This window comes from Xenopus tropicalis, chromosome 1 (assembly GCF_000004195.4).
Source record: "Xenopus tropicalis strain Nigerian chromosome 1, UCB_Xtro_10.0, whole genome shotgun sequence".
Taxonomy (NCBI): Eukaryota; Metazoa; Chordata; class Amphibia; order Anura; family Pipidae; genus Xenopus; species Xenopus tropicalis.
The window spans coordinates 170728082-170800170 of NC_030677.2; the positions used below are offsets into that span (position 1 = coordinate 170728082).

The 72089-nt window shown below is 37.5% G+C and overlaps 1 protein-coding gene across 1 annotated transcript; it reads left to right on the forward strand.

The window, feature by feature from the left end:
• The first annotated feature begins 200 nt into the window (after positions 1 to 200).
• On the forward strand, positions 201 to 55838 carry dtwd2 (DTW domain containing 2). Its single transcript, NM_001016607.2, is given in 7 exon segments — positions 201 to 225; positions 3484 to 3685; positions 27641 to 27731; positions 31805 to 31899; positions 35713 to 35905; positions 53300 to 53428; positions 55093 to 55838. Coding segments are annotated over 6 exon segments (831 nt in total). The 5' UTR covers positions 201 to 225; positions 3484 to 3533; the 3' UTR covers positions 55264 to 55838.
• Positions 55839 to 72089: the final 16251 nt, after the last annotated feature.

Here is a 72089-nt window from a genome sequence, read left to right on the forward strand (position 1 = left end):
AATTAGCAAGACTATGTCATGTTTATTTTGACTGTACAAATATAATACTCCTTACACAGAGCCTGTTCCGAACCTTGTGCGTAATGTATAAGTTTGTCCCAAACAGCTTTCCTTAGCTCATGACGTCAGAGTCGGCAGCCTGAAGCCCATTGAAAGCTGTGACAGTGAGTAGGAAGGGAGAGAGTCAGTGCGCGGTGCTGCCATGCTGTGTACATCACAGCGAGTGTGAGTCTGTTTATTTTCCTTTATTAATGGCATGTGTTGCACACTAACCAGTGTTGTTGTAGTATTAGGGACAGCAAGTTAAAGGCACACCAGTGTTAGCAATTCTATCCTTTACATACGCACACGCAATAAAGCTTTCAATACAATCAGATGTTAAAACTATAAAAAAAGAATGTAATGGATTGGGATATGCCACACGTGTTTAAATAGATGAACATGTTGTTGTAGTTTGACACATCTCCCTGCAGAAACCTGCAACAGACAGAGAGGATGATTAATAAAGCTCTATTTTCACACCATTGCATTAAACCATAGAATTATTACCTTCTGATAGTCTAGTAGCAAACGTGTGCAACATTGCACCATATGTCTTACTGGCTACTTGCAGGAGGCTATAAATCAGATTAATTGTCAAGTATATTGTTATCCTGCTACAAGTATAGATGGGCATAATGGTAAGACCTTGCCAAACGAGCAGATCTTCTCTTGTTATGCCCAGGTGGGCGAAATTAGGCTAATTTGATCGTTTGGCCCTGGGACCAATTAAAATGGTGGGCATATGGGCCATCGGACAGGAAAATCAAACCTGCCCAATCGAGTAGGCCCTTCGGGGGATGCCAGTGCACTGGCAGATAAAGCTGGCCATACACGTTAAGATTTTTAAAAGATCTTTTCGTTATTGTAGGACCAAGTATGATTTGTCCATCAGCAAAAACAGCCATTTCAAGCGATACCGTTTAGCTGAAGCTAGGAAAACTACCTGCTTGGCCTTGCAAACAATTGGACAATTGGCAGATTTCATTGTAAACGATGAAAGTTTTCAAACCTGCACGATCAAAGATGTATGATTGTTCGGTGCATGCTGACCTTACAAAAATTTGACTGTTGAATCATACTGAATTGGGGTGTTTTGCCTGCCATATTTATTTTTTTTTTCATGATGAAACACCCTAATTATCTCTTATTGTCTCAACAGGAATTGCTTGAAAATGCAAACAGTTGTGTGTGTTCTGCCAATCATGTCATAATGCCCACATAGTAATTATCAGGTGATTTTCTTTGAGAGGAATGAGGGGTGACTTCAGTGTAGGTTTAAGGCTAATGCCACACGTTGCGTATGGCGTATATTTTCGGCAAGCCGAAAAACGTTTGCAGAGAATATGTGCCATATGCTCCTACCTGTGCCTGCACCCGAATGAATGGAATACGCTCGGGTGCAGACACATGTTGCCGAAATCCGCATAAAAATGCAACATTTTGCATTTTCTTGCGTCTTTATGCGGATATTGGCTACATGTGCCTGCGCCCAAGCGTTCATTCGGCTTGCCGAAAATATAAGCCATACGCAACGTGTGGCATTGGCCTAAAACCAAATAAAAACCCCACACAGTGCTGTGTGCGCCATAGGACTCTGCACTAAATTAGAATATATTTCACTGCAGCAGAACACGGGAATTAAGGCAGCCTGTGTTATTTGTACTATTTGTACTCACTGTGGGGCAGGCAAGTGCCGAACAGGTAGAAAGCAACTCGATGCAGTGAAGTGCATGAAGGATTAAGTACAGGGGAATGCACAAATTGACCCTACAAATTATTTGATGTGCATCAGTATTTAGTGCTGTCAAAACTGTAGCTGATAAGAAAAAAAAATAGAAAAAGAAATCCCTGTTGCTGATTATTTTAAAGGAGAACCAAAGGTATCATTTCTGAGTGGAGAAGTTGCCAAAATGTTAGGCAACTCCAAAGCTATTAAAATTGCTTACCTCAGACCAAGGCCAATGTTCCTGTTTAAAGAAAACTGCACCCGACCGGGGTTTTTCTCTAGAAGCTCATTTTGTGATAGTCCTCTTCTGTCTTTTTTTTTTTTTTCCAGGCCAGAGCAGGTGCATATGAAGTATAGTAAAAGACTAATTAGGCACACAAAATGGCTAATTTCACTCTAATTCACATGCGCCGGTGGGACCAGAAGGACGAGAAAAAGAAAATCTTGAAGTTAGGGACAATGAACTTCTACAGAAATACCCCCGGCTGTTGCAGTTTTTAGCAGAAAGTAGGACTGGCCTAGGGTGTCGGGTAAACTATTATAATTGCTGGATGGTACCTAACTTTTTGGCATCCCCAGTTTGTATACCTTTAGTTCTCCTTTCAAGACATTGTTTACTTTGAAATAAATTTAAACCTCATTCATTTGCAGTTAGTGCTCATTTTGTTTTTGTCCCTTTTGATTTTTGCCTTTTTTTTTTATTATTTACATTTTTCTGTTCTGCAGCTTTTAGGAATTTTAACTTCTGTCTAGTGGTTAGGGCATAATTACCCTAGTAACCAGGCAGCAATTTCAGAGTCAGAATGGAATATGATTAATACAATGACTAAAAAGAATAATGATGAAACTGAAACACAGTCGGTCTGTACTATTTCTGGTTTGCTGGGATTGGTGACTAAAATTACTTTAAAGGGGAAGTTTACCCCTTTAGGTAGAAGGTAACTATATGTTATAGAATGTCCTATTCTTAAAGGAGACATATTGGATAAATGAAAAAAAACTAATTTTGTAGGCAGTTATAAATAATATATGGGGCTGGTTTCACTTTGGGCTAAACATGAATCCTATCTGTAAAAATGGCCACTTTATTTGGCTCCCTTTGGATCCTATCAGTTCTCTGTCCCTGTTTCAAATGAAGGGTGGGTGTGTCCTAACAGAAGCACAGCAGGAGGGGAATAGCCGATCACAGCACTTGCACTCACTCAAGCAAAGACAGGCTTCAGTTCCCTATCAGGTCAGCATAGTTGCTGATTGGTTCCTATCCTACAGTGCAGTGTACTGAGAGCTCCCAGCCCCCCTGCACATCCAGAGAATTCAGCCAGCAGGAAGTGGAACGGATGGGCGGGACTAGTGGGGGTTTGGTGGAATTTCTCAATAAATCAGTCTGAAACACAACTTTTTTTAAGCACAGTCCTTCTATATTTAGCAGAGTATAATTCACTGGTACAGTCCTAATTTTTATATCTCCTTTTACAACTCTTAAATTGGATTATTTATTTAATTTCTTTCTCTTTCCAGCTTTCCAGTTGGGGTAAATTGGACCAGATAACTTTTTACAAGTCTTGTGTTTGTAAAGGCAGCCCTGTATTTGGTATTTTTCTTAGGTATCCCTGTTTTAAGTTGTCTTGGGTAGCCAATTGTAACTTATAAAAAAAAAAATATATGGATTTATTGCATGTGTTATACGTGACTTCTTTTGTTTTATCTGAATTCAGGACATCAAGTAAAAGAAACCTCCACAGGGTTAAGCCTAGTGCAAGTTGACATGGAAATAGACCTGGGCAGTGATTCAGACACAGAAGTGGAGGCTCAGGAAGTGGAATCTGTGCTGTCAGATGAGGAAGGAGCCATTCGTGGCTTATCTGCACTTCCAGTAGAGAACAGTACAGATCGGAGAGCCCTTTGTGCTCGGTGTAGGTGAGTTTGATAAATGAGTATACAAATGAATAATTCTGAGGGGTTGTTACATTTAGACTGTCATTACAAATTCCCTATTAAAGGGGAAGGAAAGGCTAAGTTACTTGGGGGTGCTAAAATGTTAAGCACCCCCAAGTGACTTGAATTGCTTACCTCGTACCCCGGGCTGGTGCCCCTATTAGGAGAAAACCGCACCAGCCCGGGGTACCTGAGGCGATGCGCTTCCTCCTTCCTGCTCCGTTCAGCCTTGACTGTGAGTCAGGCACATGCACAGTAGAGTGAAAAAGCCGACTTCTCTGTTAAAGTTCGCCTTTTCACTCTACTGCGCATGTGCGCGTGGCGAAGAAGGAAGCTCTACAGGTACCCCGGGCTGGTGCTGTTCTCTCCGTACAGGGGCACCAGCCCGGGGTACGGGGTAAGCAATTCAAGTCACTTGGGGGTGCCTAACATTTTGGCACCCCAAGCTTTTCCTTCTCCTTTAAAGGGGATGTTAACCTTCAGTCAAGTGACCAAATCGCATTCCAAATCAGTCGCCGACAGTGTACAGGAGACAAAAAGACAACAGCACGGGAAACTACTGAGCATGTCTCTTCCTCCCAACTTCATTTGCATATCTTTGATCCGGCTGAGCCATGACAGGCAATCATTTAAAAGATATGCAAATTAAGCTGAACGGAAGCTGCACGCACATTAGTTCTTCATGCCTGCATGATCACAAGCGGAGTTGCGGGTGAAACGTGCTCTTTACTAGTAATTATCTTGACAGCAGTTTATTTTACCAAATTAAAACTAACTGCTAAACTGTTTCTAGGGATAAGGTCTGTAAATATTCAGACACTTGCCTTTCCTTAAAACTGTTTTGGCAGTGCTTGCAAAAATCTTAAATGTACTCATTTTGTTATACCGTATGCGTACTTTGTGACAGATGCATTCTGCATGGCTCCACTGTAGCCAATAGGTTATTCTTGTAAAATAATATGTTTTTATGGGGTGAGGTTGCCACTGTTGGGGATGACCATCACTTTTTGGAAAAGTGCTACCAGCACTGACTCTGGGCTTTAAAGGAACAGTAACACCAAAAAATGAAAGTGTATAAAAGTAACTAAAATATAATGTGCTGCTGCCCTGCACTGGTAAAAGTTGTGTGTTTACTTCAGAAAGTCTACTATAATTCATATAAATAAGCTGCTATGTAGCCATGGAGGCAGCCATTCAAAGGAGAAAAGGCACAGGCACATAGCAGATAACAGATAAAACACTATTGTATTCTACAGAACTTATCTGTTATCTGCTATGTAACCTGTGCCTTTTCTCCTTTTTTCCAGCTTGAATGGCTGCCCCTGTGGCTACACAGCAGCTTTTTATATAAATTATAGTAGTGTTAGGGCTCTGGCACACGGGGAGATTAGTCGCCCGCGGCAAAACTCCCTGTTCGCGGGCGACTAATCTCCCCGAGTTGCCTTCCCCTGCCATCCCATCGGCGTCAATGTAAGTCGCCGGTGGGATGGCAGATGCGGCGGGGCGATTTCGCAAAATCGCGCCGCCGCGTCTGCCATCCTGCCGGCGACTTACATGTTCGCCGGTGGGATGGCAGGGGAAGGCAACTCGGGGAGATTAGTTGCCCACGAACAGGGAGTTTTGCCGCGGGCGACTAATCTCCCCTTGTGCCAGAGCCCTTACTGTAGCAAACACACCAGTTTTACCAGTGCAGGGCAACAGTGCATTATAATTTTATTACTTTAAAGCTCTTCCATTTTTTGGTGTTACTGTTCCTTTAAGCGCTGACCATTCATATTTTCTCATGCAAGTTGTAAACCACTTATTAATTAGATAGTGATGTATTGTTTATGCCAGCCATATGCAGTCTAATAATGAATTGTTGTTTCCATTTGTACCGTTCTGTAAATGTACTGATGGCTTATCATATAATTGCATTTGAACTTATTATTGACCTTTGTAAATGATACGGTACATGCTGCACTTTGCCCTATTGATGCTAGACAGAAGGCATGCTGAAGGAGATAAGCTTTAAAATTGAATATCATATAGAATCTAGCCAGCTCTCCCCCTTTCAGGGGCTTTTTATTGGTTCTAAGCATGTAAATTAAATTATTGTTGTCTATTTCTGCACATTAACCAACTGGAACGTTTGTCTAAACGGAATTGATAGCAATGTAAAGGCAATCAGAACTTTATGCAATCAACCAGTTTCTAATCATATGTTTGTCCTTCAGTTCTCAAATCCTTTTGTTAAACTTACGGTAATAATGCATGTCAATGTGGTTACTGAGACCATTCACTCAGTTGATATACATATATATATACCTCTAAAATAATTGCACTTAAAATTATCCATAGGTGGTGTCTGATTAAAGGAGAAGGAAAGGCTAATAAAGAGTTAATCTCAAGCTGCAGGCATACCTTCAGTTCTCTCAATAGTGCCCTTAAGTCTCCCCATGTTTCTGCTGTTCAGATGATCAGAAGCATCATAGGAAAAAAATAACGCTGAGCTCTGTAAAGAAAGTTCCCATAATGCCTTGCTCCTGCACCAAGACCGGTGTACATGCTCAGTTTGTAAGACTACGAGGAAGCTTCCTGCTGATCCACATTCCTGAAGGGGGGGGGGAGGGAGTTCTTAGCATCAGCGCAGGATTTGTACTCCGTGCGTCCCTAGGCCGCCCCTCCCCTCTTCCCCGAGCGCGCATGCGCGAACGCTCAACACCCCCTACCCCCCCCTCGGCGCGGCAGCGAGTGCACATGCGCAACCAGAACTAACATACAGAGCAGTGGGGAGAGGTCCCCGTTGCTCCGTATGGGGGCAAAATTTTAAAATTTAGTTGCGGCGGGGCGGCATGCCGCCCTTGGCCCGGGCCTTTGTGGCCTCTCCACAAATCCGGGCCTGCTTAGCATTTTTGAGGGGGGGGGGAGCAGGAGAGAGGAGAGAGCTGCGTGTCTCTGGCACAGGAAAACAAAGTCAAACAAATCTTTTGACAGAATGGCACCTATTTATAACACGCCAACATATTTTGCAGTGCTGTACAAGAAAACATTGAAAATACAGATTACATACAAACAATTATAATCAATAACCGTTACAAGAAGTAAAGAGGTCCCTCCCTGAAAGAGCTTACAGTCTTAACGTAGAAAAGGTTATTAGACTTAAGCTGGCCATACACGCACTGATGATATCGTACAAAACCTCGTTTCATACGATATTCGGTGCAAAACTGGCGATATCACAAAGGCTGCGGATATTGGTTGTCTCGTCGATCAGCCGGGTTAAAAGATTTTGATCAAATTCTGCATTCAGGGCTCAACCTGCAGGTGGAGGTAGAATTCCTATTGTTTCTACCTCCGTATCTTGACGATTTAGCCCTAGACGACAGTGGGGGAAAAGAATAATCCAAACAAAGTTTTGAGTAAGTTGTGAAGGAGTAGGTTAGTAAGGGGGTATGTATGTATGTATAACTTTATTTATAAAGCGCCACAAGGGTACGCAGCGCTGTACAGTCTTACAGAATACAAAATTACACACAGGGAGGACAAGTGATATAATAAATAAATACAATAAATACATATATGTATATATATATACGTGCCATGTGGTATGAGACACAGTAGGAAGGAAGTCCCTGCCCCGTAGAGCTTACAATCTGAGGGTGTACATAAAAATTAAAACTTAGCTTTTATTTACAGAACTTAAAAATAATAGGTGAACCAAAATGAAAAAAAATAAATAAATAAAACAGTGAAATAGTCTAGAATCCACTTATCATCTCCTGTTAACTGTAAACAGTTTATTTTTTGTATTTTTATTTCCATAGCTTTTTAACATGCAACCAGAGGTGTAGTGATATGGGTATGGCAGATAGCCATTTATCTAGTGTCTGCTGTTTGCACAGGCCATTAGCCTAAACGACTGGCACTCGGCAGTTTGGTGGATTGGCAGATAAATATGCATAATATAACAATATCAGTCCAGTTCTAAAATCTTTTATCAGTATGTGTACAGCCAGCTCTGCTCCTCTTTTCATATTGCCCTGCTATCTGGCAGTGAATTCAGCTCCAGCAGCTATCTTATTTAAATGGAAAAATGTTGGGTAAAAAGAGGCATGCCAATATTCTTGCAAAATTAAGTCTATTTGCCCTTAAAGGGCAAGTAAACTTCACTGGATGGTATCCACCATTGACTGTAATTTTTTATGCCCTGGCTTGTGGTACCTTCGTCCAGAGCAGGCTGCTGCCATCTTCTCCCATGTTTCCAGGCATCCTCTGCAGAAGTTCAGGCTTGGAACAGGTACATTACAGAAATCTTTGTAAAGCTTCTGTAGTACACAGAGTTAAAACTCGCACAAGGGTGTACTTCAGTGCCTGGGGCAAGATGGTGGTGGTCCACTCTGGATGAAAGAGGAATGCTGGCCCTGGAGTAGGGCATAATCAATGTTAAATGGCAACTTACAAGTAATTTTTAATTGTGCATGAATTTAAAGAAGTAGTTTCTGATGGCTGCATAGCTTCCTGTAAAAGGAGCTTTAACTGATTACCTAGCGTTACTGACTGGTACTTTGACTGTATTAATCACCTGGTGCTTTGTGTATCTCTCCAGCCTTCTGTCACAATTCACCTTATAAAAAGGTTTTCCAGACACTGATGGATCATTTCCAACATGGGAACATACTTAATGTGAATTTGATAATGGGCAGTGGTGGTCTGCGCAGTGAAAATAAGAAGGTTAATAATGTGTTTAACAAGACACACTAGTTGTGTACTAAAACAAATGGGGCAGGTGTTCTCCTGTCTGTCTAAAAGTTAAATTGGCCAGGGCCAATATAAAATAAAACAGCAAGAGTTGGCAGCCTTATAACAGTGCATCATTTTTATAGGGTGATCTGACCAAAATATACATTTTCACCTGATTTAGTAAGTTGAAACTTGGTCAACAAATCTGGAATACATACTCTTCTAGACACATCTAGTATAACAGGCACAGATTTCACAGATTGTCACTATAAACAACATGGCGAAATGTAGAAATCATTGTCAAGGGCTATAGTATATGAGCATTTTAATGTCCTGTTATTTTGTCTTTCATTAAAAACCCAGACCATTGCAGTTCCAGGTGCTAGTTTTTTTTGTCATGGGAAGGGGTGTGATGGGATTTTAAGATCCTTGCTGAGCTTGGATTTACAAAATAAAGTATTAACATTAAATACATATATGGTTGTCTTCATATTTAATTAAACAGATTGTTAAAATTTAGATTATCAAATACCAACTGCAGTTCATCTTTTATTGGTATGGTCACATGTTTCAGCAGCAACTTAAATACCCATGGGACCTCTAGAGGGTGCACTTGTTCAAGGATACATTTTTATTGCAAACGTGCAAAGTAATAGATATAAATATATATACATATAATGTTTATATATTTTGGAACTGATATATATATATATATATATATATATATATCAGATATAACTGATATATGTATGTATATAATTAATATATATATATATATATATATATATATATATATATATATATATATATATATATAATTAACTGAAATCTAGTTTTTGTAATCACTTGATAAAGGAATTTAGTCACAAAATGTGTCTATCAGTGATGGTAAATAACTTTTATTAACTTTGATGGCTAAAATCAGTTGTTTGTCTTTTTTTCGACTACTGTAGAGAAAGTATTTTTTTAATTTTAATCAAATAATTTAGATTTATAAAGCCTATGTACGATAACCTGTAATTTAAAACGTTTTGGGTAATGGGTCTCCGGATAATGGATCCCATACATGTCTAACCATCTGTGGTTTAGAACTGGTATATGGGGAGGGGGCAGAGAGCATAAAGAATAAGTAAACCTTTCTTTTCTGTCTTTAAAATAATTCTAAATAGTGCCCAGAATAACATTTCTTTCTCCCTCTATTAAGTCTCATGTAAATTTTGTATCACAAGAAGCTCAGCTACTTCCTTGTCTAGGGTGAAGCTCCTCCCCATTTCCATTTGCCGAGCTCTCCTTTCTCTGACTGTGCAGGCGGTTGTAGGGGTGCCTATTGCGCATGTTTGCTGCCTCTGCTCCAGTGGAAATTAAATAGGCGCAGTAGACACCTCTCTGACCATCTTCACAGACAGAGAGAAGGAGAGCTCTGCAATGGAAAAGGGGCGGAGCTTCACACTAGACTAGGAAGTAGCTGAGAGAGCTGAAGTTGAGCTGCTTGTGATTCAGAATCTGCATGAGAATCAGTGCTGGTGGAAAGATATGTTATGTTAGGGGCTTTTATGGTAGAAAGCTTACTTATCCTATAATGAGTTACAGGGAAAATATACCACCCTTTTATACAGGTGAGTTTATGTTAAAAAAGTGCATAGGCTTTGTCTAAACTGCCAGAAATTAATGCATATATGTTTTTTACACAAACTTACCGGATTCCATTGTTTGAAAGAAGAGAAAGGTGAGTGTGGGGAAAAAAAAGAAAACATGCATGTATTTCTGGCAGTTTAGACACTTTTATGCACCTTTTTTACATGAGCCCAGCTGTATGGGCTCAGGCCAGAAAGGAAGGGGGGCAGGGTATATCTTCCTCTTAAAGGAAAACATAATGAATCTTTAACCAGCAGATTGTTGGAGCAGGGAAAGTCCTAGAATGTGTACCACAGGGGTGAGGGTATCACATCAAACAAGGCATCAGAAAAAAAGTGGCAAGAAAACAATGCTCACCAGCGTAATTTAATAAAACATATTAGATCCCCTGATGATGGGTCACATGATCTGAAACATGATTTTTATTATGTATTTTTGCTTTGGATATTGTTTTTAGTTTTATTTGATATATGTATGCTGAAGGGGTTAACAAAATATGGGGATTTGGGTGTGTATAAAAGGCATCTTTTGGAAAGATATACCATGCAGCTTTTGAGAAAGTGGTGTGATACCGCGAAACGCGTCAAGCGTATGGTCTTTTTCTGTATAAGCACAACATGCTTTTAAAGGGATTGAATAAATAAATAATGATTTTTTAACAGCAGTGTTGGGTTGCTCTGTACAAATTCTCTTTATCTCAGTCCAACACTGTCTGGACGTGTGATATTAATTTGTATGAGGCACAGTTTGGGGGGTTTAGTACAGGTATGGGGCCTGTTATCCAGAATGCTTGGGACCTGGGGTTTTCCAGATAAGGGATCTTTCCGTAATTTATGCCTTACGTCTGCTAAAAATCATTTAAATATTAAATTAACCCAATAGACTTGTTTTGCCTCCATTAAGGATTAATTATATCTTAGTTGGGATCAAGTACAAGGTATTGTTTTATTATTACAGAGAAAAAGGAAATCATTTTTAAAAATTTGAATAATTTTTTTATAATGGAGTCTATGGCAGATGACCTTTTTGTAATTCGGAACTTTCTGGGTAAGGGATCCCATACCTTTAGTGCTATTTATCTTGTTTCTTAGCATCTCTATGATAATGGCCCACATCACTTGCTTTTTAGTGTTCTCTGTAGTAGCTATATTACTATTAGGTGTGCTTGCTGGACAGTTGTTCTCTGTAGTAGCTATATTACTATTAGGTGTGCTTGCTGGACAGTTGTTCTCTGTAGTAGCTATATTACTATTAGTTGTGCTTGCTGGACAGTGTTCACATAGAATTTCTGAAAGGTGATTTTGCATATTTTGTCTAAACCTAACTCAAAGTAATATGTATAGATGAACTAACTGAATTGTTGTAATAGAGGGTTAAATACACTGCGAAAATGTGTTGGTGCTATATATATATATAACAGGAAATAAATAAACCAGTCCTTTTACTTTAATCTCTGTATTCCAAGCTCTTCCACTGTCTGTTTCTATCGCCCATAGTAAGTTCAGTTCAGTGTAATTTGGCACCAGCTCACAAAATGTGATTATGCAGCATTTCCATTTTTATTTATGCTGTAAATTGAATACATAATGCTTTGTATGGTGTTCTTCTTACAGCATTTCTAAGTCATGGCTGTCGGTTAACAATGTTACAAATTTCTCCCTCAACTGTATTTTGGATGATAGCATATTATTATAATAAAATAGCTTAAAATTGTAAAAAAATGTACCAACTCCACTGAATAAATGCATACTAATCAAGGCTAAATAACTATTGAATTCAGTGACATGTATAAATATAGGTGCAGTTTCCAGAAATCACACTAGAGGGTAGTATTGTATTAACCAACAAATTAAACTTATCACCAATACACAGCCTTGGATTTGGTTTTCAAAAAAAATCATCTCTACATTTAACGTAACATTTTACTAATGGAGATTTCTGAAAGCTTACTTGTAAATTAAATTATATACAGATTATATATATTTAATTTTTTTATGTTTTTTGGATGTAAGCCCACTAAAAAATGATAGCAAGTAAAGGTGCTGAAAAAGTCATAAAGTGCATGTATTCTGACAAAATCTGTCTAAAGGGGGCAAAAAGGGACATCTTTCCAAAGCATGTGGTTAACATGCTTTATGTGAGAGGTACCTGTGTTTAGCTTTTCACGCCATGCTTTTTTCCCCCCATTATTTCTATATAGCCGGTGCAGTTTTCAGTTTTAGCCTTGTTTCAGTTGCCATTGTCTCAGACAGGCTACAGAGTTTCTCACTTTTTCTTCTAGGTCTCCTACTGTGTTACAGTTCCTTTACACAAAGCACACAGGTGGGGGAGGCCCACAGTCGCTGGGTGTGTGGCTGTCTGGAAACGCTACTGCAGTGCTGGCCAGACAATGCCCTACTTTCTTATATCCTGGAAAGAAATACTGTTTTAAACTCAATCAGAATAATCCTCATTTATTATTAAAGCATCAACACGTTACGCGGTGTGTAATAATATTATAGCAAACAGGGCTTACAATAAACTAATTAACACAAGTTACAGTCTAAAGGGATGTGGTACAACTAATGCATAAAATTGTGCTATTGTGTATGTCATGGTAACTTTTGACAGTCAGGGGGTGCATTATATTGATTTTAGCCAGGTGGATCCGCAGGGGTGCTCGAGGCAAAGGGGGAATAGAATGTGCCAGAGAATTTCAGAGGCATAAGCTTTCAAGAACAAAAAAAAGCATGAAAGAATGTATTTTTTAGTCCCCATGAACACGGGGTGTTTTGTCTGCAGAAAAGAGCAGTAAAATGGCCTCCTGCCTCTTACTGCTCGCTACAGCTTGTTATACTAGTGAATGGCTAGCTTTTCACCGGGCATGTTGGCGTGTGGGCCGGATTGCTGTTGACCAGTAATCAGTAGGGGCTAGAGAAGTAGTGCGGGGGGCAGAGTAGTGCAGGGGGTGGGCCCTTGATTCACTTTTCCCCATGAAGAAGGTATTTAGAACCTTACATCTCGTTACAGAAATTTAGAAAACATTAGAAAGCCCGGCTTGTCCTAAAAAAAGTGATGTATAGTTTCCATAGGCAAACTAAAATGACCCTTAAGGAAATGCCCCTAAAGTGAAATGACAAAATGAAATGCAAAATCCTGCTGGTAAAATCCTTATTCCAAGGCTATAGTAATTGCTATAGTAAGCAGCATTGGGAATCAGTGTAGTCTGCAAGCGTACCCCCTGCTGAACTATAAACTGGCTGAAGAGTTCCTTATAATGCATAGAAGTAGGGTGAATCTCCTGTACTGAATACCAGCAGGGGATAACAGATAGCGCTCACAGGCTATCGCCTGTATTACATACCAGCTGGGCACTATTATACGGCTCACTGGGATATTGGGGCAAGAGGTTGGACTGGTCCCCAACAGGGCATTGGATAAAAACCCGGTGGAACCTAGTCTTGTTGGGCCCCTTTTCACTGGGCATGTTGGCGTGTGGGCCGGATTGCTGTAGACCAGTAATCAGTAGGTGCTAGAGAAGTAGTGCAGGGGGTGGGCCTTTGATTCACATTTCCCCACGAAGAAGGTATTTACACCCTTACATCTTGTTACAAAAATTTAGAAAACATTAGAAAGCCTGGCTTGTCCTAAAAAAAGTGATGTATAGTTTCCATAGGCAAACTAAAATGACCCTTCAGGAAATGCCCCTAAAGTGAAATGACAAAATGAAATGCAAAATCCTGCTGGTAAAATCCTTATTCCGAGGCTCATGTAGATGTGGGGCCGGGTTTGATGGCGCACTGACAGATTTACTAAGAGCTAAAGACAAATTCATACAAAAAATTGTTGGTAAAATGACAAAATCTGAAAACTGTCTCTTTAAAAGACAAATTCACAAGTGGAGATAGGGGTTTGTGAATACGGTGGGAAAATTTGACAAATCTATCTCTATCACTTTTATTTTGTCTCAATATCACCACTTTTGTGAATGTATTTAATTTGCTCTCTGTTTAACTCTACAATGCCCAGGGCTGCCCTGCACTATTAGGAATGAATGGGAATAAATATATTTAACATTTGCCCAGTTTTATGGTGCGACCCCTTGCTGGACAGTGTTTTGGCAAATGGAACTTGACCACTTTATTATTCCTTTTGTATAAGACGCAAAGGCAATTCGCTGCTCAGAGTTCATTAGTAATCCGTTTAGATAAATGAGTCGTGGCTGCTAGTGATATTAAAGGAACAGTAACACCAAAAAATGAAAGTGTATAAAAGTAACTAAAATATAATGTGCTGCTGCCCTGCACTGGTAAAAGTTGTGTGTTTACTTCAGAAAGTCTACTATAGTTTATATAAATAAGCTGCTATGTAGCCATGGAGGCAGCCATTCAAAGGAGAAAAGGCACAGGCACATAGCAGATAACAGATAAAACACTATTGTATTCTACAGAACTTATCTGTTATCTGCTCTGTAAACTGTGCCTTTTCTCCTTTTTTCCAGCTTGAATGGCTGCCCCTGTGGTTACACAGCAGCTTATTATATAAATTATAGTAGTGTTACTGTAGCAAACACACCAGTTTTACCAGTGCAGGGCAACAGTGCATTATATATTTATTACTTTAAAGCTCTTTCATTTTGATGTAAAGATCTAAATACCTTCTTCGTGGGGAAAAGTGAATCAAGGGCCCACCCCCTGCACTACTCTGCCCCACGCACTATTTCTCTAGCCCCTAATAATTACTGGTCAACAGCAATCCGGCCCACACACCAGTGGCTAGTTGGTTGGGTAGACAACGGCCCCAGTATTGAGTATGTTGCAGACTACACTGATTCCAAAGCAGCCACAACTCATGTATCTAAACATGGCTTTAGTGGTAAAAAGCAATGACAGGCAGAGGTGGACGTATTATCCGCTGCACTTCACTACCTGAGGGCAGACTAAACACCCAAAGTGCCAAGGGACTTAGATGTGGGCTGAGGCCTGTTAAATGTCAGTCATAAGGGTTTAATCTGAAATTGGATACTGGAGAGAAGTATTATGCTTTGCAGGTATTTGGATGTGGGGAGCAAATGAGAGATGGCAAACTTGTGTGAGATATTATTAACTGTGATCAAGTTACTCATCTTTTTCTTTCTATCAGCAATCCGTCTCTCCTTACGCAGCTTTGTGTCGGAATCATTTTTTTCTGAAGGACAGCTAGGTCTAGCAAAGGGAGCAAACACCAATGTATCTGACCTGTCAATCTAAATCTGTCTCCTGCTGTGAATAACTTGATTATCTGGGAAAAGGAACAGAATTTGTAATTCATTATATTTGGAAGGTTTCTCATTTACATGAATTAAGCTTTTATTGAATTTTCACATTTGTAATAGTTCCCCTTTAAGAAAAATTGTGTTTTTTGAGTTAGGCAGAACTCCTGTCCAGCCCAAGCCCTGTCTTGTGGACAAAAGTTAAATTCAGGTATACACTGTCTTTGAGTAGGTTGGTGGTTCTTTAATGTGCAACTGAACTGTGTTTTTGATACTCTACTGTTAACTGCTGATGCAAAGCTTCCAATATCCTGCCTTGTCTTCATTCTGCATTGCTGGGATTTGTTAATTCCTTTGAAGTGACCTGTGTTTTCCTGAAATAAAAAAAATGTAATTATTTCTTTACAATATAGTGGGTAATATAGATAAAAGTTTATATGAGAGAGCTTTATTTCTTAATCTTCTTAATGCATAAATGAGATGTGTGCACACTAAGGGAGGGGAGTGAGAATATCTCGCTGTTTAGTTACCACTATATGAACATTCAGATTTATTATAGGAAAAAAAATACTCCAAATGAAAGAATACCAATGCATTGGTTTTGAGGAATTGTGGAAACACAGATGCCTGCTTATTAACGAAGGTTGACATTTTTCATAAATACAGACTTGGTTTAACTATTAGATGTACAGGTGTGAGATCTGTTATCCCGAAACCCGTTATCCAGAAAGCTATGAATTATGGAAAGCCCATCTACCATAGAATTCATGATAAGCAAATAAGTCTAATTTTTAAAAAAATGTTTTTCTTTTTCTCTCTAGTAATAAAACATTATCTTGTACTTGATCCAAACTAAGATATACTTAATCCTTATTAGAGGAAAAACAACCCTATTGAGTTTAATTAATGTTAAAATGATTTTTTTTAGTAGACTTAAGGCACAGAGATCCAAATTATGGAAAGATCCTTTATCCGGAAAGCCCCAGGTCCCAAGGATTCTGGATAATACTTGTATTATGATTTCATTCTTCTTATTAATAGAAGATTCAGAATCTGGCTGTATGAGGGCTGTCTCAATGAAGCCACAGTATAAAGGTTCCTGATGATACACAGCAGTGGTAACACAATTTAAACACATTCATTTGATGTTAAACTTTAAAGTACAACTGTACTCTCTCTCTCTCTCTCATGTACTTTGAAACATACTTTATACAGTTCTGTTTCAGAGACCACCTGGCAGCACTGCTTTACTCTGCTTTCTCTTTTGGCATTCCATGTCTAGTTCAACTGTATGTGACTAAGTGCAGACCTGCAGTTGTAAATTATATTGAAAGCCTGTTGTGGGATTTGGGATGATGCCAATAAGGCATACACTTTTGTTTTTCTAAAGAGAAATCTATTTCTAAAGCAGGCTGATGTTCTGGTTTTGTATGCACTGACGATGGAAAAAGGTCTATATAAACTGCATTGTTGCATTACGTCGGCAGCACTGAGCTGAAAAATTGCTTCTCCTATCTGCATCTTGGTGCCTACTTTTTGTTATAAAGAAAAACTTGTGCAATGTCCTAGTTTTGTAATGTTGGTACATATAAAATGTATCAGTTACCATAATTTCCAAAACTGTGGGGCCAAAATATGGTGAAATTTAGTGTGGATGCGTTCTTGCGTACAGAACACTCGGAAGGAAGCAAGCAGCTCCCTGACACCTCTATTGCTAAAAGCGGTAGATATCTGAATAGCACTCAGTAGTAAGAAATACAAGTCCGCCTTGGGACTCCTCCAGTTACATGGGAGTATGAAAAACAATAGGTTACCTGAAAGCAGTTCTAATGTGTAGCACTAGCTCTTTCCAAAATCTCAGACTCAGGCACAATGCTTGTTTGCCATTGTTTAGCTTGTTCAGAGGGCAAGAGGAATGTATCCCTGTAGCTGAGCATCCTTTAAAAAAATTGTGCCCATTAACAGTTAATAGGTACTTGCCTCTGACATACAACATCATTTCACAACCCAAAACACACCAGTTGGCTAAACTGTAATTTGCAAGAGGGTCTTTTCAAATACAATACAGAAGAGTCTCTTTAACACACCGTAAAGCAGACCGTAGTTGGTGGCTGAAAGTAAGTAGTATGGGCTTATACTTGGAACCTAGGGTTTTTCAGGTAAGGGATCTTTCCATAACGGCAAAGTCTGCTAGAAATTATTTAAACATGAAATAAACCCAAAAGTATTGTTTTAACACCGATTGGATTAATGCTAGTTTAGTTATGATCAAGTACACGGTATACTGTTTTATTTTACTGAGCTTTCTGGATAAAGGATCCCATATATGCTTTGCCATAGCTGTTTCTGATCTTAGCGGAAAAAAATGCAAATCCCCCATAAGATTAAAAAAAATATGTAGTCATGAATTCAACATCTTAAAGGAAAACTGGCTTTTTTTTAACACTGAGTGAAAAAGCTAAAAGTTAAATATACTGAATCACTGAACTGTTTCCGCACATTAGGTGGAGAAAAAGATAGAAATGTCAGCACACATTAAAACAAGTTCCACAGGATTGCACTTTCTCAAAAGGAACAGTAACACTTTCCAACACAAAATATAATGTACGGTTGCCCTGCACTGGTAAAAGTTGGGAGTTTGCTTCAGAAAGACTACTATAGTTAAAGGGATACTGTCATGATTTTTATGGTATACTTTTTATTTCTAAATCACTCTACCATTCACTCTACCATTTAAAATGTTATTCTTGAACCAACAAATGTATTTTTTTGCTGTAATATTTGTGTGTAGGCGCCATCTCAGTGCATTGTGCCTGAGTCTGAGCTTTCAGAAGGAGCCAGTGCTACACATTAGAACTGCTTTCAGGTAACTTATTGTTTCTCCTACTACCATGTAACTGGAGGAGTCCCAAGCTGTACTTGGATTTCTTACTATTGAGTGCTATTCTGATATCTACTGGGAGCTGCTATCTTGTTCCCTTCCCATTGTTCTGCTGATTGGCTGTTGGGGGGGGGTAATATCACTCCAACTTGCAGCTCAGCAATTAAGTGTGACTAAAGTTTATCAAAGCACAAGACACATTGCTATGGCACCCTGGGAAATGAAGGATATGGCTAGCCAAAAAATGCATTTCAATGCAGGATTCTTTGGAGAAGCTCTATTAACTGATGCATTTTGAAATGCATGTTTTCCCATGACAGTATTCCTTTAATATAAATAGCTGCTGTGTAGCCACAGGGGCAGCCATTCAAGCTGGAAAAAAGAAAAGGCACAGGTTACAAAAGCAGATAACAGATAAACTTTGTAGACTACAATGGGAATTTAGGCAACTAATGTGTTATCTGCTATGTAACCCGTGCTTTTTCTCCTTTTTCAGTTTGAATGGCTACTTCCATGTGCCTGTGACATAGTGATGCAAATCTAACATAACAGTATGTTAAGGTGGCCACACACGTAGCGATTTGCGATCTTTCGTGCGAACATCGGTCGCACGAAAGATCGTACAATCAGCCACAAACCATTCAGGGCTGAAACGGCAGATAAGGAGGTAGAAACAATAGGATTTCTACCTCCTTCTGCCGATTCAGCGCTGAAGGCAGATTTTGGTCAGGCGCCTTCTATGGCGCCCGATCAAAATCTTTTAACTGGCCCGATCGGCGAGTCGACCGATATCAGCAGGTTCCTGCGATATCGGTCGACTTGCCATACACGCACCGAATATCGTACGATATTCTCGGTGCGTGTATGTCCAGCTTTAGATATGTGATATGCTGAGTCTACTCCATTGCAAGGGATAAATTAGCCAATGACCTTTCAATTTAAGCAACTGGTTAGAGTGAACAAGCAACCAATGAATTGGTCTAATAGGAAAAAATTAAGGGCAAAGCCTGGACATGATGATGTAAGCTTATAGGAAGTTCTCAGTGTGCACGTGGTTATTGTGGCCCTCTGCCTGCATAGTATAAAAGTATAATGACACAATCTGTGACCACAGTGATTATATACTGAATAATTTACCCCCTATTGTAAAATATATAGGGAATAAAGTACCCCCTTTTGTAAAATATTTAACCATTGCCATATAAAAGCACAAGGCTGAAGGCCAAATGCTTTTATACAGGTCATGGAACTCTATGCTGACTTGTGATATCCTCATATTTTTCAGCAGGGGATACTTTTTTATATTTCAGTGAGTCATGTGACAAATTACATCACTAAGCACCAATTATAAATGGTGACATCACCAATCACCATTTATAAGGATGTAATTTACAGAATATTTGAGGATTTTTATAAGTCACCAAGGAGTTCAATGAACATATAAAACGTATCAACAGACAGTGGTTCTGCTTAAATAAAGCTAAAAGGCAAATTTCCCTTTTATAAGAAAATTCCCCAAAAGATACCAACAGAACCTGAAGAACCTACAGAACAAAAGATTTGCATAATATATAGTGATTATGTACCCTATTCTGTTGTAAAATATAACGATGTTATAAGTCACAGAGAAGTTCCATGACCATATAATGGAAGGCTGAGTGCTTTTATACAGGTCATTAAACTCCTCAGTGACTTTTATTATCATCATATTTTACAACAGGGAATGCATTATGAACTACATCTTGGCTATTTTAAACCAGATATGTGTTTTGGTAAATAAAAAAGAATAAAAGCATATTTAAATGTGTTGCAAGAAAAATTTTCAAGTTGGCACATTTCAGAGTTATGATTTGTTTGTAAATTGCATGTTGTGCCCTGTCAAACATTGTCAGAAATACTTTGGTACTTTGCAATTCATCAGAAAGCACAATTAATACAGAAGGGGGAAAAAGCAATGTACGTGACACAGCTGCGAGGAGAAAATAACAGAAAAACAAGCGCCTTCACTTTACAAATGTAAATAAGGTGTCTGCAGCGCACAGTGAAGAAGATGTGCACTGACAGGAGAGCATACATTAGTAGCAATACAGTAACTGCTCTGTGGGTATTCTCTGTGCTGTAAAGCTGAGATGAAAGCATTTGGGCTTTTTCTTGTGTTGCATAATTTATCACCATTGTGCTGTTCCAGTTCGCATCCTCTTAAAAGTCAGTTTGGGCTCTTCCTTGTCATTCTCATCATATCATCTTTATTCAAGAAGTTTCTTGTCTGATGAAAATGTAAGTCACAACTCGCAACTGAAAGGCACTCGCATAGCTGGGCGGAATCCTTTTCATTCAAATACGAGCACTTTCAGTGCTGCTTAGATCCTCGTTCAGGTAAAAGCTTCATTCTTCTGGAGTTCTAGAGTTGCCAGTGTTCTTACTGTTTAGGCATGCATGGGTTGCTATTTTGAGACAAGGTAAAAAGAAAAAAAAATATTTGCTATAAGAGATTTGTCACCACAAATTGTATTTTGCTTGAAAAAAATTTATGATGGTGAAAGGTTGTGAGTTTAATTTGTTTGCCTGGACACGGACACTTCCCAGAGTCATGTCAATTGGCTGTAGCTTCTTCTGGCTGAAAACTTTAAAATGTTGTGTATCTTATATCTTTATAACCGTACAATTGTGTAAGAACGATCCTCCATATATAAAAAGCATGCATGGTGTATTATATACATTTAGACAACCAAAGCATGGGGACTTGCTAGATATTACAGGTATGTGTAATAATAAAACAGTATCTTGTACTGTACTTGAGCCTAACTAAGATATAATTAATCCTTATTGGTGGCAAAACAATCCTATTGGGTTTATTCAATATTTAAATGTTTTTTAGCAGACTTAAGTTATGGAGGTCCAAATTACGGAAATATCCCTTATCCGGAAAACCCCAGGTCCCAAGCATTCTGGATAACAGGTCCCATACCTGTACCAGCATATAATAAAAATTTTCTTTAGCTTTAACTCTGATTACATGTGTATTTATGTGTACAGGTATTGAACACCTTATCAGGAAACCCGTTATCCAGAAATCTCCGAATTACGAAAAGCCCGTTTCCCATAGACTCCATTTTAATCACATAATTCAGAATTTTAAAACTGATTTCCTTTTTCTCTGTAGTAATAAAACAGTACCTTGTAATTGATCCCAACTAAGATATAAATAATCCTTATTGGGTGCAAAACAATCCTATTGGGGTTAATTAAGGTTTTATTGATTTTTTTAAGCAGACTTAAGGTATGGAGATCCAAATTACGGAAAGACCCCCATATATATATATATCGTATATACTCGAGTATAAGCCGATCCGAATATAAGCCGAGGTTCCTAATTTTACCTAAGAAAACTGGAAAAACTTACTCACACTAATTGTGTTGTTTACTTTACTGCAAAAATCAGGCAACATGTAACAAAATAATGAATATTTGCAAAGAGGACACTGAAAACAATGATGTACAGAATGTAATGTAATGATCTGAAGGCAGATGTGGCTCTACAGAATTCTTTGTAGGACTTGACTACATCTCCTGGTATTTATTGAATAATTAGCCCCAATATAAAGAAAACAAGAACAGCTCTGATGTACAAGCTTATAGAATTATTATACAGTATGCAAAAAAAATGTGAGGTTTTTAAGACCTAAAATGTCCACTGCTTGTAGGAGTTAATTTAGAACTTTTAGTAAATAATTTGTGCATTACTGTTTTTCAAAAACCATGTAAAATTCAGAAATGTTTGATGTTTCATTATGTTTTAGCCATAGGTTATAAAATGAAATACCCTACCTCCCTTGCTGGTATGTTTTTTTCAATAAATGGACAAATTAACCCCTTGGGGCACACACCAATGTTACTAGGCAATAGGGACTTGTTTTGTAGTTGCCCTCTTAGATGAGACTAAACTAGAGGTCCACACAATCCTACAGATAAACACAGTAACAGTTTTATTTACAGTCACAAGCATAGCTTTTCCAATGTCAGTTGTTATAACAGGACCTGTCTAGTCCTAGTTTCCCTATCCACTGGGTCCATGTCTGGCAAGGTACTGCCAGGGTGCTGGCTTTTTTAATCCCAGTTAGAGCCTCATCTGCTCCCTATCTCTCACCACCTACAGTGAGCTCAATAAGTCTGACCAATGACTAGCTAACCTAATTATTTGGTTCGATCTGGTACCTCATTGAGGTGGCTATCCTCAGGCTCCATAGCACATTCACTCTTGTCTTCTTACATTAGCCAAAGAGTAAGTGGGCCACTGCAATACTTTTTATATAGCCTCTCTAGGAATATCTCCTCAAAGTGCCACAGAGTAGAACCTGCTACAGAACCTTTTCAAAGTGGATCCCCTACCTAGCATCACCATCTAGCTACTGGAACAGAGATAACAACTATTTATACAAAATAAACATATAATATTTTCCCCCTTACATCAGTGACATAATAATAGAGGAAGCAGACCCCTGTGATCCCAGGGGAAGCAGGATCTGCTTCCTCTATAGTTATAATTGTTGAAATCTCCCCTCCCTAGCCACTCTCCTACCTGAGAGCAGGCGGGAAGTGGGGGACAAGAACCAGCAGGCAGGTTGGATTGTGAGGCAGGGTAGTGGTGGTTGTGTGCAATGCGCTCCTCCATAGATTTTTTTTTTTGTGGGGGGCATGTTTATGTTGTAATTCATTCTCTCCAGCCTTCGGGCGCGCAACGGCCATCCATCGCGCACGCACGCACCTCGTGTTGCATGGGAGGGGGGGGTGGTGCTGCGTTTGTGACGGATGGCCAGCGCCCGATAGCTGGAGAGCATGAATTGCCCGGTTGGATAGGTAATTTGCTACTTGCCTCGAGTATAAGCCGAGGGATCCTTTTTTTTTTTAGCACATTTTGAGTGCTGGAAAACTTGGCTTATACTCTAGTACATACGGTACATATACATACATACATATATATATATATATATATATATATATATATATATATAAGTCTTTTAGAAGCCGGCACTCACGTTTAAAGGTCACTGGATGCCCGGGTGCAGTATTCAACAGATCAAAATGTGTACCAAGTAAACGATACCGCACTCACAGGACTTACTTGAAAAATGTGGTGATTTTATTATTCACAACATAGCACTGACGTTTCGGCTGTATCCGCAGCCTTTTTCACTTTGAAAAAGGCTGCGGATACAGCCGAAACGTCAGTGCTATGTTGTGAATAATAAATCACCACATTTTTCAAGTAAGTCCTGTGAGTGCGGTATATACTCACCTCCAAAAATAACATATAAAGTGTACTGGTGCACTGCCTCAGAAAGAGAATTCCATTTACTCCTTTACATACAAAAAACAACAACAAAAGTTTTTTCAAAAAGTGCAAAAAGGTATATTCAGTTCATAATAATAAAAGCATCTTATATGTAGCCTGCATTTCTGTAGTAATTCAGCGAGGTTTCGGGCAAGCCATGTGCCCTTTATCAAGCTCAAACAGACAAACAGTTGTGCAGGTGCAATTCTCCAATTAAGTAGTCAAATACAGGAAGGGACACGATAGGTGATACCTTGGCAATGGTTATAAACAATCCATTGTATCCACCCACACTCCCTGCATGTGTAACCCTTTGTGCAAACAATTGGAACATAATATATACATTCATAAAAAAAAAAGATATAAATCATAGTCTTTGTTTAACCCTTTTGGCGCCAAAGACTGTAGTTTATGTATCCACTAAACTTCTCTCTGTTTCAATTTGAGTTCCCGGTTCCCTCCATATTTTAGGGGCGGAATCCCTTCCAGGACCATAAACTTCAGTTGGTCTGCTTTATGGCCCATATCCAAAAAATGTTTGGAAACGGGTAATTTGGTGTTTCCCAGATTAATGGAGGTTTTATGTTAAGAAATGCGCCACTTAACCATTTGAGTGGTCTCGCCAATATAGATGAGTCCACAAGGACAAGTCAACGCATAAATTACATATTTAGAGATACAAGTATGGTGCCCCCGTAATTGGACTTTATGACCCGTGCCTGGATGTATAAATTCCTTGCCTCTGATCACACTATGGCATTGTGTGCAGCCTGACCATCGATACATCCCTGGGGTTCTCAGACCCAGGTGTGTATCAGTGCGTCTCTCTAATCTTTGGGCTTTTACCCTCGAGGATGTAACCATATTACCTATCGTTTTACCTTTACGATAAGATAAGAGTGGTGGTGATTTAAAATCCATAATTTGGGGATAAGCCCTTTGCAAAATGTGCCAATGGCGCCGCAAAATGGTCCCCAAGTTTTTGCTGTCACAGAAATTAACTAAAATATCGTAGAAAATACACAGTTCTAAAACTTAGAAAAAATAGGAATTTTTTGCATTCGGACTCAATTGTACTTTAATGAATAGGGCCCTTTATGTCAATATAATAAACAAGTACGTTACTTTTAAAATAGTGTACATGTCTTACTTGCTGATCTGTGATAATGTACTAGTTATGACCTGGAGCTGACAAATTGTAATGGACATATTTCTCAAAAGAAGATCTTACTTTCTTTTAAGTAATTTTAAATTGTAAGTGGTTTAACTAAACAAGAAAGTGCAAACTGATTTAGAGCAGAAATATGGTTATTCTGTAAACTATGAAATTTAGTAAAGAACTGCCTCAGAGTTATTTTAATTATAGAAATTTGGATAAAGCATGAAGTCGCTGACACTAGTTGACTGTTCAGCATTGCAGGAAACTTGCATTCTCTTAACTACTTTGGTACAAAAGCACAAAGGCCTGTAATTAACATAATCCCATGCCTGGTCCAGGCCTGTTCTTTCTGTGTGGGCTTTTAAAAGGAATTTATTCCCAGATTTGAAGGGTTTTATTCACAGAGGGCCTGAGTCTGCTCCTTACGCCACACTATTGTTAAACTGGTCCCAGGCAAAGCTAAATTAAATGAAAAAAAATATAAACATTTTGTATAATAGATTCTTATTTTAATTTGCTTTAATGGCTATAATTTACCTATTTTTTTTTATATTGTTTCACTGCATTGACATTGGCATTTGTGTGCTCAGTGCTCATCATAATCGATTTGTGTTTTACTTCCTTTATTTAAAGTGTTTAATATTCCTTTATATATTTAGCCCAATAAACTATTCATGCTGAACCTATCTGTACAAGAACGGATGCTGACATAGTCCCTTCCAGATTAATTTGAATGAATTTGAGTCATTTGAATGATTTTTTTTTCTAAACCTATACAATGATGTAATTAGCACATCCTAAGAACATACAGATGCATGGGCTTACATAAATGTTCTATTTTAATTCTTATTTCATGTTTTAAAGGAGACACGTATTTGTAAAAACTATCAGCACTATAAATACAGAGGCCTTCAGGCACGGCCTCCAGACCTTGAGTGCCTGAAGGACCCTGTAGTTCTATTGCTGACAGTTTTCTGCTCACTGCTTTGATATAGATAGAGAATGTGGACTTGATACAACTAGAAGTAAAAGTCAAAAGTTACATTTCCTTGGGGATCCAGTTTTCACTTTTTAATGTGCAGTTACAGCACAAAGCAGGTGCTACATGAAGGTTTCTGTCCACTTGACCTTTACTATAGTACAGGTTTAGAACCCATTATCCAGAATGCTTGGGACCAAGGAGTCTATCCGGAATTCGGACTTTGATAAATCAATTAGTAGTCTACTTAAAAAGCAATAAAACATTAATTAAACCCAATAGAATTGTTTTGCATCCAATAAGGATGAATAATATCTTAGCAGTGATCAAATACAATGTCCTGTTTTATTATTACAGAGAAGAAGGAAATACATTTAAAAAATCTGAATTATTTGATTAAAATGGAGTTTTGGAGCTTTCTGGATAACTGGTTTCCGGATAACGGATCCCATACCTGTAACATCATACAGGCCAGATATACAGTTACGTAATTAAAATAGTAGGACTCTTAAGGGACTGGTGCGTGTTAACTTGCTGGCAATGTTGAAATGAAAGGTTAGAGGAGGTCAATACTGCATTACACCATATATTTGTACAATAAACTTGTGTGTGGGAGGAGTGGAAGAGTTTTATTTTGTGGTTTATATAGAGAGATATTATGGGGACAAATTGTGTGTACACTGGGGAGAAGATTGTTGATAAGGGATCGGCTCTCTGGCACTTTGCCTACAGGGAGTGGTATATATGTTTGTGTGGGGACTAATGCTTAGGTTTTGTACATTTCACTAGAATTTCTGCATTGTTTATATCTTTCTACTTTACATCATTTATTAAACTGTGTGCATGATTTCATTTAGGTCAGAATGCACTTTAATATGACAAAACATTTTACCATATGTATATTTTGCTTATGCTGCTGAAGTTATTCATGACTTTGGAAAGAGGTTAATTCCACTAAGGTTTACTGCATTTTCAAACATTCACTGTCGTCAGAAGCTGTGTCCCCAGAAATAACAGTGGGGCAGGTCTGTAGTAATTGTTGATTCTATCTTCCTGTTCGGTCTCTCTCTTATTCACCTCTCAGACACACTGGGAAATGAGATTTAAATCACAAAGTGCTATGCCTGGTAAAATCATTTCCTTTGCTTTACAATCACTATCATGCATCAGCGTGTTCTTGTAACTTCTTTGCTAGTTAATTTTTTGTCCTAAAGTTTCTGTATTCTGCTGTAGTGGGACTTTTACTGTAAAATGCAACTGTATAAAATGTGTAATATCGCTATAAACTGACCTTTAGTGAACGCACAATAAATACACAAACCACTCAACCACTGTAACATGTTTTTATTTGTTGAAATGTTCGCTTTGTATGTGCTATTTTAATAATATGACTGCACAATTTTTTTACTTGCTTATGCAAAGAAATAATAGGTTACAGCTTCTCTTTAGTTGCAGCATTATGCATGATCGGTATTCTCTTGTAGTCTTCCGTAATATTTAAATATATAGTACCCCTTCAACATTACACTATGAGGCACAAAATACCCTATTTACAATATTAGCTGTATATAAAGCTTTCTTTCAGGTAAAAGTTGAAATTTAAAAATACAATACATATTACTTAACAAGTAAGTATTGATAGAATCCATTATTACACTGTAGTTGACTGACAGAACTACAGTTTTTGACTGCATGGCCTAGGCACTTAACCATATCAGAGCTGGGAAAAATGTTTCTTAATTCCTTGATAATTTCTGCTACAAACAGAAGCTCTTGCATTTAATACTATTGCAATTTATATTGCTCTAAATCATTTTGTGGATCTCCTGACATAAACATTGGATTTAAGTATTCATTTTAATGTATTTCACTAAAAATGCTAAACATTACGTATGTGTATGTTTTGATGCATGCATGCATGCATACATACATACATACATATACAATGTGTAGATTTAGATTTTATATAACTTATTTGGCTTTGATTTTTTCTATACAGCCGTCCTCAAAAGGTGTGTCTGTGTCCTTTCCTGCCTGTGTGTCCATTAGATGTTTCCACTAGCTTGTACATTGTCCAACATCCAGCAGAGGTGAGTAGGGCCTATGGGAAAGGTTCAAGTTCACTCTCCTCATCAGGCCTGACCATGCAGTTTTCCTTCTTTCCTAATTATTACTTGTTTCTACTGCCATTTGATTTCTTTCATCATTTTGACCTCATTAACATTAATAGTATGCTTTATTTAAATAGTTTTGCTTCAGTGTTTTAAGTGAGTTTTAGGGTTACTATAACTATAGACTTAATTAAATTATATTCATCATTTTAGATCTTATCCTCTTTGTTGTTTCTCTGAGTTTGACCAGTGTAAATTGGCATCTACAGGTAGAGTCTAGTGGCCTTTTCTATATACAGGAATCTGCAGGTGAAATTCTACATCTACTTTTTTTTATATGAACTCTTCTCTTCCAGATTTGTAATTTTATGCTATACTAAATTATTCCCTCATGTGCTTTAACTTTGACATATTTTAGTTCAATTACAATGTCTCTTCAAAATGTTGTTTGCCTATCTTTGTATATGTTTATGGATTGTTGAACTTGATGGCGGACTTTTATCAACCACACAATATTGTACGGCCAGGGCCGGATTTAACTTCTCGGCGCCCCGAGGCTGCCCCCGCCCCCCCCGAGTGCGCATGCGCGATCGCGCTGCGCCCTCTCCCCCCGAGTGCGCATGCGCAATCGCACATTTAAACTCCCATACGGAGCAGTGGGGGGAGGTCCCGACTGCTCCATATGGGAGCCAAATTTAAAAATCCTGTTGCGGCGGGGCAGCATGCCGTCCCTAAACTTGTGCCGCCCTAGGCCCGGGCCTTTGTGGCCTTTTCACAAATCCGGGCCTGAGTACGGCTTCTTTCCTGTATAAATGCATGGTTGTAGAAATATTCTAAGCACAGATTACATTATACTCTCATAATTTTCTTGTTAATTAGGGAATTTGTTTGCCATTTTTTAAATTTTTAAAATAAAAAAAATAAAGTGAAACTCGTCTGATATTTGTTGCCATAAACATAATCTGGAGCAGACTTGTGTTTATCCAGTTTATGCTTTCATTTAATTACAGTGTATTCTAGACACTTCATTCTGTATACATGGTATACTTGAAACGCAGCATGCCTCCTGTTACATTTCATGGCCTTCCATGAGATGACATTTTCCCACTTATATTGCTTACCCCCTGCATGATTTCACTTTGCAGTTTTTTGCTTTCACTTAGATGTTTCACTTGACATTTAAACGTTGCTGATTTTTATTAATCAAGCTGAAAAATCCAGTCTCCTTAGTAGTGTACGCAATGCTCAAACATTTTATACTTTTTCTAGAAATATGGAAATCCTGACAAACTAAAAACAAATACTTGAACATGTAAGAATTTCTCAAAATGCCCTTATTAAAATATTATTTTTAATCAAAGAACTCCTTCTGAGATCCTTGGCATCTGCTTATAACAAAAAATAAGTATAATTCTATTGCATAAGTTCAGATTCCTTTTTTTTCCTATTGTTGCTAAAAAGTAATGCAGGATATCGCTCTATAAAATATGTGCTGCACTATAGCTGGAGATGGCAGGCATTCCAAGTTGACTTCACCCAGGTCATTTATACATGATTAGTGTTGTACTTAACATGTAGCAGAATGTAGTGTATCATGATGGAATGTTATTTTAGATGAAGGTATGGTTCTGTAAGAACCATGTTTTAAGAGTGAAAGTCTAATGGAAACTGGAAGAGAAATTCATAGAAGATATGCAGATCTCGCAAAACGTCTTCCATGCATATATATGAAGAGGTAATGCATGTTTTATTGAGGAGCAACTAGAAGAGCATGATGAGTAATGTGGGGAGTGGAGGGAATAAAAATATATATAGATAGTATAGCATGGTGCAGAGTTGTGAATAGCTATGAATGTTAAGGTCATTTCTTTAAACTTGATCCTAAAGGGTAGTAGACCATTTCTTTCTTAGACATATTTAATTTGTGGTATATGCTATTTCTTAATTTTAGACACATCAGCAAAACATCTTTCCTCTTCTTCATTAAATACTGCTGTTGGGCCTGTTGGGTTACAAACTCCAAAGACGCTCTGATTTGGGCTGATTATGAGCAGATTAGAAAGTTTTGTCTTTGATCACAAAAAGTGCAAAGATCAATGCAATTTCTTAATGCTTCCATACCTGTATATTATTATTAAGATGTACCCATTAAGCACTGCATATTTTAGTAGTGACTTAATACATATTGCATAATAATTATATGTGTTTTGTTACCAAATTATCTAAAAAAAAAAAAAAAAACCAAAACCAAGAATATGTCCTGAAAGTTTTAGAAAGTAATCCTTTATAATACGGAAATGGAGATATATGATGGGATTTATTATTGAAAAACCCATTATTCATAAAGTATATAAAATGTTTTTGATAGAGAAATTGCAGGTGAATTAAGGCTGAATTAAAAAATATCCTTTCAGAATAAGTAAATCATAAATCATAAATCTTGGTCAGTAAAAGTTATGTTAAGTGTTAAAAATGTAGGCATTAGTTCCACCAGTTCCTTCCCAAATGAAAAAGTCCTTGGTGAATACATTGTTCCTAATTAGCATTCAGTAATTAATAGCTTTGCTTCGTTAATGAGGAATTCTCTTCACCTATGAATGTATTGAAACCTGGCAGAAAGCCAGATTCATAATAATTTTTTAATAATTCTTAGAAATGTGCAGTGTAATAAGTTCTAATTTAAAATAGCTTGTTAAATTGAAGCTAATTACAAACAGAATATGTTTAATTTAAATTCTCACATCTAAATAGTGCATTTCTTAGTTAAACTAGATGTTGTGTAATAATGTGCATTAACACTGGAATAATCTTTGTTTAATCTTTTGAAAAAAAAACCTACTAAAATCTATTGCTGGGGGAAAGGACACATAGCAAAGGGCACAGCCAGTGTAAATAGGCCATGTTTATATCTGCACATATTGGTCCCTTTTGCATGCGTTTTCACTTTCATGATTTAATTTGTTAAAAGGGTCAGAAGTCATAAGTAAATATTGTCCTTTTTACCTTGAGCCACATAATATAATACACATATGGAACCTTTTATGCAGAATGCTCAGGACGTTTGTTTTTTCACAGGATCTCTATGCCTTCTGCTTAAAAATAATTTTGATTAATTAAAATTAAAATGTTGATGCTTTTCCAGATAACCGATTCCATGTCTGTAATGCAATAATGCAATTTTAACCGTAACAAGAAGATGATGCATGTATGTGTGCCCTTGTGTGAGCACAGTGAATTGTTTAAGCCAGGGGGTGGCCCTTAGTACTTAAAATGGTAGTTTTTGTATTTAGGATTATCCAGTGGCACATACTACCAGAAAAGTATATTTTTATAAAACTGGTTTATTTCTATGAATCAGTGTTTTACATATGGATTTTTTATGCAGCTTATTGTAGAGACCTTCAAAAAACTATATTTTAAGACACTTGAAATCTGTATGATGGCACAGTAGAGTGTACACTCTACCCTGTGAATCCCTTTTACATTTCCTATCAAGCCATCGAGCTAAGCACCAAATAAGTAAAGGTAGCCTTACACGGGCCAATTGTAGTTGCCGATATCGGTCCCTTAGACCGATTTGGCAGCTTATCGGCCCGTGTAGGGGCAGCAACGACGGGCCTGCCCGACCAATATCTGTCCTGAAATTGGGCAGATATCGATCGGCAGGTTAAAAAATTCAGTCGGATCGGGAACCACATCGGCTCGTTGATGCGGTCCCCTAATCGTCTGCGCCCCAGGGCCAAACAACCGAATTAGCCTAAATTCCCCCGATATCGCCCATCCGTAGGTGGAGGTATTGGGAGAAGATCCGCTCGCTTGGTGACCTCACCAGTCGAGCAGATCGGTATGTGTATGGCCACCTTAATTGTTGTGCCCTCAGGTTTAGGAGCTAGTTACAATGTAAAAAACATAAGTGGAATAAGAAGAACTTGCCTAGGTACCAAAGCATCTGAGACAACTGCTGTTTACTTAGTTTTCTACATGGCTGTTTCTGTTTGCTCTAATTTTCTTAATTATATTTCTGTTAACAGCTAAATGTTCTTCTGTCTTAGGAGGGTCGAGTACTTCGAACAGTGCCTCTTTTAGCAGCTTGCCTCCCACATGAGAAGTGCAAAGTTCTAATTGGTCGACGTTTCGGTGAAGAAAGGTATCTATTAAATGTAGGCATTTTTAGTATAATGTGCTGTTTAACAATGCAAATGATCTTTTTTCACATGAAAATATTTTAATAACTGATGATTTGTAAAATATAATGAAGTGTTTATTTTACAGTAACTACAGTAATTGATCTTTGAATATGCAATGTCGTAGGAAAATATTAAGAAATGGTTATTTAACATTTCTACACTGTCTTTTTCCTTTTAGTAGTTGATACAGTTATATATATTTGAAGAATGAAAACAAATTGTAAGTGTCTATTTCTAAACAAAGGTATTTTTTGTTATCTAACTTCAACATTTACTTTTCCTGGCAATGAATATTTCTGTTGTACCACCTATTTTATTTAACTGAAGTTAAACACTTGTTGAGTTTGTTCTACTTTCTCAGAACTGGCATTTAGGATTCAATTAAGGTAATTTGAATGGAATTGCCAGTATGAAATTTTTAGTTTAGGTCTTTCCTAAGTGGAAATAGATATTGAAAAATGCTGATCCTATATGAACTTGGCTAATATAATTTATATGTAGGTAGTGGTTGTGGGGGGCAGTCATTCTCTTTCTACATTGAGGCAAGCAGGAAATCAAATGAAGAAATATGCCTCCAATAAAATCTTGTTTAAATGACAAGTGTATCTGTTTATTACAACTAAACTTGGCATTGTGAATACAAATATGGTGGGATTCATTCTGCTTCCTAGATATCAATATACTATTTTAGATTTAAGTGCAAGATTGAAATTGCCTGCTTTATCATTTTGATCCCAGAATCAAAACCTAAAAATTGAGAAAGGAGTGTTTAACCCTATATTGTAATGAGCCTCCGCTTACTAAAATACTAATGTTGTATATCTCTCCTAAACCTTACTGGTAACAGAGCGTGACTGTTCCATCTCTTTTTGTAATCTTTTTTTTATTAATTTTCAGTTTGAAAAGCCAAAGTAACAGAAAAGAAGAATCTGACATCACGTTCATTTGTAGCATGAAAATAATTTAATCTTTTAGCTATCATTAATTACATTTTACAGTCCGTTAGCACTTTGATCTGTATTACTCAGCATGCCAAAAATGAATGTTGTTTAGTACCTTTCTTGGGATGAATAGCTAGAAATTTTATCTGGTTTGCATAATTAACATCCTAATAACAGAATGGATTCTTTTTTATGTGAAAATCTTTCAGTGCACTATTAAATCCCGAGTCTTTCTATTTGATTTACTTATTTGATAAGCTAAAGCATACTAAATTTTGGTAGCCACTGGCTATAAATAAGAGATTTGTTTAACCTGAGAAAGAAACTTTTGAAAAGAAAAATGCCAAGTTTAATAAGAAATGTTTTTACATAGACATTAAACAGAAAGAACATGAAACAGCATTGAAACAGTATTGTTATTCCTCTGGTTTAAGGGTACCCCACTGTAAATGTCACTTTGTGACTTAATAAGGCATTACAAGATGAAGGCTGCAGAGAAAGAATCATAGTTTAAGATTCTCTTGCTGCTTAAGTCAGGTTTCCATCTGTGCTTTTATGTGTGGCAAAGCAATAACATGGCAGATCTGAACAGCACTAAAATGGTTGTTGTGTCTATTAGTTCTGTAATATTCTGCTATTCCATACTGAGATATGTATGTCAGGATTCTGCTATTTAGTATTATATGTTAAATCACAGATAAAAGGCTACCAATGAATAAGCAATGCTAGAATAGCAGATAACCATAACATTTCATTTAAAAGAGGTTCTCAATTTCACTGGAAGGCAAATTCATATTAACGCAATCCTTGGCACCATGAGCCTTCATATATATATATATATATATATATATAAAGTCAAGTGTAAAGACTTTATTGTATAACAGACAAGGTAGTAAACGTAGGTTTACCCTAAGTTTCCCTTTGTCTAATAGTGTCTGCTGCCAAAGCTTTCTGTGGATCATTAGCAATTAGATTTTTGCCCATGAAAGTAATAATCTAAACATGAGGGTATAGTACCAGAGCTCCCCATTTATCTAATCTATACAGTTATTTCACATATAGTTTCTCAGTAACTGAGAAGGTGTGTCTGTCCCATAATATTTTAGGAGAAAGAGCAGATAACATGGGATGAAAAGCCAGTAGAGATGCTGTAATTATCACTTGTAACAAAGGGGCGGGGCTGGAAGTAAGCTCCCTGTCCAGGAAGTAGGAAATGAGAAGTGTACAATTTTTGGGAGAACAGAATGAAGAGATTGTTAATTAAATATTAAAAGAAGCACACTGCTGAAAGAATGCTAAAGGTGCCATTAATGGCACAATTTGATAGTCCGTATTTGAAGTATAATCATTTCATAAAATGTCTTATTATATATATTATACATGTATGTTCAGTTCATTTAATGATTAAAAATCCACCCCTACGCTCAGAAAAGCTTACTGATGTGCCTGCACCCTTAGCCACTGCCCAGATGAATTCAGCACAAAACTGCATACACAAGCCGCAGGCTGAGAATCCGCCCCCTGTGGTATTGGCCGGAGACATATATTTAATAATAAATATAAATAAACTGATTTGCATAATCGCACTAAAATGTGAAAGAAGGCATTTTCGCAGGAAGACACAGTGGTCAAAGCTATTCATAGCCCTCTACAGAACTTCTGAATGAAACCCTCTCTTAACTGAGAAAATAAAATAGGACATAAGTTTCCTTAAATTATTTTTTTTTTGTATGTGCTGAATGAACAGATAAAAACTTTAAATGTTTTACTTTGTTATTGTGTTTAACAGGAGGAAGTCTTCTCCTCAGTTAGATAAGGCTAGCAAAAGCAATAATGTATTGATCACTCCTTGCCTCACTGTAAATTGAATGTGTCATGATTTAGAGCAGTGGTTTTCAGATGTTTTTGGTTGGTCTCCCTTTGTGGTCCAGCATGTGTTCAGGGCACCATCATAACCAACTTACAGATATATTAAAACATTGTGGTATACGCCATTCAACAACAGTTTCAAAGTCACAAATATGTGTTCACACTAAATCTTAATTTAATTAAACTTTAAGCTGGGCTTCTAGAAGCATCTAGGAGGACAAACAGATATTTTTTCGAAATCTCAACCAGGGTTCCTATATAAAATGTGAAATTATAGTTCTGCAGTAATGGGCTGATCACAGGAAAGTGCTAAATTTTATATAGCCAGTCTATGGCTTATGTGAAACTGGTCATGTGATTCAATCCCTATTTAAGGAGGTGAAAATGTCGGTATTAATCATTTTGAGAGCCCCATCCATCAACTACCATGAGAGAAGACCTTTATAAACTTTATAACGCTAAAAAATATTTTATTTCAAAAGCACAATACATTAGGCAATTTTCATGCTTGTGTCAGTATAATTAAGTAATATATATGGTACAGGTATGGGATCTGTTATCTGGAAACCCATTTTCCAGAAAGTTTTGAATTACAAGAAGGCTGTCTCCCATAGACCCTAATTTATTATTTTTTTTTTTTTTAATTATTTCCTTTTTCTCAGTAATAATAATACAGTACCTTGTATTTGTTCCCAACAAAGAGAGGATTATTTTCCCTCCAACACGGATTAATTATATTAGGTTTATTTAATGTTTAGGATTTTTTATTAGACTTATGTAGATCCAAATTATGGAAAGATCCTTTATCCAGAAAACCCCAGGCTCCGAGCATTCTGGATAACTGGTCCCTTACACATGTTATTAATAAAGGCAATGTGTTTTTTGTTTCTCAGTCATGATAATTTGACAATTAATATGGCTACATCGTTTGCTAATAAAGATTCTTTTTAATTTTGTTGTCAGATATCCCGAGCTAGCAACTGTTTGCAGGAACCCTGGCACCTTCATCCTTTATCCTGGAGCTGAAGCTGCTAATTTGGAAGAAATGTCCTTGGCAGATATTCAGCCCCCGTATGCTCTCATCATAATAGATGGAACCTGGAGCCAAGCCAAAGACATTTTCTACAAAAACACTCTTTTTCGGTTGCCAAAACAGGTATGCTGAAAATAGTGCCAGTGTATGCAAAGTAAATTAAAGAGTTTTCACAGACAGTATTGTATATTGAAAGTCTTTAAGCCAACTCTGTTAAAATGTAAAGATGTTGGTTCTTGAAGCTTAACTGTATTCGAAGTGTGCTAAAAACATGTACAAGAAAGTGCACAGAGAAGCGCTGGCACTTTAGAATTGTTATAAGTTTTAAATCATAGTTAACCTTATATCTGAACCATAAAGAACAACGGGAAAATCAAGTGGTTTCTTTTTATTACAAGTCACCCTTTGCTATGTTCTTTGATCTTGTGTTTTATAGTATATAAGCCATTTGTGTGGGTATGGAATTTTCTTCTTCTGAGCAAAGTCATCTTCAGTAGTTTTACTTGTTTTGGGTCATGACACAGAATTGAGCCAAATGTGAGACCTGACACAGAACTTTTCTTCTTTGTATTCATTTCAGGCTGTATAACTATAAGTGCCAGCACTTGGCTGATTTATAGGAAGGAAAAAAGCTGCTTTCTTGTTAAGTGAATTGGGGAAATTGTTGTTTATCACCTTCTCATGGCCATTTGTTCCTTATATAACACAGTGAATACAATGAATTTAGATGTCAGATGTGCAGTAATTTTTAGTCGTGAACCAACAATTGAACTTGCGAGTTCTGTGTCCTACAATTTCAACATAATTATATATTTTATCAATAAAGCAAGAACATATCAGTTACTTGGAATGTGTTTTGGAACCAAGAACACTCAAAACACATAATTGTGGTATTGAACAAAAAAGGGTTGTATGAGGTAGCCTGTAATTTTATTGTTTGCCTTACAACCATTAATGGAGAATTTGTTTGTTGTACTGTGTAAAATGTCACCAATAAGCGCTGGCAAATGTGGCTCAATGTTGAAAAATGAAAGGTTAGTTATTTATACATTAAATATGTCTCTAACTGAAAAGTATGAGGGGTATTGCTTGGATAACAAATTGAATCTCTAGACAGTGGGGCGCCATTTTATATAGGCCCTGGACAGAAGTGCACTAGAGATGAGTGGTGGAAATACATTTTTAACTGAAGTAATACAAATAATTCTTTGCCGTGAGAATGGTGAGGCTGTAGAGTTGTAGAATGTTAGGGTGGCCATAAATGGACCAATAAAAACTTCTGAGCGACCTAGTTGCCGTCCCAATCGCCTGCATCCTGTTAATTTGATCCTATATCTATACCCACCTCAAGGCAGGCATATTGGGAAAATATCCACTTGCTTAATGTTGAACCAGGTAGTATAAATACTGTCCCTTTAATATGAACTTGAATATCTTCTTGGACAGACTAAATATTTAGGGCTCAATTAGATATTAATATGTGAAGATGTATATAAATATATATGTGTATGTATATTTCTATTGTGAGGGATTAACTTTCCACATCTTTAAGAATTGGTTAGTTTGCAGTTTCATTTCTGTGACACCATTAGTGGTAATTCCTGCAGTTTTGTGCAACTATAGTTTATATGTAGAATATTTGTAGAGCTACAGAGAGCTTTTCCCCCTTTACTTTATATCATGGTATTGCATAATTTTTAGAAACTGCATAAATCTATATATACAGCCTATTTCTGTTTTCTTTTCCTTCTTTTTCGAAAAAAAAAAAAAAGTTTTAAAATATAGTTTATTCCACTCAAGAAATGTGACATATAAACATACTACATTATACTTATATATACTTATGTATATGCCTTATACTGCATCATAAGGCATCAAGTAATAAATACTGCTTTGGTTTTGCTCTTTTTATGTGGGTAACCGTTGTTTATTACATTGTCCAGTGCAATGTTTTGGGTAGTCGGATGCTTTTGTTGTAAATATTGATGTCCACCCACAAGATGGATTTCTTTGTTTTTATTGTGTTTCTTAAATTAAATTGTGCTGCAGAGTAACATTTCCATTGTTGCAGAATTGTTGATCATACATTTTTAACTCACTTCTTCTAATGGTCTCTCTACTGCAATAAATGGCAAGCATTGTTTTATATAAATGCACACTCTTTCTTGCTGTTTTTGCTCCCCTGTGTAAATGTGGATATAGAATCTGCACAGCAAATGAATTCATTTCAGAGCAACCCTGTCATAATCCGAAACAAATAGGCCACAGCTTCAGTCTGTAATTTCCAAATCCTCTGATAACAAAGGAAATACAAACCTATAAATGTGCTCTAAATGTGCTCTAATTGCCTTACAGAATAATTTGTCGATTTAATGCGCCTTTGTTTTTTGTCCATTGTGCTTCTTACTTATTTACAGTATATAAGTTGTAACTAACCTTTACATTTAAAGTGAAAGTACAAGGGAAAGAGTAGCAGACGAACCTGACCATGAGTATATACATTAATATTATTAAAGTAACCGTCTACTTGCAGTCCAGTTTATGCAGTCAGTGCATAGAGCAATTTCTTTATCTACTTGCCTGCTTAAAGTTGTTTTATTCATGGGTTGCTTTGATGTACAATTCTGATATTATGTATTTACAGGGCTATTATATCCCCCCACATCTGGCAAATGCATAGGGCTGCTGCACCAGCCCAGCCGTATTATGTGGGATAGCTCAGATGAAGCTCATGCCCACTAAGAATCTACCATGGTTTATACAAACTGAGCATACATAGGGGCCAGCTAAGACCAAAACAATTGCGTCCTAGGCTAGTGCCAGATAGGCCTAATTCCCAGCCTGCTGATAAACACAGGCTGAGGATCAGCCCCCTATGTTGGCATTAGCCTTTCCCTTTGCCTTAATCCGGAGCCATGGTATTTGCCCATGTGCAGGCACACAGAGCAGATTGCTGTTTTGAACCCAGGCCAACACAATGGCTCAAATGCAGGCACGGGAAAAGGCTGATGGTATTGTTGGGGCTGACTCTTGGCTTGTATTTATCAGCCCTGTCTGGCATTAGCCTTATGTTTTCAGGGCACAAACACAGAGGTGCTTAGGTTGTCGTAGAACTGGTGTACCTCCCTGGCACATGCCTTGTAGATAAGGTGCTCTGTTTGTAAACTAAAGGGCAGATTTATCAAAATGTGAGGTTAGAGCTTAAGCCATAATAACACACCCACGTTCTAAGCGTATTTATCAAAATGTGCATTTTAATAAAATTGACCCTTAATATTAGTATATTTTTTAAATTTGATTGGTGACACTTCAAAGGGTAATTTGAACAGTTAAAATCATGATATGGAAAATGGCTCTGTTCATATCCGATTACCCTAAATATTAAAAGATAAACATAGACATCTTCCTTGTATGGGTTTCTTAAATAATGTTCTGTTTTTTGTTTTATAAGCTGAAAATGTTTGTTGGGAGACTAGAATTATTAACGTGTGATTGCACTGTTTGAAAACTGTGAAAATGGAGGTCAGAGAAACTTGTCTACAGAATACTGATAATTCCATATTACGTATGTGACACATGTACTGATAAAGAACAGCATTGATGGGAAATTCACTGGGGGAGAAAGGTGTAAAGAGGAAAATGTTTTCTCAAGAAATACATAAAAGCATTTTTTAGAACTGCTTTATAATAGTCTTTGATTATAACTTATACAAGAGTTATACAAGAAAAGAGATGCATCCCTCTTGGTTCCATGGCAAAGAGACCAAATTACTGTACTATACAGATACTATAATATACTGATATTTTGACAGATTTCTGCAAAAGAATAACAAACCTTTCTCCCTGCATTCAGTCTCACATAAATGTTGTATTACATGCAGCTCAGCTGCAGCTCTCCCTCTACTTCCTAAGTAGTAAAACACATTACATGTGGGGTAATTTCTCAAAAATGCCTCTTTCCACATTTGTGGCCAATTACCCAGGATCTCCACATGTAATGTGTTTTATATGCGGCGATTCTAACTTAGGTGAAGGTGCAGGTATTGTTGGGTGCTTCATTGTCCATGGGAGAGGAGATTTTCTGCTGGGCAATGAAGTGCCATGAATGACCAGGGCCATAATACAGCAGCCCAAGTGTACTATTTAAACATTACAGAAAGAATTTAGTTGTAGGCATTAGCTGCCATTTTTAGTTTTTGAAAATAAGGACTGCTTTCAAGCCATTCATGGTACAGGTACCTGTTATCCAGAATGCTCAGGACCTGGGGTTTTCTGGATAAGGGGTCTTTCCGTAATTTGGATCTCCACAATTTAAGTCTGCTAAAAATCATTTACATAATTAATAAACCCAATAGGATTGTTTTTCCTCCAGTAAGGATTAATTACATCTCAGTTGGGATCAAGTACAAGGTATTGGTTTCTAATCACAGAGATAAAGGAAATCATTTTTAAAAATTAGAATTATTTACTTTTAAAGGAGCCTATGGGAGATGGTCTTTTTGTATTTCGGAACTTCCTGGATAACAGGTTTCTGGATAAGGGGTCCAATACCTGTAATAATTTTACAAAACAACAAGCTTTGGCAGATGGCTGATTTATCCTGCAGCCAGACCATGGCATATTGTATACAGGTCATGCTGGGTAGAGTAACTGTGTTGCTTTTATACACCTTTGGCAGGTGGCTGGTGACTAATGCCCCAACATGTAACCCAAATAAGTGGCCAGAGGGAGCAGAGTGAGACTTTCAGTTATCTTGAAGCCTATCTGAAGTGCTTATATATACACAAGCATTTCAACATGTGCTTCCCTGCGGTATATCTCTCCTGCATTTCCACAGCAAGGAACACAAAGGACCACAGCCCATTCCTCTGGATCTCTCTGTACTCATCAACTCATCAAGTTGCGTTCAGCCTGCATTTGGTGCTTGCATGCACCTTGTTGAGTACAGAGAGATCCAGAAGAAAAGGCAGCTTGATATACAGTAACTGTGTGTAAGAGCCCTAACTTCCAGCATCAGTTATCATAAACCATTTTCATTTGAGGGGTTTATGCTTTACAGATAACTGAACTACAGTACCACCTAACATGTTAGTCATTGCAAGGCTATTGGCATGCCTGTTTTCTTTACTTTTTCTCAGTATATATTTGTGCATAACTAGTTTAGGGAATAGGTTTTAAATTTCACTAAATATACACTGAAATTTGTGTTTTACTTTGCTTTTCATTTATATTTCATCATTTATATTCAGAAAGAACTGTTGGGAAATGAATCATAATCTCACAGGGGCCGCTAAAGGTGTAATATTTCAGAATCTGCCTCTGAATCTTTAATGAAATTGCTTTCATTTCTTGTATGTATGGATACAAATAAGCTTCAAACATTTACTTTGAGCTTTGAGCCTTAATATAGATTTATGCAAAACCATTTAGAAAAAGTGATTTTAATAGGATACACTGGCAAAGTCCTAATAAGCATAATTTTTTAAAAGCCATTGCATGTGCAGCGCTTTATTATTTTCACTTTTACCCGTACTCTTTCTACTTCTTTTTATTGCTTTGTAAGCCGTATGAGCTGCAAAAAGACAATTTATGTTCAGCAGTTAAAGACCCAAACACTGTCATTTGTATATTTACATTGATGATTGCATATGTAATTTATTTTTACATTATAATACATTGCACAGAATTGCCTGCTAAGCTTTCAGTAATACATATTATTTTTTTCAGATGGTGAAGGGTTTAGAGAGCTGTAAAAAAATGTTTTCCTAATTCTGGGTACTGTAGGTAAGCCAGTTAGTGGCAACTTTAGGTTTAAGGAATAGCATAGGCAAAGTAATATTAGAAAGGGCAATTGGGTTAAAGGGATACTGACACCAGAAATAAAACCTTTTTTACATCGATTATAACATTGTCTTTGCATGCTATTTGTCATTTTGCCATAAAAGTATTTGCCCTATGCTTTTACATTGCCTATCTGATCCCCCATGTCCCTGTATGAGGGGGCTGCTATATTTGTGCAGCAGGAGTCTGTTAGCATTAGAAGCTATAACTGACAGGCTGAGAAGGGACGGTCAGGTTTTCAAAACAGTCAGGTTTAGGAACTTCAAGTAACAATAACTTGCAACAGCAGCCCTATCAGTAAACAATGATTAACATGACCTATAGGTAACGTTTAATGTAAATTATTAGTTTGAAGAGTCATTTTTAAGTGTCAGTGTCACTTTCAGTAGGATTTAGACACAACTCCAGGAGATTACTCAGAAAGACAGGCTGTATAGTGACCCTCGGTGGGTTCTGTTCTTATGTTGAGTCTAAGAAATGAAGCAATATTTAATATAATTGGATTAACTCTTTGTTTAACCACATTCACTCTTTTGAATTATAAACCTTGTTATAGTTAAACCAGGGTAGGTGGCAGTAGGGCCTTACTGTTAATACTATCATATTCTGGCAGTGGGGCCTTACTGCTAATACTATCATATTCTGGTACTTGCACTTTATAGGATAATGCTCTGCGTTACATAGAGATGTAACAACCGGGGTGCATAATAATTCTAATTCTGTTTGGTACATATCTGTTTAGGGAATCATTATACTAGTGATTGCAATTCAGTGAATGCATGTGCTCAATTGTATGTTTGAATTTTTCTGCTGATCTGAGGGCTTTGAAATTACTACAGCATTCATCCATTTATTTTTGGTGGTCTGTCAGCAATATTGACTGACCTTATAGAGACATGTTAAATACTAGATGTAGAGAACATACCGTATTTTTCGGACCATAAGACGCACTTTTTTTCCCCCAGAAGTGGGGGGAAAAAGTCCCTGCGTCTTATGGTCCGAATATAGCCTACCGATATACTTTAAAAAAATGTTTTACTTGCCCATGTGGTCTCCGCAGGGCCCTCCTCTATTTGCCGGCGCTTAGCTATGGCGCTGTGCGCATGCACAATGACGCGCATGCCCATACGCATGCGCGTCATTGTGCATGCGCCAGAGCTAAGCGCCGGTAAATAGAGGAGGGCCCTGCGGAGACCACATGGGCAAGTAAAACATTTTTTTAAAGTATATCGGTAGGCTATATGCTGGTACAGATGGGGGCAATATGTTGGGTGAAATATGTTGGGTGCTGCTGGTACAGGTGGGTGAAATATGTTGGGTGCTGCTGGTACAGGTGGGGGGCAATATGTTGGGTGCTGCTGGTACAGGTTGGGTTTTAATGCACACAAAATATTTTAGGACACTTTGTTTCAGAATCTTTTTTTCTTCATTTCCCTTCCCAAAAAATTGGTGCGTCTTATGGTCCGAAAAATACGGTATTAGCTAATAATCACAGAACTACTTTCATTTTGTGGTAGTAAGCTTTCCATATTTAGCTAGATTGATTGATTGCGCCTGTTTAGGCCTCAGCCTCCCCTTCTTTACCACAGGAATGATACTCCATCTTGCTCAAGTGCCAGTTGTGTTTCATAAATTGCTGCAATCAGGAATGAGCTACAGTTTCTTATTAGAAATTCTACATTTTGTTTGATTTACTACAGGCTATAAATAGTGCACTGTAAGGGAAAAATGCTGTTAAAACAGCTGATAGTTTTTTGTACATTTTTGCTTTTGAAGTGAGAACTGTATTCATGTCAGCTCTCTGTTCCAGCAAGAGAAGTGATGCCAGTGTTATTTTCACAAATAGCAGTGCTAAAAGCTAATCTAACTGAAGATTATGGGCTCTTGGAGTGGGCTATGCTATAATCATTACTTTTACTCAACACTTTACTTTCTAGGTATGATGCTTCTTCTGCTGCTGCTTCTAGGTATGATGCTTCTTTCCTTTTGGTAGCTATCACGTCTCATTGTAAATATTGTATTTATGATGGATGATCAAAGATACGCAGGTTAACTGATAAATGAACAAAACTTGAATAACCAAAGTCCAAAGCTATTGAATGCATAGGATTTTATTTGTCATTTCCAGCCTTTATGAAAATGCCTGCGCAGGCACAATGTTCCTGATAAACTATTCAGGAGAAAGTATTATCCAGGTTTAGGATTGGAGCAATGCATTTAGGATCTGGGTTCCACCATTAAAGCAAAAACATTATGTATCCAGAGTCAGATACAAATATTCCAAGTTATTCTGAATACACGGAATGTGGCCCAAGGGCAGTGATAGATATTCACCAATATAAGTGCAGGTCATAGTTTTTTTTTATTCAAATTGCTTTACTCCCAATGTATTGTGTATGAGCTCAGGCACATGCATAACATCTACAAATCCCATGATACAAAATAAGGCATTCACTTTTTCATTCATGGAACAGTGATAAGGGTAGGCTGCCTTTGTTTATGCCAATCTATTACATAAGCGCTTTGCCCCAGCTACGGTATATTTTTTATCACTATATTTAATAAAGGCTACATATCCCATTATGCAATAAGAAGTATCCACTGACAGGAGACCTACAGAGGATATCAAATGGTCTGTCAAAAGTTTGCTTTAAATATAGGACTTTTGTTTTTAATTTTGCATTGCCTATGGTCTACTGTATCCGAGTTTCAGAATACAAGGGAGTGGTGAGTAGAGAGGAGTAACTTATGTTGTGGCACAAGTTTATGAAAGTCTGGTTGACGCCTTCAGAATGTTCCTTGGTAGAACACAGTGCCATTGTCACCATTTTGGCCATCTGTTAGTTGTAATAACATACCAGAAGAAAACATAAAATACTTTTCTCCTGTTAATAAATGACATAATTATTTTCTCTTTTATTATGGAATGAAGATATTATTCCTACAAGCTGTTTTAGCATTGCTGCATTTAAATGCAATTGCCAATGTACATCCAAACTACTAAACATTGGCCTTCGAAGCCAGACTTGTTTAAAAATTACAGTCTAAAACTTTGATGTCAAGTTAAAGTTCAGAGAGGCAGAAAATGCTAAATTCCAGAAGTTTTGGTAACATCAGGCACAGGCATATAAGAATATGAAAAATCTTTTCTGCTGGGGACAGAAAAAGCTATTATATTACTGTAGCTTTACAGCTTTGAAATATGGGACAACTTTCCCTTGGTCAAAAAGAGGAAGCGTTGACAGTAGCTGGGAAATTAACCACCTCTGGCAGAAAAGAGCAAGATTCATCTGAGCAACTAAGCAATTTGAAAACATCTAAAGAACATTTTAGATTGAAGTAAAAATACCAACAAATGCTATTACAAGGCTGACAGTGTGAAATTGCAAACAGTAAAATAACTTTTATCTTCAGAGAACCAAATGGTTCCCTGATCTACTGTATGCTGGCTGAGAAAAATATCAATATGTATGTGTGTGTGTATATAGAATTTATTTTCTAATTAAACGTTACAAAGGCAGTGAAGCCAAATGGATATATCTGTACATAACTATTTAATGTATCACATGATATTATCTCTGTAATGTTCTGTGTGATGTTTCTTATATTAAGCCACAGTTCACTAAATAATATGACACAATGTAGAGTTTCAAGGAAAACGAAAGTTAAAATACAAATCCAGCTCACTCAATGTATTGCCCAGCACGTCAATCTGCTTACCATTAGCTTTCCTCCCACTGATTATGCCTTTTTGGTATTATTTTAAAATCAAATTAAAAAATATTGGTAGATTATAAGTAGATCAAAATTATATAGCATCCTTCTCTTAACAAAGATCTGCGTTTGAGGGCCTGCGTATGCACAATGATTCCATCTAAGCCCGGGCTTGTGCAATGAAATTTAATTCCATCCCTGTGTAGCAATGATGTTCGGATCATATGACAAATCTGGACATCATTGCTGACCCTTGCAGCTCCTCCTGCATAGGGCTTAGTGCCAGTGGAATTGATAGCATCAAACTGTTATAGCAACCCGGTACGCAATCCTCATTTTTCCTCTGCACTCGGCTGCAATCACAAAGCAGGACTGATCGGAGCACTTCAGAAGCCACATGCACATTAGGGTTGCACCGCTGGGAGAACTGATGTGAACAAAAGGAAGATGGCACCGGCTAACTCATAATTAGTGCAAATGTTTAAGACCCTATGTGGGTGAAAGGTCATAAATATTGGATTTTTAATGTAGCATTTTAGGAGGGAGTGGTGAAGAGCATTTTCATTAAACTTCATTTGAATAGGTTCTGTTCTCCTTTTAAACTTTGGAGTTCGGATGGTTATTTCAGTTGAATATGCATCTATTGTTATTTTCTAACCCGTTAGCTGCCAGAGACAAGCAGAACTGGTTATTATTTCTGGAGAACCAGTATGCACTAATTATGAGTTCAGTTGTCATTAACACATGTTGACCCTTCCCAGCAAGGAACATCTAAGTCAGGAGTCCCAAGCCTTTTTTTTTTTATCCATGAGCCACATTCTAAGGTAAAAAGAGTGGGGGAGCAACAAATCCAGGAAAAATGTACCTGCAAGGACCAAATAAGGGCTGTAGTTATTTGGTAGCCCTTTTGTGGACTGGCAGTCTACAGGAGACTCTTTTTGGCAGCACACCTGTTCTTATGCAACCAAAACTTGCCTCCAAGCCAGGAATTAAAAAAAAAAAAAAAAATCACCTGAGGCCACTGGGACCAACATCCATAAGGTTGGTGCACAATATATTGCTCCCCAGCCACTGGTTAGGGACCACTGATATAAGGGGTAAAGAGGTCCATTTTGGTGCAAGCTTATCTTAATGATCCCTGCTTTGCAATATTTTGTGCCACTCATGACAGATCCCAGCTGAGATGCTTATAAACCTATATTATTAGGGTGGATAACACAACATGGAGCCTAGAAATATGGGGCCACAAGCATCCGACCAAAAACAAGGTTCCCCTAATTTGTATATATTTAACCATACTGTATTTACATACTAGGTCTCATTTACAAACACAGGTGCTAAAATGGCCAAGTGCAGATTCCAGTATCAGAACATTACTTCCTTGCTTTGTTTTTTCTATGTTTCCCTCTGGTCAAATGTAGATTTGCCAATGCACCCGTGTAATTCAGCATCTTTGTTTATGAATCAGGCTCAACAGAATGTATTTTTTTTTTTTTTTTTTTTTTTGCAACTGACCATTTTTGTTCTTTCTTCTTTCTTGAACCAAAAGCCTTTTTAGCAGCTTTTATTTGGCTTTCATGTTTGTGAGTTCTCTGGCCATAGATAAACAGCTGCTAAATTTTTCCAACTATATAATAACAGAATGTAGCACAAAATCATAAGTCCATTGAGTGGCAATGCGCTATAAACTTTATAGCCCCAAAATTATATTCTTTTATCAGTACTGTGAACATTGAAATGGCATATATATTTTTATTTCCTTTGCCTTTATGACACCAAAGGCAACTGTAAAGTCCAGCACCTGCCATAACTTAAAATGCCTTAATCTCGTAGTTACAGGCATAGTGGAAAGTAATGGTTACTTTTATTAATAGCTGTTTGTAGCATCAGAGTAATCACATATCATTCACATGGTAAAAATGAATTATTAACCAATTACTTTGAATTTTTTAAAATGTATTTCCTTTTTCTCTAATAGTAAAACAGCACCTTGTAAATGATGGTAACTAAGCTGCATGAAGCCATATTGGTGGCAAAACAATCCTATTGGGTTTATTTAATGTCTTTAAATAATTTTTAGCACACTTAAGCATGGAGATCCAAATTGTGTAAAGATTCCTCATCTGGAAAACACCAAGTCCCAAGCATTCCAGATAAAAAATCCTATACCTGCACTCATAACAAAAATATATTTTATATGCAATAACTTTCTGCCGTTTAATCCTGTGCAAAAACTTAAATGTGATAGTTAAACATGAAAGTATACTTTTAAAAGTAAAAGTAGGTCTGTTTACAGAATTGTTGTATATAGAACTTCCCAATGTCAGCTATATGTTTTTATACATATAGGGAATATTCAATTTAAATATTAGACAATTAAAGTATTTTGTGAGAAAATAAGCTCCAGCATTATACAAGTAGGGCAACTGATATGCTTTCTATCAAGCAGCATTTGTTGGATACCCCATGACCTATGCAATACACAGCCTACACTTTCAATATTTTAACATAATTGTTACGAGTCATAAAATTCTGCAAGATAACAATTAACATGCTTAATTCTTCTGCCAGGTGCAGAAATTTTGATTTGGCGTTCAATATACCATATATATATATATATATATATATATATATATATATATATATATATATATATATATATAATATATAAAATATAATATGCACACTTTTGGAATCATTACTTGCCAAGAACTTTTCATCAGTTATTGAACAATTATGTTTATTTTGAGAAACAATATTATTGCACCTTCTTTATATGCTTTTTATGACTATTGAAGGGTATGAATAAAGAGATTCTGACCATTGCAGGTATATGTAAAAAGATATTAGATTAAATAGCCGATGTAAAACCCTGTTTTATCTAAAATAAGCTATTTTTTATAAGAAAAATAATCAACCAAAAATTCCAAATACCCCAAACTCATGCCAGATTCTATTGCCACACAGTGGCATTAGTGAGTGAAACAACTTGACAAAAAATTGTCTTGTGGGTGAGACGTGATATCAGATTTTTACATCCCATAATGGGGGAAGAATGTTATAATCAAACCAATACTTGATCGTAATTAAGCCCCATGAATCCATAATGGTGGCAACTTAAGACATGGTAATTCAAATTACATAACTATCCTAACCCCAGTTCCCATGCATTCCAGTTTATAGAACACTGTTGTAATCCTTAATAGAAAAGCTGCCATTTTAAGTACTATGCATTAGTCTGCTTCCTGTTTCATACAATTCACTGTGCTCACACACAAACCAATGGCACACATACATGTTAGGTCACGTCAGCCAATTAATGGACTGAGTTCTGTCTTTCGCTTGAAACTGCCTTAGTGTGGGAAGGCTATGCCGTGTTGTTTTTAAGAGATTTGTACATATGCTGTTTATGTCAGGATACCATTATCCCTGACTACAGTAAAATTTTCTTTTACCATAATAAATGGTAGTTATAACAAGATGGATACCTGGTTGTAAACCAAGGTTGTCTGATTTCATTTTTGGCCCCTGAGAAAAACGACTGTGCCAAAAAATGGTGAAAACTTCTACTGAAGTCTTCAGTGAGATAAATACAATACAAAGAAGGCAGGGAGGTCATAGGGAAATCACCACTTCTAGGATTAGGCAGCAAAATGTAAGCTGCTTTTATTTTTATAGTTACAAACATTTTTATCTTTTGTAAACAGAAATGCAGTTTTTAAGGATTTGAAATATCTAATATATTTCCAGAATATCCTGGGAGGAAGTCTTCATTGCCTACTCATTGTCAAAACATTTTCATAGACAAGTAAATTCATGCCATTTCCAGAGAGCTTTGTCATGCTTGATGCTTTTTAACTTGGTGTTTACAAATGAGACTTTATAGATGTTTTAGGCATGTCCACAGTGCATGGGATAAAATCCAAAACTACTTGTAGTGCCCATAAGGTTCACTATAATTGATGACCTGAGATCTTGTAGAAGCTTTCTTTCTTGCAAGTTCAGTCACATTTATTTTTATATTTTATGTGCAGTATATAATGTAGACTGTGTGTAGATAATGTGTGTATAATGTAGACTATCTATGTTGTGAAGTATCATAAAGTTCAGGTTATGGGGTGGTGTATGTGTTTGGCAGCTTCCTGTATATAGATAAAATACATTCATTGCTGATTTGCTTTCATAATAAAATACAATCACTCCCAGGTTGCTTTAATGCAGTAGTAGTTGGGCAAGTACTATTCCTGCTCCTGTATTATATACATCTGAAAAAGAAAAACTGAAACCAAGCACTTCATGGCTTAGCTTTCTACATCTCAAAGTGGTGGTGGAGTGGTCCAAACTGTTAAAGTCTTTAAGGATTCCTTTTACTAAATGTAGTTTTCAGATTACTCTCCAAGTGTTCAATGTGATGTAGATCTAAATTCATTGCTGGAGCATTTGTCTCTGAAATAATGACTTAATTTGCACTTTTTTTTTGGGGGGGGGGGGATGGTTTTGGCTATTAGAATAAAAAAAAGCTCTGACTTGGCTGAACTTTTCTGATATTTTTTTTAAACAGTCCTATGTGCTATTGTTTCTTAATCAGTATAAACGTAATGTTTTTAATGAAGTTTAATCAACTATGATAAAAGCAGTAATAAAATTTCATATAAGTAAAGGTGTGGCAATTGAGGGGTTTCATTTTGTTTCATAAATTGACTAAATACTAGACCTCGAAGCATTTTTTGAACCCTGTTCATTACTGTTCTTACACTACAATTTAAACAGTCTTCTGCCATCCTTAGTCAATTTTTCTTTTGTGTCCATCTCAAGATTATTGGCTACACTTCTATGGGCCACAAACTTTTTGATAAAATTAGGTACAGCGGACACAGGTACAGTAATTGATTTGAAATGTTTTATCTCTGTTCCTTGGAATGTGCTGTTTGCTTGTTATACTGCAGGCACTGCATCACAGATAAGTTTACTTACAAATTAAGGGACAATCATCTACTTGAAATCCATTTCTTACAACTTCTTAAAGCTGCCATTGATTTAGTCCAGTCTTTTTGAGAAATTTAGTGTGGAATAAAATACCATTTAGTGCACCCATTAGGAATGTTGCTTTCATTTTTTAAAATACACACTGGACATATATGATTGCATAACTGCAATTTTTTCCCTCCAACAAAACCATCAGTAACTACAGTTAAATGAGACAGACAGGATATCTTCTGGGAACTCAGAATAATGCTTACTGTGCTGCTTCAAAATGTCAGCAATCAATGACAAATGACTGAAGGATAAATCTAGAGTGTCCTGAAGTTGTTTGATTTGTTCCAGATATTTGCAGGAGTTCGTTATCCCTATTCTTGACTAGAGTACCAGGTAATATTAAAGTACTATGTCCTATTCTTCAATAAGCAGTGCTAAGATAAGGGAACATAAGAGCAGAAAAAGAATTTTTAAAGTACTTTGTTTACTGCTGAATACATTCATGGGCTTAGATTTTTTTCCTCAAAGGACACTGGTTATGGTAGCTACGTCCTCAACGACAAAAATACATTGTAGCTAGAGAGGCAGGTGGATATTTGGAAGATGAAGAAGCAAGCATTTTGAACATGATTCATCCTAATTCTGAACTCACTATATCCTTTTTATCCTCATGCTTTGTGTCAAAAATATGCAGGACAGCATATACTCTAACATCTGTAAATCCAAACTGTGGCCATTATAAGCCCCACACATTTACATCTTAGACACACCCCTAGTCATCCATCCCCCAAACATTCTTTACTAATCCATGCCTCTAATGAGAAACCAATAATTTGGGACAATCCCACCTGATCAAACTGGTGATAAACAATTAACTCAATATTGTATGCTGGTTAACGTTCTTAATAAATCAAGTGTCCTACCTACCCCTGAACAAAATGTGCAGAATATAAAGGTAATTTAGGGTAGGAGAACATTTTGAAATGGATTTAGAAGCAGTGTGCCTTTATAATTGCTTTATCTGCAACAGTACACAGTGGCAGCTGAAGAATTAGGTGTCAATTGAAGTGGTTTTATTGATTCTTTTAAATAAAAAAATCCATGTATTTGGGTTACTTATTATTCACTTTGTGTAGTTTTGTAGGGAGTCTTTAGATTACTTTTGTTTTCTGTTTCTGTATTGTGGCAGAGAAGCTTATTGCTAAGTTAAAATGTGACTTGTATTGGCTTCCATCTTGTTCCTTGTTATGTACAACAACAGCTAGAACTTTTTATTTTGTGTATTATCTCGGCTACAATACTAAACAAAATATATACAGGACAGGATCCATCAGTAAATTAATTACTGGAGTGTAATGATAAAAGCAGCTAAATAAAGGTGAAAAAAGCAAGATGCTACAGAAATATGCAGTGCCCCCGAAACAAGCTTTTTATTTATATTGAATATAACAAAATAAAATAAGTAAAATATGCATAATTGTCCTTTAAGGCTGAATCACTGGGGGTACCAATTTGCTGGCACCCCCTAATAATTATAGTCACCTCAAACCCCTGGATTTGTTATCTGTCCTTTAGATATGCCCAGTAAAAGTTCAGATTTTACTTTACATGAGCAGAGCCTAGCTGCAGGGGATCCATGGAAAAGGAAAGAAGATGGCAGTGTGGTGCAGGGTCCCGAACCTTTCTTACTCATGAGCCACAGTCGACTTGGAGTCTTGGAGAGCAACACAAGCATCATAAAAGTTCATGGAGGTGCCAAATAAGGGCTAAAATTGGCTATTAGGCAGCCTCTATACACACTATCAGCTTAAAAGGGGTATTTGGTAATAAATCTTGTTTTTATACAACCAAAACTTGCCATCAACTACCTGGTTTGGGGGCACTGAGAGCAACATCCAAGGGGTTGGTGAGCAACATGTTGCCCCCGAGCCATTGGTTGGGAATCACTGGTATACTGCCTTCAGCTGGTGCATATTTCAGTATTTTAGCAGTACGATTTCTGGTAAAGATACAGATGCTGTATTGGAATTTTCTCTCACATGATGGCAATCTAGAGCAACTGCAAGGAAGAGTTGTCCCCTTGGTAAACTTATAGGGACTCAACCCAACTCTTACATGATCTGGAAGTAGTGTCAATGTACTCAATAAAAATACACAGATTCACACAAACTTTCTGATTAGCAGATTGTGTGTTGAGCATTACCAAAAATACAGTCCAGTATTTCAGTCCTTGAAGAGGACCTTACAATGCCTGTAGTGAATTTCAGCATGTTCTCCTCTGCCTGATTTTGAAGGACTTGCTTGGAGATATGGAAGCCAAGGCATGTAAAACAGAAAAAAGGCAAACTGGTTGTATATATGAGACATACGAGACTGCAATATACACCAAACCTCTAAATATAGATGCCCAGCTGGATTCATAAATACATGGATATTTTCTCCCTCAAAGCTCTGTGAATGCACATAATATCTAGTTTTGAAATCTTTGTCTGGCTTGAAAGGATAAAAGGCCACCATCTACCTTCTTTGTTCTAAAGCAAATGGGCACCATGCCTTTGTTCTGATATTACTGCGTGGCATATACTCATGCCAAAGGCTCACCACAACTGTAGGCAAAGATGTTCAAATATCAAACCCACAGTTGACCTTAGATGCAAAAGACCTGACCTAATTGTACTGTATATGGACACTATTAGATGACGAAAAGGGAATACATATATATTACAATGTAAAAAATCCCATTTGTGAATGGTTCAGATATTGGAACTGCCTATAGTTGTTTGCTTTTAGTTGTTGGCAAGAAAAAAAAGGCATGTTGGGGTTAAAACATCAAAAGTGGCTAATGCCCACAGAAATCAAAGAAACCTAATTTGACCACAATTGAACTATGACTGCACCTGCAATGTGCCCACTTCAGTTTAAGAAAAAATTGTTGCTTTGCTAGAAGACTTCCTAAACTTATGAATTTGTGATTCTTTTGTATAGGTGCAATTGAAAACGCCAATTTCAAGCCAGTATGTCATACGAACTCAGCCTACCAATATGTGCCTTTCTACCTTGGAATGTGCTGCGGCTGCACTCTCTGTAATGGAAAAAAGGACTGAGATTCAGGAGGTGGGTGTCTTTCTTATTTCTTGGGATAAGACTCACAAGGCATGTGCATTCAGGTTGAAGAAAGAGACCTTATACACTAGATGGCAGTGGGACAAAGAGGGAAATGTCTTCTAAGGCAGCGTTTTTCAACCGCTTAGTGTGCCGCAAGATGTTGCCTGGTGTGCCGTAGGCAGGGCCGCAATTTTTACTTTAAAAAAAAAATCCGGGCCCTGTCATTGGTTGCGCCCTGTGTGTACGGGTGACGTCAGTACGCACGGGGCGCAACGTTATAAAAGGGCCTGTGTGCGGTCGCGTGTAGGCAGAAGTGCAGAGGCGGCGCGCGTGAGGGGAAGATGCTGCTGAAGCCGCCGAAGAGTAAAATGCTGCTGGGCACCAATGTATTAGGGGGGGGCCACAGGGCACACTGACTTATGGGGGCACTGCTGCTGGGCACCAATGTACTAGGGGGGCTGGCTCTTGGCATCAATGTACTGGGGGGCACTGCTGCTGGGCACCAATGTACTAGGGGGGCACTGCTCTTGGCACCAATGTACTTGGGGGGCACTGCTGCTGGGCACCAATGTACTTGGGGGGCACTGCTGCTGGGCACCAATGTACTAGGGGGGCACTGCTCTTGGCATCAATGTACTAGGGGGGCACTGCTGCTGGGCACCAGTGTACTAGGGGGGCACTGCTCTTGGCACCAATGTACTAGGGGGGCACTGCTGCTGGGCACCAATGTACTAGGGGGGCACTGCTCTTGGCACCAATGTACTAGGGGGGCACTGCTGCTGGGCACCAGTGTACTAGGGGGGCACTGCTGCTGGGCACAGAGTTAAATTTTTTAACATTTTCTAATGGTGGTGTGCCTCGTGATTTTTTTCATGAAACAAGTGTGCCTTCGCGCAAAAAAGGTTGAAAAACACTGTTCTAAGGGACACATGCATTTGACAATAAGATGTTGCACATCAGTTTTCCTGCTTGTACTTTATTTAGAGAAAGTTCATACACATAATTTTGTTACTCATGTTTCATGTTCTTTGTTCTCCCTGTTTTTATCTTCCGGATAAGGGATCTTTCCATAGTTTGGATTGCCATGCTTTAATTTTAATAAAAAATAATTTAAAAATTAAATAAACCCAATAGGATTGTTTTTCATCCAAGGATTAATTATATCTTAGTTGGGATAAAGTACAAGGTGCTGTTTTATTATTATTATTATTATTATTATAGAGAAAAAGGAAATTTCGAAAAATTTGAATCATTTGTTTAAAATGGAGCCTATGGAAGATGGCCTTTCCGTAATTCGGAACTTTCTGGATAATGGGTTTCCGGATAATGCATCCTATACTTGTACTGGCAAGGGTATATCCTCACATATACCACGATGAGAAATCGTGGTATGCTGATATTCTGTCATCCTTAACACCTCACTCTGCATAATAAAGAGCAAAGTATTGATAGTCTGTGCTGCTGTTTATATATGCATGTCTGTAACTTCCCTTGTTATTAAGGGCTTAACATTATTGCACTTGTTCTCCATTGTGAATAACTGAAGCTCATCATTTTATGAGCATTAAATAAGTGAAACTAAAATGGTGCAAATCAAATGTACATTTTTAAGGTTCTTTGCTATCGTTTCCCTTATTGACTGTATGTCTTTCCTTCTGTAATTTATTTGACAGATTATCCTCCGTCCTCTCCAAGCGTTGTGTTCATTCCAGCTACAGCATGGTGCTCAGATCCATCACAGCAAGGAGCATCTACTTAAAACTGGCCTATATAACAAACCAATGCCAAAAAATAAGCGCAAACTCAAGAAGATGGAGCTTCTGGTTAACAACGTTAAAATTTAGAGACCAATTTCTGTTGTAGGTGTGAATTATGAGACAATGGATCTCCTTGGCACACAAAGTGTGGCCGACACAGTTTGGATTGCTGACAGTTATCAAAGTGTATGTAAATAGGGGCTCTAGCTGGGCACTAGTTCTGCCTTGTTAGGGAAAATACACAGGTTTTTCATTTCTTTAGTATCAAGTAAAATATAAAAAGAGAGACGTCTTGGAAGAAATTCTTCAATAATTTTGAATTTGTCTTGAAACTTATTTTAAAATCATATGGTAAATTAGTTTTGTTATAAAAGACATTATTTAGTTGATTTTATATTAAAATGCAAGACTGTAAAAACACATCAGTAAACGTTTTAAAAACTCAGTTCTGCAGTAAAGTATTTGGTGAATTTTGATTTGGTTTATATGTGTTCTTGTGGACAGGGAAGAGTTCAACTACTGGCTTTATAGAAACACTTATAACCACACTAGAGGGCTCATACATTTAGCTGTTTATGCCATCTTTGTTTTGTGTTCAAAATGTATTTTTAGTGAAAGCAAACATCAGGAAAAACGTTGAATAAATCATTTTGCATTGGTTATATACTCCCATGTCTAGCTCTCTGGGTTAGCATTGTTTAGACACTTCTAGAGTCTGAGCATTGTAATTGTTTACAGCACTTTTTGCTGTGGATTCACTTTATGACCAAACATAGCTGGACGCATGCCTATCCAAAATTACATTTCCAAACTAAGGGTAAATTGGTCTTCCCTTTGCTGCTATAACAATCTTTGTTTTTCTGGGAAGACTTTCCACTAGATGTTGGAACACTGTTGGTTGGATTTTCTGCCATTTAACCTCAATAGTGAGTTTGCATTTATGTTAGGGATCAGAACTACTGTATATGCAGGCCAGTGATTTTATTCCTCTCCCCTCTCAGCAAACCTATCCTGTACTGTCCTTCCTTTGTGCATGGGGCATTGTTGTACTGAAACAGGAAAGAGCCTTCTCCCATCTGTGGCCACAATATAGAAAGCACATAATAGTAAAAAATGTACTGGTACAATGTAATCTTAAGTTTGACTTTTAATGAAACCAGGGACCCTTGACCAAACCATGTTAAATGGCTTCTGATCATCATTACTCCCCTGGCAAACTTTACATTGGCATTATGCATTCATGGAAATCATTCTTGTGCTGACATTGCTTCTGGAGACATTTGGGAACTGAGCAGTAAGTGTTCCAACTGAGATGTTATTTTAGTTGTAGTGTCCGGATAGTTTTGGCCATTTTGTGTGCTTGCAGTGTCATTTCTGCCTGTGGAAGGAATGTTTTTTCATCATAGAAAGGTCAATGCAGGGATGCTAAAAACAATAAGCTAAATAGATCATGAGCCACCTGCAAAAAGCTAATTTTGAAACTATAAAAACAAAGTATAGCCATGTGAAAATAATCCAAAACACACAATATATTTCTAAATACTTTTAGAATCTTAAAAACTAAAATTAAACACCTACCTCTCCATAGCCTCAAGTGTACTGTCAGAGGCCAGAACTTTTTCTTAACCTTGCAGCGGAAACTGGGACAGTCTCAGTAGGGATATCCATTGGGATATGTTTGTGCTGCAAGCATCCATCCGTTAATATAACGGGCTCTGCACCCTGTACTCTGCTAGTGGCAATGACAGTGCAATGTGGGAGAAGGTGAAGTGAGAAACACATTCTGTATTCCAAACTTATTGCTCCATTTTCTTACTATAAGTTATTACATTTCAGGCTATAAAGTATATAGTTTGCCACTCTGTGTTCCTAAACAGCAATTCCCAGAATTCTCTGCCTGCCATATTCTAATGCTCTCAACTGAGCTGAAATCTAAATTTCAGCCATACTGCTAAAAGCAAGCAGGGCACCTTCCTGATAAATAAATTCAAATCCGGCATTGCTACAGCAGCAGCAAGGGACAAAGCTTCAGTTCAGTGCCACAAGGACTGGGAAGGGCCAATAATAACTTAATTTGCTATGACTGGAATGGACATATTTGCTTTAGGCTTTCTATTATACTATTTCACTTCACTGCATTTCCAAAGGCCAGCTCACGGATAAGGAAACTGAGGCAATGGGGTTAAGCTGACCATATATGTGCTTTTTGTATGATTATGGGTGCATGTATGGGGCACTGCCTTTGCTGATCCTCATTAATGTCCATGCACTATGAATAGTGATCAGCTTGGAAATCTGGCAGGTTTTAAAAATTACATCACTTCCTACTGCTCAGATTGTTCATTCTCTTTGCACAAATAATCTGATCAATAGAAAGATAATCATATTGTGTGTGGCCTATTGTATGCTCCAGTCCACTGATGTACCAATGCTCCATAGTTTATAGAGGACACTTAGCCCTTAGCATTCGGCTATTGAAAGAGGCACCAGGACTGGATATTGCTGACACTGGACATACATACAAGCATATTTTTATTGTGAACAAATTGGGCTGCATGTTTTAATGATATACTTTATTACGGTTATGGGATCCATTATTCAGGAACCAATTATCTAGAAAGTTCCAGTTATCTGGAAAGTTCCAAATTACAGGAAAGCCATCTCCCATAGATTCCATTTTAAGCAAATAATTCTAATTTTAAAAATGATTCCCTTGTTTTCTGTAATAATAAAACAGTACCTTTTACTTAATCCAATTGTTAGTCCTTACGGGAGGCAATACAATCCTATTGGGTTTATTAAATGTTTAAATGAATTTTTTGTACACTCAAGATATGGAGATCCAAATTACGCAATAGCCCTTTATATGCAAAACCTCAGGTCCCGAGCATTTTGGATAACAGGTCCCATACTTTTACTACTATATTTTGAGATGTTTTGCTGTATTCTACACTTTAAACCTATAAAAATATCAGCTTTGAGTGGTACATATGTCTCATTTAAAAAAATTACCATGTATTCATAAGGTGATTGTACAACAATAGAATGATGTCAAAATACACTAATTAAGAAAAGGAAAACCAATGGCATCTGTAGGGAGGTAAGTACAGAAGTTAATGGCAAAGACTGGGTGTTTATGATGCCTAATAGCCATTTTTACCATTAAAATGAATTAAATAAATATGAAAAACATGAAATATAATCAACTATAACATATTTTGGAAGGGAATGATCAGACTGCATTTTAGTTGCTGTGGGCTTCTGCCCTGGAACAAATGGGAGCCTGGTTTAGTAAAGGAGCCTAGAAATAGCTAATAGTAAAGGAACACTAATAACCTCTATAGGCTTTCCAGTAGATTTTGGAACTTTCATGGTGGCCTGGTTTTCAGCCGCGTTCCAGTTCTTCCCAGAGATGTTGGGTTGAGTTCAGGGCTATGTGCAGGCCAGTCAAGTTCTTTCACTCCCATTGGAAATACTTTGGCCATGTAGTCCATGTGTGCCCTTAATTGCTACCATCTTAACATATACATAAATATCAACAACATATCTAACACATGTGACACCATATAGAAGACAATTATTCAATCAATACCGACCAGCAATGTGTGAGTAAGAAAGATAGGTTTTTATGTTCTAAAGGCAGATTACTGCTTTCAGGCCTGGCAGCTCCCTGTTCTAGGATTCTACAGCTATAACCCAATGTTTAATAATTGGTCAGCTATCAGAATAGTTGGACAATAGTTGATGGTTTTCTGTCAATAAAACCTATGCTCATTAACAGATTAAATATGTCCTTTGTTTTGGAAATATCCCAGTCCTTTAAAGTTGTAATTGTTACTGCTCATATATCTTAAAGAATGGTTAGGCGCTCTGCTCACCATTGTTTTGTGTATCACTTCTTTTTTACCACAAATCACACACTTGCACAGTTATTCTTTCTTCTTTGCCTTTGCATATTTACCAAAAACCAGCACTCAAGGACACATTATTTATGAATGGTATCAACAAACCAAGAAGTCTTACTTGTAAATAATTCTGTATTTACATGTTGTGTATTTGCACTGTCCATCTGTTTCCATGTAGAGTGAAAAAATAATTTACTATATAATATGTAAATCTAAGCCATAAAAATTATCTTAGACTGCTGTGTCCATTGTTTAAGTTTTACATACATAGCTATGCAATAGATAATGTGGTAAAAGTATATTTTATACTTGCAATTTTTTGGGCAATTTTAATACTTTTTTATTATTAAATGTTTGTGTCTGAATCTGTTTGTTAATTATGTTGGTTTGAAACCCATCTTACTGTTCTTCAACTGTATGATATATTTAATATACAGTTTATATTGAATGAGGAAGTGTTGGGTATAGTAAGAAGGAGGTAGGTTTGCTTGTGCGATGGAGCAGAGAGGAGGCTGAAAGAGAATGACAGACAGTGCTGGAAGGGGCACTAACCCATACCAACCAATCAGTGTTTGACTTTTTTTCAGCCAGCTGCCGGTAGAATAATGAATGCAACAATTTGATTGGTTGTCATAGGTTGCCTTTACATCCCCTCCAACTAATACACACTATTATGCTGCAGACTTATCATATCCCATAGGCCCAATAAAGGCCAAGTACAACTTCTCTAATGAGAGAAAAATGAACTAAGCCCCCTTAAGGTAAAGTAAGCTGAAATAGCTCTCACACAGGTCAATAGAACAGTCTTTTTGCTCTGTGGTGTGCAGTGTTGAGTGTCTGAGTTATATCAGATTTGGGAGTGTTTTGAAGCTTTATGGGGGGGACCTGAATATTGCTGCTGATGTCTGTACGAAGCAGAGCATGGGATGGCATGGGGGGATGTTGAGGCTGGTGACAGGGCTCACGCAACATATCCATTTTGGCATAGGAAACCTGGGCCCTCTCTGCAGTACAGGGCCTTTATTTATGCCTCCACTTACTGCACTCCCCCAGAAGCTACCCAGCAAAGTTCCCTAAACTCCCCTCAAAGCTCCAATAGCAGTACAGAGACCCCTTTGCATTTCTTAATTAGCCTTTTAGCTCAGCCTTTCTGAGGCACAAGACCCCCGATACTAAAACAGGAGAGAAAAAACAAGTGGCGAGTGCCAATAGTATAGAATATAATAATATTTTAAAAATTTTTTATTTATTAATATACTGCTCACAAGGGTGAGGCAAGTAAAAAAACAGAAAAAAATATGTTAACCCCCCCAAAACCATATATTTTTGGACACCTTCGGGTGAATTCAAAATGGGCACCCATGTCTTTCTATTCCAAACTATGGAGGCACAATGCTTTCCCAAAATTGGCAACTCGACCCCTTCAGACCAGGTTGTTAGCTTATTGGCCCGTCTATAGGGTCTTCCTGATGGACCAATATCTGACCTAAAATGAATGAGGCAGATTTAAAAATCCCATGGGATGAGAACCTTATCAGCACATTGAAACAATCGTTGTCTTATGGGTCTCTGTGATCATGTAATTGGCCCCACAGGCGACCTATCCAAACAAGAAGATCTCAATGTGTATGGCCAGCCCCATCACATGCAATTTTCTCATGAAGTTATAATGTGGACACCCATTATTCAGAATGCTCTATAAACAAAACAGCATCCCTCTCGCTGGTCTTTTGTAACAGGAGGATATAATTAACCCATCCCAAAAAAGCATTAAAAACCCAACTGATCTTAAAATTATCAGCATAAATCTAAAAAACAGAGATGTAAACAAGGAATGGATTGTCCACTTCTTCTGCGGCTGTTACCTGTACACTGGAGCTGTGTGCTCTCCTATTGTTTGTGTGTGGGGGTATGGGGATATATCTATCTATCTTGTTTTTTTTTTTTTTGTATGTTTGTTTTTTTACATATATCTGCCCTTGTCCTTGAACTATTCTAACTCATTTTGCTGAAAAATAGAAAGTTCTGGAGACAGCCACAAACAGGCTTTGTAAACAGGTAAGAATTTACAGCCTGATACGATGGACACGATGAATAGCTAAAACCTATGGAATTCTGAAGTTCTGAAGTCCTCACACGTAATAATCATGTGTACTTTTTGCCCTTAATACTTTAATTAGGTTATGCTGGCTCCTTTAATCCATCCCACTAGTCATTTTCATTTTCTACCAATGCAGAAATAGCAACCGACTGTTGTATGGATGCAATAAATCTCTTTAAGTAATTGTAAAGCTTAAAACTTTATCCAATAAGTGATACAAATTCCATGGTGGGGGAAATCTCGCCATCTTTCTGATGCTCTCTGCAGTTTTCTTTAGGGATTACATACTAGAGCAACTAATGTGCATTTCCACCCTTGGAAAGGTATTAGTGGTCTAGAAAAAAAAGAAACTGATTAATAAGTAACATAAATATGGAAGCTGCAGGTTTTTAACAAATAAAAAAAAAAATATCCTAAATGTTAAGACTCCATCAGAGCCAGGATGAAATAAAAACATTTTTACAAGGAGTCAGCTCCTCAAAAACACTGTGGCATGAAAATGACCACCTATAGAGCTATTTATAAAAGAAAATGCCATTATCAAGATTGTGGGTGGTTTGATTAGTAAAGGTGGCCGTACACTGTAAGATCCACTCGTTTGGCGAGATCACTACGTGAGCAGATCTTCTGCCCATATGCCCACCTACGGGTGGCCAATATCGGGCTAATTCAATTATTTGCCCCTAGGGCCAAAAGGGCAATGATACACAGGATGTAACATCACCCTTGATAAATTTTGCCTACAGCGAGCAACAAAACATCCCTTATTTTCCTCCCATTGGCTAAAGTGCAAATCATCGGTGGAGAAACCTATGTGGCAAGGCTACTTTACGAAGAAGTTTCCTCGCGAGCCGACTTCTGGCCACTTTGCAATGCTAAAATGTTGCTTATGTTTTCCCACCGCTGATTTACATTATTGCCATTGCCTAAATGAAAGTCAGTCACTTATCTCAGCAAGAATGAATACAAATCCCAAGAAAATTGTTTTCGAATTGTTAACAACAAAGACATTTTAGAATCCTTGAACCCTGATTGTAGTTTGCATCAGGACTTAACTTAATTCAAAGTGGTAATAGAGCACTGCTGCTATGCTCTAACACCTCCATAGAGGATTTTGACTGCTCAAAACAGTCTGGAAAAAACAACAAATAAATGAAACTGCTGGGATAGCACTGATAATAGTGTATGGCACATAAATCTCATAATTTCCAAGTTAGAAAACTAACTTTACCACCTACTTTGATAGTATTTCCATGTGGCAGGTACTGCAAATGTTTGGTTTCCTTGAAGGGAAATGTATATATATATCTATTATATTATTTAATGAGGTACTGTAGGAGATAAAAACAAGGCAGCTTTGACCACTTCACTGGTTGAATAAACTAAACCAAATGCAGAAAAATGAAACAATAAGGAAACAATAACTAAATATTAAAGAAGGCTTTCTTGTTAATATTCCTGTTGCTTGATGTCTAGACTATGGTTTCTATAAAGAAATGAATTTGTACTATAGAAGCATTGTACTGTTTGGGCATTGATGCTGTGTTTACTTAATGGCCCACCCAAGTCTGTGCTCTTCTGTATTTTTTTCTGGGAATCCTTGTATTAAATTAATTGAAATGCATGGAATGTATTCCACTTTCCTTTCAACCTGCCAGATTGCAAAGAACATATCTCTTTCAACAGGGAAGATATGTTCTGTCTTCCTTCTGTCTGCTTCCTTTCAGCCGCTGTTCATGGTTGGTGCCCACCATTTCAATGGATATGTCCGAATGAGTACAATTTGCATAGCAACCATGCTTTATCTCAAATGCCATTCCAATACCATTCTATAATTGAACTTTAATCCGAGACCAATATAATCTACTTTTCCCACAAGGTTTCACAGTTGTGCAGAGAGTGCACTGATACATACTGTACTCTAAATTTATTGGCCTTAAATGCATAAACTCAATAACTAGCTGTCATTTACAACAGTTCCTGCTTATTTAACAGCTAGTCACAAAAAAAAGCAAAAGACAGATTTGCCGGAGGCTTGGAGCAGATTAGCACATTTACAAGAGGGATCAATGTTTTTTCAGAGTTCTTATAACTCACAGGTGCTTTGTGTAAATGCAAAACACTTAATTCTTTATACAGTATGTTATTTCTTTACATTATAACAATTTAAAAATAAATTTAAAAATAAATTGAACTTAAGTAGGGTTTAAAATGTAACATTATGAATCTATAGTAAACGGCTGGCATACATGTGGAGAGCCAAATTGCAATGTACCACTTGTTTAACTTGCAGAATGATCATTTGGGTCACATGGAAAGAGGATGGACTGGTGCCTGCTGCACACCAATGGGAAGCAATTTGAAATAAAGGCATTTTGTAATTGCCCAACGGATATTTAAAAAAAAAAAAAAATATTAAATGTCCAGTTCAGATATTTTGGTATAATTCCATTATGGAATTGCTTCTAAGTGAGGATATAGTAGGACTGGTGGGAGTTTATATAAATATACATTAGTGTTATTATTAACATGTATTTATAATGCACCAATATATTCCCCAGCGCTGTACAATAAATGGGTTTATACATTGGACATACAGAATTATATACAAACCAACCAATTAGCGAAACAAGGGGTGAAGAGGGCCCTGCCCAAAAGAGATTACAATCTTTAAGGTTGAGACACAAGGTGTGGGAATGGGCAAGATTAGAATTAAGTTCAATAAATTACTTCAAAGTGCCCTCTTTTGCTTTAGACTTAGCGATGAGGTCTTATGAGGAAAAGAAGAAAGAAAGAAAAGAAAAGAGAAAAAGAAAAAAAAAAAAATATAGTGTAATACTGTTATTACTTCACAATGTGCACTCTCATGTGCTTTTTAACACCAGTGATGACTTTTACTTATATCACCCTTTTGTGCCCAGTTGTGACATCCCTTTCCGATTGCCAATCTACTTACAGACCCCCTTGGGTTTATATGGCATCCAATTAGTTCGCTTGTAGCTCACGACTCTCTGCTTTCCCACCTCTTAATTTCAGGCAGTGTTAGGAACCACTTCACATAGGTAAATTTCCAACTTTAGCAACTTTAGGTTAATTCCACGACCTTTCTGTTTCCCTTCCCCTTCTGTGCATTTACTGTGGGATAAATGCATACACCATATGTGTAAAAACTTAAATACTTTAATATAAATAAAACTTCCCAATACACTCACAAACAGAGTATGTCAGTAGTCACTGGTATGGATCACGTGGCTGTTCCTTTTTCTTTCCCTGTTCCCGACCTGCAGTGTCGTTCCTGGGTTCAGCAGTCCTGCCCTGTATAGTGCTTCCGGCTTCCTCCTGAGCGAGGAGAAAATGCAATGTGGAATAAAGTTACTGAGACTACTTACTCCAAAGTGCCCAGGAGGAAGCCGGAAGTGGCGAAACGCGTCAGCAGTGAGAGAGGACGCAGAGGAGTAGCACTATACAGGGCAGGACTGCTGAACCCAGAAGCGACACTGCAGGACGGGAGAGTGCACATTGGGAAGTAATAACAGTATTACACTATATATATATTTTTTTTTTCTTTTCCTCATAAGACCTCATCGCTAAGTCTAAAGCAGAAGAGGGCACTTTGGAGTAATTTATTGAACTTTATTTGACCTGGGACACGAGGTATCTGAAGTGAGGAGCATACACTGAGAATTGCACTTATTTATATTTATAAAAGATAAGAATTAAGCAAGGTGAGAGATGTAGCACAGGGTATTGCTTTGATGAGGGTATGCTTCTCTAAATAAATGCGTTTTAAGAGATCTTTTAGGGTGAAGACACACAGAGCTAATTAGTATCAGCTACTTGTCACAGCTACTAAACGCCAGTAAATCCCTTCCTTAGACAATACTGAGAATTGCCAATGCTAAAACACACGTAGAGACAGTTATCAGTAAGTAAACTTTCCTTGCAAGGCAACTTTGAGCGACTATATCACCAAATCATAAAACCTCTGCTGAGCTGTTGATAGGTTTTTTTGTTGCTTACAAAGGACTCGGCCACTGTTAGCCACTTTTTATTCATCTGAATGGAAATATTCCCTGTGGTAGATGCTAGTGAATGGCACCCATGTTGCCTATGACAAAGTTTAGGGATCCATTATCTGGAAACCTGTTATCCAGAAAACTCTGAATGATGGAAAGGTTATCTCCCCTAGAATCCATTTTATAACATAACTAAATTGTAAAAATGATTCCCTTTTTCTTTGTAATGATAAAACAGTACCTTGTACTTGTGTTTTTTTTTTTAGCTCCATGTTCATAGAAAAAAAACAAGATAAATTCTTCATGAAATTCTATATGAAAATATACTTGGAACTGCTATCCTGCCATGGGGAACATAAAGAGCTAAGGGAGCACCGGTGAGCAGCTCTTGGGGTAGTTTGGGGAGTACTTTTGGCTAAACAAAAATCACAATTATTACACGGTGTGATTTATCACAAGAGAGTAAGTCAATTTATATTATCAGCTCACTGTTAAAATCCTTTCACTCCCAGTTCATTACTTGCACAAATCAGAACTCATCTGCTTTTTAATGAATTACCTTCTTTTTGAATGATTTCGGTGCTGGAAATGTCATTTCCTGTTGCTGCGGTTACTTTGATTCTAATTTCTGCTGCGCTGTAATTGAGCGGTGAGAGCAGGTAAACATCAGTTTAATCTGTATTAAAGTGTTTATCCACCAAATTAGATGCTGTTGTTTGATTAGGACAATGATTGCCTTCAGTTAATGGAAATTTCTATTTAAAGGGATATTTAGGCAGGTGTTCCAAGGTTGTGCTTTAACCCTGTTGAAAACACTTTGCTAATTTGTGTTAAAAGAAAGGATGGTTTAACAGAGATATTATAGCACTGATACTATCCCAGAGGTTTACTGGTACCGCTTTAGCCAAGTTAGAGACCTCTAAACAACATCTATGCCACATGTGTCAAACACAAGGCCTGTGGGCTTAATCCGGCCAGCCTGGCTGTTTTATGTGGCCCATGGTGACTGTGCCTGACTGTGCAGCACCAATCGCCTGACTGCGCTGTGACTGTGAGGAATCTATCCTTCTACTACTAAGTATCTTAATAAAAAAAAATTGGCCCCGAACTACCAGGCACAGTGACAGGTGGATGGTCAGAAAATGCTAGGACGGAGCAAGTGTGGGACGCCTGCTGCTTTTTTTTTTAAATATATGACAGCCTTATAGACAAACTCATGAGTAACAGGGATGTTTTGTACCCTGTTGTTTGCACTTCCAGAGCTATGGACTGATTTTTAAATTCATATCACATTTGTTAAATCTTATTCCATGGAACTTAATCCCTGAGCAGCACCATTGCAGTGAGCTTGACTTGGTGAAGCTTTTCACATCATTAAGTCTCAGTGTTATATGGGGATTTAATATATAGAATGGAGCTGCATTTCTTTATGTTTCTGTATAGGATAAAAATGACCTTGCTGAGGTTTACTGAATCAAAATTCTTTGTTATTCATCTGCATACAGTTTATATCACTCTTTCATAAAGTGTTTGTATTTGTGTGTTTGTCCTGATTGTTACAGTGCAAAAGTATTGTAATACAAACGCACACACACTTTACTGAAATTCATTTATCAAGAAGGCGCTCAACATTATTTTGTAGATTCTAGTGTGTTTCCACCCAGTGTCATAAAGCAAAATATTGCTTATTAGGCTGCCCCTGTGGGGTTGAGTCTGTGCTGTCTCCTAGCCAACAGGGGGCAGAGAATTCTGCAGTTTTTATTTATAACAACTAAAGAAATAAGAGTTTTCAACTAAAATATTATTCTCAGAGGTGTAGTTTCTCTTGCAGGAAATGACTGATTTTCTGGCTTCACTAACCAATGCCTAAAATAATAAAGTGCCTCTAAAATCAAATGTGCTAATCCAGTCTGTTGCAAACAGAGCAGAATTTTGGGCCGGAACAGACCTTTAAACAGTTGTATGTGTGATCCAGTTTTAGTATGGTACTCAGGCACTGCTACAGTAACATTCAGTGTAGGATGTCACAGGCCTTTTGCATAAGCAGGGTACACAAAGAATGCAGGAGTAGGAAAGATAGGATGAAGCTGGGATTCGGAACATCGGAAGACTTGATAGACTGAGACAGGCAGAGACAACCTCTGTGGGAGATAAAGAGACAGGTAGGGACTGTAGCAGTCAAGGCTTATTCAAAGATCAGAACCATGAAATTACAGCTGAGATCACTAACATAGTAAAAATTCAGAAAGAACCTGTCACAGCAAAAAAGAGCTAGATGTCCTTACTCTATTGCCACCTGGAAGAGCCCAGTGAATAGGGAGCAATGATAATATACTCTTAGCATGTATATAGATACAGTACACTAAGGGGCTGATTTACTTACCCACGAACGGGTCGAAATGAGTCCGAATGCGTTGTTTTCGTAATGATCGGTATTTTGCGATTTTTTCGTATGTTTTGCGATTTTTTCGGATTCTTTACGAATTTTTCGTTACCAATACGATTTTTGCGTAAAAACGCGAGTTTTTCGTATCCATTACGAAAGTTGCGTAAAAAGTTGCGCATTTTTCGTAGCGTTAAAACTTACGTGAAAAGTTGCGCATTTTTCGTAGCGTTAAAACTTACGCGAAACTTTGCACCTTTTAAGTTTTAACGCTACAAAAAATGCGCAACTTTTCGCGTAAGTTTTAACGCTACGAAAAATGCGCAACTTTTTACGCAACTTTCGTAATGGATACGAAAAACTCGAGTTTTTACGCAAAAATCGTATTGGTAACGAAAAATTCGTAAAGAATCCGAAAAAAACGCAAAACATACGAAAAAGTCGCAAAATGTTCGTTTTCAAGTCGGAACTTTTCCAATTCGGGTTGGATTCGTGGGTTAGTAAATCAGCCCCTAATAGTCACTGAAAGAAACTGTGAATGGCTAAGAATCGCAATCTGGAGTATGTAGGATTGGTTCCATTCAAAAGTAGAAGGTTTACTTTAAAAAGTAGGTGACCAAATAACTGCAATGTGTTAGAAAATATTTCAGTAAATATTTAATAATCTAACATAAGTTTGAATCTATTTTTGACTTGATGTGCTATTTGTTTTGTGTCTATAAAAATGATTGCATTGTTTTTTAAAATGTTCAATATACGTGAAAACCCTTGACCACTGATTACGTTAAAATTTTCCTCCAACAACTGTGCTTGTAACGGTGGTGTGAAAGGGTGATTGTATATTGTGTGCTTTTTGTGCATGTCCAGTAGGTGGCAGTAGTACACTATTTTAGATAGAATGTAGTTGTTTATTTAACCAATAGATGGCAGTGTGGGTAAATGTGAGTAAAAGAGTATAAAAGGGGAACCACATCCAGGCTCATTGTCATTATTGGAGGGAACAGCTATGGACTGGATTATTGCAAAAGAAGAAGACCAGGCAAGGAGAGAGAGAGAAGCAGGCAAGGATAAGTAAGAGTGAGGTGGAGCAGGCACTAGTTGTCTGAGTCAGGTTGTGTAACAAGGGTCGCCTATTGCCCCAATGAAGAGGTTGGCATGACATAATTTTCCAAGTGGATTATCCACGAGAGTATAGGGACCCGTGTGTATAGGAATAGGCTAGTAAAGGGAAAGGGTTTGATGGGCTTTGGGCCAAAGGTCTGCCAGTGAAATATGCCTGGTTGGAATAGCAAAGGGCCACCACAGGGAGTGCCAGATTGTTGATACAGGTGAGGAACAGGTATTCCCGGGAACTTTAGACATGTGTGAGAACCCAGCCTAGCCATCCTTGAGCAAGAGTCCTTTGGACAGGAGCTCCTAGTGTAATTGGGATGGGATATCACTGTATCTGCTTTTTTGGAAAACAACTGGATGGCTGACTGCCTGATGTGAATCTGAATGCCTGCCTGACATGAATCTGGATGTGAATGAAGTTGTGCCACATGTTCAATTGAAGTTTGTGCAACCTACTTATTCAGGTGTGTGAACTACTGGTTGCCCCCCATACATGCTGCTGACTTATCCACCGGTGCTGCTATGACAAGATTCAGAAATCATCCTACTGGGGAAGCCAGGGACTGGTAAGGAAACTGGCACTAGAGACTCTGGTGTTTAAAATTCTAAAATGCTCTGGTCTCCCACAATATGACTGAATAGTTACATTATTCATTGTGTTTCAAACCTTCAAGGGCTGAAAGACATTTAAACAAATGCATTAATTATTGTGAGCCTATGGATGCCTCTCATAAGCAAGGGCCACATTAGGAACAATGGACAATCCCCAGAGCTCCAGGGCTGATAAGGTTTTTCTAACATGAACTGCTAACGTACAGCACTTTGCATTGACATTAATAAGATTTCAGAGCTTGGCTGACGTCTCTCATGCCTGTCACCTAATTCCATTTGATATATAGCTGTGTGGATTCAAAAAGGGCATCCTTTTCTCTCTCCTTGACATTTCATGGTGATAATTATTAGAGAGTTAGAGATAAAAAAGAGCCACATCATGGTCAACTTTATATTCACTGTGACTTATATAACTTTCTACTGCTATTTACTCCTTTGTGTTTCATGCTGGATATAAACTGCAGTATTTGTATAGGCAAGGATAGAGCATTAAAGATCTTAATGAATGGATCTATTTTGTTCCTTTAGAAGGTCACAGATCATGTTTTGCACTCACTGCACACATTCTGGTTCTTTTGGCAGCAACCCCAACAAATATCTTATCCAGCATGTAGCACAACACGAAGAACATGAACAACTTAAAAAATAGGTCTTTAGCAGATCCTGTACCCTAGAAACCAACTTGAGCAAAAAGGAGGTCTAGAGAGAGGATATAAAAGTATGGAGTAGCAGGAGATGCAGGCAGAAAGAGTAGGGCTGTAGTGAGCCTCCTGATGCTAGAGAGAGGATATAAAAGTATGGAGTAGCAGGAGATGCAGGCAGAAAGAGTAGGGCTGTAGTGAGCCTCCTGATGCTAGAGAGAGGATATAAAAGTATGGAGTAGCAGGAGATGCAGGCAGAAAGAGTAGGGCTGGTAGGGAATTCCCCGGTATTTAAATTCTTGATGGTAGTACAGTCACAGACATCCAATCACAATGGTTCCATTGAACTTATTCAGTTAGGTGTTAGCTAAAACGGACCTGTCGAGTTGTTTTAGACTTAATTCTACTAGATACTGTATATCATGACCTGGATAATTGAGAATCTTCATAGACAAAACAGAAGATCTTAGAATTGAGTTACACTGAGCTTTACTCCATTTTGAAAATATCAGGAAAAAATTATTTTTAAACACTGTATTTGGAAAAAAAACTGAATACAGAACTACTCTGATAATTTCTATGCAACTTCCTTTTCGGGTAAAAAAATATAACAATCCTCCTGGAATTTTGTCTCATTACTAAGAAGATATTCTGTTTTTTATTTAGTTATTTATTTTACTTCGTTTGTCCATTTGTCAGGAGAAACATGTTGCTCACCAACACTTTGGATATTGCTCCTAGTGGCCTTGAAACTTTGGAGGTATAAAAACCACGTGTACTGCCAAACAGAGCCTCCTGTAGTCTGCCTGTCAACATTGGGGTACCATATAACCAATGACAGCCCTTACTGGTCACCCTCTAAGAGCTTTTTTTATGCTAGTGTTGCCCCCCAACTGTTTTTTATATTTAAATGTGCTCATGGATAAAAAAGTTTGGGGTCCCCTGGACTAGATTTCCCAGCTGGTTAGCCCATTTATTTAACTTCAAACAGCAAATTCAATACATACTTACCCCATATAACTTGGATAAACTTTGTCAAAATGACACTACAAGATTTTGTTCTTTGATTAAAATGTATTTTTCTTACCCACATTCTGGACTGCCTAAAATGAAGGAGACATAAAAACTGTATGAAAAGGCTAAATAAAAGAGATAATGCTTATAGAGTCCACCCCAGAGCCAGAAGATCTGAATTGTTAAAAGAGAGGGTTGTGGTGAAAAAGGGGAATGTCGACAGAAAAAAAGAATCGTTATGTCAAAAAACACAATGAAACAATTGAAATCACTGATGAAAATGTCAGAGTGCAAATCCCTCTCATCCTTTTTCCTATCATATCCTGATAACAATTTATAGATCAAAAGGCACAACAAATATTGTGCGCTGAGACTGTAAGATCCTGAGAGAGTTAATATACATGAGGAATCTGTAGGCTCTCTGATATGACAACTGGATTTTAATACTGAGTGATTGCCCTAGTTAATTCTGCATGAAACATTTGCTAAATTATTCACCCAGGACAGATGTGCGTACCTTGCTAGCAGGAGACTCCAAGAAGGAAATCAAATTAGTACCAAAGCGAAAGGCATGATAGCTTTTAATGCTGCGCTTTAATGTTTAATAGAGATGGTCTGCGGGGTAAAATAGGTTAGAACTGGTTTATTTATTTTATTGACTAAGTGCTATATAAACATCTTTTTTCATTTTAACATATGGCTATAAAACCGCTGGTCCAAAGCCAGCCAAATTTCAGCACCAGTAAAATCCCCATAGGACCTTGTCAGGTGTCCTCCAGCTGTTGCTGACTTGGCTGCCACCGCTCTGACGGAGTCCTGAAAGCTCCTAGTGTGTATCACATCGGATAGCTGGCTGAGTTATTGAAGGAAAGTTTCCCCAAGATGTTATGCTTAAATAACCTTTGTAGTCTTTCATTTGGTTTTAGTTGTACTCAGCAGAATAGCAATATTCCTTGTTTTATTGGGCCAAGTAATCTTGGGGAGGCTAAATATTTTGGATTTCTAAGTGCACCATATGTTTTCAGGGTGTGTGCAGGGAGGTTATTATGAAGTATTATGGCTTCATGTAAAGGTCTAAAACTGGGATTTCTAATATTTTCTAAAGGATAATCTAAAGAGTAGGATTTG